The 72,089-nt window shown below is 38.7% G+C and overlaps 3 protein-coding genes and 2 pseudogenes across 4 annotated transcripts; 3 read left to right on the top strand and 2 right to left on the bottom strand.

Annotated features, from left to right (window-relative positions):
• The first annotated feature begins 10,582 nt into the window (after positions 1-10,582).
• Positions 10,583-18,037, top strand: LOC137737119 (protein transport protein SEC23 E). Its single transcript, XM_068476503.2, has 12 exons — positions 10,583-11,748; positions 11,854-12,027; positions 12,275-12,436; positions 13,519-13,661; positions 14,322-14,397; positions 14,527-14,699; positions 14,823-14,904; positions 15,437-15,514; positions 16,036-16,197; positions 16,313-16,576; positions 16,651-16,755; positions 17,258-18,037. Exons 1-12 carry the CDS (start codon positions 10,993-10,995, stop codon positions 17,402-17,404), a joined length of 2,322 nt encoding a protein of 773 aa, XP_068332604.2. The 5' UTR covers positions 10,583-10,992; the 3' UTR covers positions 17,405-18,037.
• Positions 18,038-19,304: 1,267 nt separating this feature from the next.
• Positions 19,305-22,372, bottom strand: LOC137737040 (small ribosomal subunit protein eS8). The gene is made up of 5 exons (XM_068476390.2): positions 21,794-22,372; positions 21,642-21,714; positions 20,359-20,692; positions 19,698-19,867; positions 19,305-19,604 (listed from the first exon to the last, which is right to left on the bottom strand). Exons 1-5 carry the CDS (start codon positions 21,795-21,797, stop codon positions 19,520-19,522), a joined length of 666 nt encoding a protein of 221 aa, XP_068332491.2. The 5' UTR covers positions 21,798-22,372; the 3' UTR covers positions 19,305-19,519.
• A 20,858-nt stretch (positions 22,373-43,230) lies between these two features.
• On the bottom strand, positions 43,231-44,066 carry LOC137735933 (cysteine proteinase inhibitor B pseudogene; annotated as a pseudogene).
• Positions 44,067-52,344: 8,278 nt separating this feature from the next.
• On the top strand, positions 52,345-61,552 carry LOC137738202 (kinesin-like protein KIN-12B). Of its 2 annotated transcripts, XM_068477835.2 has the most exons (16): positions 52,345-52,775; positions 53,525-53,662; positions 53,744-53,827; positions 53,928-54,053; positions 54,337-54,396; positions 54,489-54,542; positions 54,631-54,723; positions 55,872-55,967; positions 56,118-56,260; positions 57,237-57,386; positions 57,481-57,610; positions 57,705-58,955; positions 59,055-59,153; positions 59,235-59,387; positions 59,489-60,286; positions 61,039-61,552. In XM_068477835.2, the coding sequence occupies exons 1-16, from the start codon at positions 52,479-52,481 to the stop codon at positions 61,348-61,350; spliced, it is 3,984 nt and encodes a 1,327-aa protein (XP_068333936.2). In that variant the 5' UTR covers positions 52,345-52,478; the 3' UTR covers positions 61,351-61,552. The 2 variants fall into 2 exon arrangements, with proteins under 2 accessions (XP_068333936.2, XP_088539401.1); XM_088683275.1 differs by lacking the exons at positions 52,345-52,775; positions 53,525-53,662; positions 53,744-53,827 and having other exon boundaries at positions 53,925-54,053; positions 54,303-54,396.
• A 6,947-nt stretch (positions 61,553-68,499) lies between these two features.
• The window catches only part of LOC148691579 (uncharacterized), a 4,838-nt pseudogene continuing 1,248 nt past the window's right edge, over positions 68,500-72,089 (top strand).

The raw sequence follows: 72,089 nt of genomic DNA on the forward strand, positions 1-72,089 counted from the left end.
TGCCTTAGCCGTGTTGAAACATCCAAAGAGCACATCACACTGGATTTTGATATGATCAGAGTCAACAAAAAGTGTAAAGTAGGGGTAAGATGAGACAACACTTCAATTGTCAAAAACTTTATTCATAAACAACATCCCAAACCAAAATAATTTTCTTCGTTTGACAATTAAGGAAAAACATTATAGCCAAAAGATAGCTTAACAAATTGTCGATAAACTCGACAAAACCAAGGATATCTCAATTTCACAATACTTGGAGAGATTTTCCATTTTCTTCTGTTACAACCTTTTTGGAAAAGAAAAGAATATCACCTGTGGAGATCACGTCTCCCAAGAAGAATACCAATTTAAACAAAACTAATGTTTGAGGTTTCCAGGATAAAGTGTTTAGTCCTTCGTTGGGTAAATTCCTAATTGGTAAACTTTGTAACTAAGTTTCTCAATGATGTCAAAAACGTTCAATGTGAAGCAAGGAAAAATGGGTGTAATACTAGGAAGTGGGTTGATGATGTACTTCATTTCACAATTTAGTGATAAGGTAAAAACAACCATAAGTTTACTGTCCTAATACCAAGATTGTTCCTAAGCTTCCACGATCCTAGTTTATTAGGCTTAAGCGAAGTAGTTCATTGATCCTAGGAGGATTTGATTACTGTTTTTTGAATTTCTACTACTCCTAGGATATGACAACTCACTCTCGCAAGCCTATTCTTACTCATTTTATAAGTATAACAGCAAAGACAAATCTAGGAATTAGCGTTGGTTGAAAAATTCCAAGGCTGGAAAAAGACCTTGCTAAAGATCTACTTTGAAAAGGACTTTATCGGTAGTCGAACTTCTCCTGAAGATCCAATATAAACACTAGTACGTTTAAAGATATTAGTGATAATAAGGACCAAAAGTATTTGTCCCTCAGATGATCTTCCTTCAAATGTTACCACATTGCCATCACATTGTCAAATGAAACATTTCTAGAGTCTTAACAAAAGTAGACTTCACAAGAATTCCATTAGGTGATATTCTAACAATATTACCAAGGAATCAAAACTAGCTAGGATTTCCAATCTCAAAAGGATCAATTCTAACAATGGAAGAATGATAAAGGAATTAGTTGGTAAAATCTCTGGTGATTCACGGTTATCAATACATTAACTTAGGCCACCAGCTTGCCTCAAATCTACAGATTTCTTCCACAAGGAATAACTTCGTTTTAATTCTAAGGACAAACGCCAAAATTATTTTCTACAATGTCATCAAGACCACAAAACTACCCAAAACTGAAGAAAAGCTAACTTATTTTTCCGTATTCGACTAGGTGGCAAGATTCGAACATTAGACACAAAACCAAGAATGCTCACATCACGCGTGTGATGAACACAATACTGCCCAACTTATGCTCTGATACCAAACCGACATACCCCAACCCGGAATATCCATAATGATTTCGAATCAAGCTGTGCTGGCTGACACCTGGAAGGTTACGAAGCCAAAAAGTGTGATGATGATAAAAAAAATATGAATTAATTTGAACCTAATAGTGTCTAAATACCAGAGTGCGCTTTGGGCGGGAACGAACCCATTACACATGCGATACAGAGCATAAGTAAAGTACAGTAAGGTAAGGTAATGATTATACCATCATAAAAAAACATCTGTACTGAAAAGTGCCACGAATCCTCGTCGATATGTAACTCTGCTACGAGAACCTGGAGGGGTGCAAAAATAAAAATGTGAGTGAGTGAAACAAAACTTTTCAAACACATTTCAATTACCAAAGGCAGTAGCCCTTCATCGTAATACCTGTATAATTTCCCAGAAAATAACATACATGACTATAACTCTAAAGTTTAACCAAATAACAGTCTCACGGTTATGCCGTGTCAAATATCTCAACAAGAATAAGTAACTCAGGTGAAATAAATCAAGAAGAAATTGTATGTCAGCCTGATCCACCTATTGTGACCTGTACAGTTGAACCAATAGCTTATCAACATGTTAGCCGAAGTCACCTCACGTGACCTGTACGGCTTATCCATATCTCATCAATCAATGCTAGCACATAAGTTGGAGTCACCTATAGTGACATGTATGAATTATCCATATCTCATCAATCAATGCTAGCATATAAGTCGAGAGTCATCTATTGTGACCTGTACGACTTATTCACATCTCATCACATATCCAAGTAATATGTTAGCTAGATCCACCTTTCGTGGCCTATATGGCTGAACTCATAACTCCTCACATATCCATACACACGAGTCGAAACCACCTATAGTGGTCTGTACGACAAGCCTGGGTGTAAATAAGTACACTCAAGTCCTACGATCACGTGAAGACTGTGTGAATAATCGCGGGTCATCTACGAGTCGGAACCACTTGTAGTGGTATGTACGATAGGACTGTGCACCAACCTTGGATCTAAGGTGAGCGTAAGGTGCAGAAGGTGACCATCACGTGAAGGACTGTGCCCTGGCCATAGGCGGGAGCACTAACATCGGGGTGCAAGGTTAGGAGCTCTATACAACTCATGGGCACACAGTACGATAGTGTCGGAATTGCCTATTATTACAACCTGTACGACAAGGTCGGAGTTGCCTAAAACTTACATAGTCATGCCATAACTCCATCATTTCTACTAATACCATAAACTCACCTGAACTTACCTGTGCGTCCTGCGTTCACCTTTACACTTCAGAGCGTTCACCTTTAATTATGTGCAAGTAACATACATATGGATATACCAGAATGTAAATGTGAAATTCAACCATATCATAATATTTCCAAATATATATAAACATATATACAAATGGCATAATATGTGTAAGCTGTAACACCCTACTCTCAAACTATTTACCTTCGGAAATAAATATCAGTGATAAGGCCAACTAAACACTAGTTAAATTAAGTAACATTCCTAACTATTTTTCACTTCAATATTACGATTCTTCACACATTAATTTATAACTAGCGTTTAACCACCAATAAATAAGGTTAAATCACACGTTTTCCATCAATCTCCTTCACGTTGCTCAATTCCCCAAACAAGGCTATTGTCTCAATTATTTAGTCTTATTTATTGTATGGTTGCGTCTAACGTCTCGTTAGACTGCCTATGTACCCTAAACAGGGATCAAGCCATTCGTAGTTCACAGTATCAACGATAACATAAGCAATCACTAGATGCATATTCTAAAACATAAAGCATATATACTTGTATAGAAAACCAAAAACCCACTCACCTGGAGACCTCGCTACAATTCGTAAATCTTTAGCACGAAGGTTGAGGCGTCATGAACAATCGACGCCTAAAACAATTATCGAACCATGACTCAAAATCCTTATCAATAGAATACATAATTTATATAGAACACACCCTTACTATTCGATCCGGAAGATCCACTTCGCAGATTTCTGATCCAAAATTTCCAAGGATCTACATTATGCTTCTAGAACAATAAACTAAAATTTCATTACGATCCAACGGTTGGATCTCTGCCAATTTCAATTTCAAGTGGCGATTAACTTTTTATTTTAAAAACTTACAATTCCAATTCAGAAAGATCCGTACATCGGATTCCCGATCCGTATGTTCCCATGATTCTCAAATATTACGTACTATAACATATTAAAATTTGGTGGCGATCTAACGGTCGGATTGTCAATTCATATTTTGACCTATTCACGTGTCGAAATGAAACTAAGTCCAAATAATGAAATTACGTCATATGGATATCAAATATGAACCCAGGGCAACTAATAGTACTTAAAAAAACATCATTGGCCCACAGGCCACGTGCTGCCGCACGCACTGCCGCAGGTGGCGGTCGGCCGCCCCGACTCGTCGGAAAATTCAACTATTTTTAAAAATTCTCAAAAATTATAGAATTGAAGACCAATTTGGCCTAGAAAGGCTCCAATTTTGCTAAAACCGTATAAAACCCTAGAATTAGGTGTGATTCGATTCGACCTCCAAACTTGCTTCGATGCCTCTACCACTACTTGGGCTTTGATCTTGGGTTCTAGGGGAGTGTTTTGGTAGTGGTAATTGAAGGAAAACATTTCACAATGGGTGGATTTCGAGTAAGTTTCCTGCGGCACCCATGTGTGTTCTTCGTGAAATTTCTACCATTTCATGCAAATTTTGGTTAGAATTGAATGTTGGGATTTGGTGATAAGGTTTGATGGTGGTGAATGGGTGAAAATCACCTGAAACATGGGTGAGAATCGCCGGAAACCTCCCTGGGTCAAAACCGGGTTTTTGGGTGTTCGAAGGCCACGGGAAGAAAAATGGGAGGGAGGCTGAGAGCTTCCCTCCCTCCTCCTAATTGGTTGTTTCTAATCTCCAAATTTTTCGATTGGTTCCCCTTCCCATAAAGTGGGAGTTAACACTTATAATCTAAAATATAATTAACTTGTTTTAAACGTCGGTAACTATACCGTTATAATTCGAACTCACAAACAGCTTTCGCCTGTGTGTTTGGAAAGACGAGTACTACAAGGACATAATAAAAGAATAAGTCCCACATGTCTCTAACCAATGGTCAACTAAGGTCAATAGCCTCGCCTTTAAGGGTATTTTTGTAAAATCACGCTTCTAAAATTTATAAAATTGTAAAATTAGGGACGAGTTGTCACACATTAGATGAAAAATGAATTTTTGGTGATTTTTTCAGTCTCGCGTATGTATTCTAGAATTACTATCGTTAGTCGAAAGCAACCAACGAAAACAATATTTTGTAATCAAACAATTACCTTTAATCTGAACCCAAAGCTTATTGTGCGGTTCTGATACCACATGTAAAATATTCTGAAATCACAACAACAAGACATTAGGATCATGAATATGATGAATTGAATTAATAAAATAGAGATGAACTATTTATATTGAACTTGTTTGTAGAATACAGAAGATATGACTCTTGCGGATGATAAAAGAATTGACGTATGCATAAGAATATTTTCTACTCCCTCCAAACTATATGTTCTTGCTATGAATAGGGTTTAGCACATAATAGAACGACTATTGTGAGAGCAGAGACAATCCTTATATAGTTGTTAAAATATCTCTCAATTAAGCCTTTTATTAAATGAGAAATACTCATAACCACAATTATATATTTAATGTCCCATGTTAATAAGTTTTTACTAAATAGGGATCACGTAATAATTCAATTAGAGGTTAAGACTTTATTATTCTAACAATTTTAGGTCACAAGATCACTTTGACAATCTAGTCACCTAAATAATAAGTTACTCTAGAATCATGTGATTGATTGACAAGTTATTGATACTCACAATTATGCTTAGCCTATTATGAAGAATGCGCCATGCAATAATAGAATAACAAGGAGGAATAAACGGATGCTAAATAACCGAAGCCCAATCCCTAGTAGGGCAATGGATTTGCATATATGGGTAACCTTCTAAAATAGATAGTTGACTTGCAATAGCAAAAGCCAAATCAGGGTTGAAGCATTGGAGAGATTTTAAAAGACTTAGAATACGAGATTTAGATATTGTACATTGGAGATGGCCTTATCAATCATTTTTATCCTAAATCTACTTCTCACTACCTTGACACACTGCGATCCAAAATTAGGGCGTGCTAGCCGTCACGGGAGAGTGACGTAGCCAAGTGCGCAATGCGGAAGTAAAAGAGTGAAAATACGAGAAAAATAAAGTCGACAAGATAATTTACAATAAAAAGATCAGTGAGTGATAGCGACAAACATGGAAGGAGAAATGCAAAGTAGAAGTTCAAGCATCCTAGGTGCAGTCCAGAATAAGCAAACACTACACAAGCATTAACTAGAAAGTCCTACATGGAGGGTACTCTGTCAGAAATGCCTTGATGCCTCTTTCGTCACCCACACCCTCGCTATCTAAAACCTGGAGGGGCGCAAAACAGAAAACGTGAGTGGGCAAAAACAAAGTTTGTTTTTCAAACCATTTCAATATCAAGTAATAACCCTTCTCTGTAAAACCCATATACTTTCTAGAAAATATTATACGTACTCATATATCAAATCATGCTAAAAACGATAAAGCTCAAATATGCCATGCCAGAATATGACGTGTCAAAATATCCAAACAAATAGTATAAGCATCAATTAGGTGAGATAAAACAAATCATAATATGCCAGTAACATCAGTACGTCAGCCGGAGTCACCTAAAGTGACTTGTATGGCTAAAACTATAGCTCTTCAACCATTATCCTGCACACGAGTCGGAACCACCTATAGTGGTCTGTACGACAGGCTGGTGTATATAAATATGCTCAATGCTACGATCATGTGAAGGCTGGGTGATGTATCGCAAGTCACTTACGAGTCAGAACCACCTAAAGTGGTCTGTATGACAGGCTGGCACCTGCCTTGGATCCAAGGTGAGGGTACGGTGCGGGAGGTGAACGATCACGTGAAGGCTAGGCCCTACTCTGGCGAACCACAATCATCGAGGTGCAGGAATATAAGCTATAACTCAATCTCATCATCACCACATCTATCACTAACAACATACTCACCTGACTTACCTGAGCGTTCGCGGCACCAAAGCATAACCAACACAATCACAATAATAATATCAACGATATTTGACATGGCATTTCAATTATAAAACCATTAAAATGTAATTTATGGAAAGATACCAATCAATATATATATATATATATATGTATATACTGAAAACAAAAGCCCACTCATTGATACGTAGAAGGATCGTAAACCTCGAGCCTCGCGTGGCTACGCTCGTCCTTCCGATAGTCCTCACCTATATGCAAAACAACTATATAAACGTCAAATTAAGGCACATAACCAACCTTAGGAAATAACTTCTCATACATTGCTCCAATGGGGTGTTTGAATATACCAATAGGCTCTACTCAACCGCACGAACATCCCCATATTTTAAAAATAATTTTTCGACCTCTCACGCGCCACCACGCGCCTGCCAAGGCATGGCCAGAAGTGCCGGTCACGACCGGGCACGTGCTTGGCACGCGTGTGGAAACCCTAACACCGTTGGGGAATATTCCGTTAAAACCCTAACAGAAGTTAACGGCCATTACCTGACGCCGTTAGAATATTCCTTTAACTCTAACAGAATATTCACTCCTTCTCTGGTGAGCCTCGCCGGTCGCCGCCGTCTGTAACTCGAAATTTCGCTGGTTTCTAGAAAAACTTCAAACCTTAATATCTTCTTCATTTCTCAACCAAATTCCATGAAATTTGTACCAAAATGAAGCTTACAACGAGTAGAACAAAACCTTACCACTTTTGGAACTTAAATCCAATGGAATCTCACCGAAAGAACCTCAATAATCCGGCCAAACCTACAACTCGATGAACTTGAGCTTCCCGATGTCCAAAACACTTCAAAATTACTCCCCAAGCTTCGTGAAGACGTCCTAAAGCTTCATACAACCTCAAAACTTGATGAAACCTCCGCGATCATGAGTGCATGAACAGTGCACCAAAACTGGGTTCTCGGGTTTTTTAGGGTTTCACGTCCTACCAACACCACTAATCGACTCCTAAGCTCGAAAGGAGTCCAAAAACACCAACAATAAACACGATCCGTGCCAGAAATGGTTGGATGGAGGTTGTTTGTACACTTGTAAAGGAAATGGAAGAAAGTCCGAGAGAGAAAAGAGAAAGAGAGTCACGGGTGTGTGTGTGTGGGTGTGTGGTCATAGATGAGTTCACAACCAAAAAGAACAACTAAGCAACACCCCAAAATGGCAATTAACCACCAAGGGCAAAATCGTCATTTCACACCTACGGTACAAATGATTCAAGACGGGCTGTCACAACCTTGTCCAAATACACTATTATAAAATGTCTTAATTAATGATTACTGAAAATTTGGTTTGAAACTCACTGCTGTTGTGAAAGCCAGACTTGTGGTCAGGAAGAAGCTAAACTGTCTTTGTGAATCTTTGTAATTCTTGAAAATTGTGAATAACCGTAGCTTACCACAAATTATTTCTTTAAAAAAGAAAATAAAAAAATTGATTATTGAAAATTTTGGCAAATATGATTTCCACAAATTATTTTCTCGCAAATAAAGAAAAATATGTCCCAAAAAAGATGGACTCAAATATGTCCCAAAAAATATGAACTGTGACAGCCCGTCTTCAAATATTTGTATCGATGGCGTGAAATTACTAAAGTACCTTGGTGCCGTGTGGTTTTACTTTGGTTGTGGACCAATATGCTAACTCCCTAATATTTTGGAACCAATTAGGAAATTAGACTTAGGTTTTATTTTTATTTGTTTTTGGTTGGTGACTCAACTGGACATCACACACACCCATACCACACTTTCATGTACTTTCCCTCTCCTCCCTTTCTCGGATTTTCTTGCCATTTTCGTACAACCGGTACGGACAACCCTCAAAAACCTTTCAAACATCACGGATCGAGGTCGTGAATGGTGTTTTTGGACTCCTTGCAAGCTTAGGAGTTAATTGGTGGTGGTGGTTGGACGTGAAAACCTCAGAAACCTTTGGAACCAAGAACCCCGATATGGAGTACTGTTCATGCAAACATGATCGTGAAGTTTTCAAAGAGTTTTAATCTTCTAGGGAGCCTTAAAACATCTTCATGAAGCTCGGGGAGTAATTTTGAAGTGATTTGGACGTCGAGAAGCCTAGGTTTAGCGAGTGGCAGGTTTGGTCGGAATATTGAAGGTTTTTCAGGTGACTTTCCCTTGGTTTTAGGTCCCCCAAAGTGGTATGATTATGTTCTTCTCATTGTAAGCTTCATTTTGGTACAAATTTCATGGAATTTGGTTGAGAAATGAAGAAGATATTGAAGTTCTAAGTTTTTCCAGTTTCCGACAACGCAGACGGCGGCAGCTCTAATGAGGATCACCAGAGAAGACGAAGAATATTCCGTTAGCTTTGATGGAATATACTAACGACGTTACTAATGGCGTCAGGTATATATAACGGTATATTCCATTTTTGGACAGAATATTCCTTAACGCCGTTAGTGTTTCCGTACGTGTGTAAAGCATGTGGGTGATCGAAAAATTTTTCTAAAAATATGGGATGTTCGTGGTGTTGAGTAGATCATGTTGGTATATTCAAACACCCCATTTGAGCAATGTATGAGAAGTTATTAGCTAATTTTGTTTATGTGCTTTAAATTAACGTTTATATAGTTGTTTCGCATATAGGTGAGACTTATCCTCAGGAGGAGTGCAGTCAATTGAGGCTCAAGGGCTACGACCCACATACCAATGAGTGGGCTTTTGGTTTTCAATATATACCTGTATACTTGGTATTTGTCCCAGAAAATGAATTTGAATGATTATACGTCTTGAAATGCCATGCAAAGTATCTGCCTATTTTACTCATGCATTAGTAGTTGCATATATTTATGATTGGTGCTGCGAACGCACAGGTAAGTGCCAGGTAAGTTTATAGATTATGGTTGTGAGATTGATTTTTATGTGAGATGTGTTGAGAGCTCATAAACCTGCACCCCAGTGTTAGTGCTCCCCCCAGAGTTAGGGCACAGTCCTTCACGTGATGTTCACCTCCCACACCATACGCTCATCTTGGATCTAAGTTAGGTGCACAGTCCTGTCGTACAGACCACTATAGGTGGTTCCGACTTGTAGGTGACCCGTGATTATTCGCACAGTCTTCACGTGATCGTAGCACTTCAGCGTATTTATTTACACCCAGTCCTATCGTATAGACTACTTTAGGTGGTTCCGACTTGTGTGCAGGTATATTTGTTGAGATGTGGATTTGAGCCGTAGAGGTCACGTTAGGTGACTCTGGCTAGATGGATAAGCTTTAGATTCAGCCGTACAGGTCACATTAGGTGACTCCGGCTGACATATCATTTGCATTGATTTATATCACATGGCTTACATATATTTTTTTATGCTGAGATATTTGACATGACATATTGGTGAATTTTGCTATTCTGAGCATAGTTGTGGTATAGATATATATATATATATATATTCTACTTTCTAGAAAATTATACAGGTTTTACAGTGAGGGGTTAGAACTTTTGAGAAATGAAATGATTTTGAAAAGCTTTGTTTTTGCCCACTCACACTTTCTGTTTTGCACCCCTCTTTAAGAGTGCTTTTTGATGGCTTGCAAGGAATCCATGGCAGCTCCGACAGATTATCACCATTGTATGGTCACCTTTGGGTGTTGTATAATTAGCATTTGTCCTACTGGACTGCACTTAGGCTATTTATGCTCTAGTTGTGTATTTCACACTTAATCTCGCACTAGCATGTTATCTTAGCTAGTTCTGCTGGTAGTTGGTTTTTATTTATTCGTATTATTATTATTATTTTTTTTACTTCCGCACTGTACACATGACTACGTTACCCTTACGTGACGGCCAGCAGGCTTTAATTTCGATCGGGTATGTCATGAACTCATAAAAGAAATCTTACAACTTTTTTTTTAACAGAATATTGGTGTTAATGATTAATAAAAAGTGAAATTGATGGAATCGAACCTATACAAGATGCGTAAACGTGCATAAGAATAATTAATTTTTACCACAGAGATAAATCGCCATTGTTGTTCCAATCAATTTTATTATAGAATGAAAAATAAAAAAATGGTGTTCATAATAAAAAAGGGTAGGCACTCTCCTACACAAATAGAATTTTGTAACTTTCCAGATTCAGATCATCCCCTCTTTTCTCTCCTTTGAACACCATAACACATAAAACCAAACCTCCAATTTCTCGACGTCTCAGAGAGACTCCCTCTTTCCCTCTCTCTTTCTCCTCTTTCTCTCTCTGACCCTGCGAATTGCGGTGGCCCCTTTTCTCTCTCCTTTCTCGAGGGGTCGTCGCCTCCTCTCTCCCCAGAAAAGAAAAAAAAATTAAAAATTTGCAAGAACAAACCCTCCCCCCCTTCCCCCATCCTTCAAACAAAAAAAGGGCTCGAATTTCAATCCGATCAAACCCCAATTCGCATTCAGGAGCTGAGAATTTGAAAGATGTCGGAGATGGCGAACACAGACCCGGAAGGGATCGACGGAGTTCGGATGACCTGGAACGTCTGGCCACGCACCAAGGTGGAGGCCAGCAAGTGCGTGATCCCACTGGCCGCCTGCATCTCCCCGATCCGGTCCCACCCCGACATTCCCACGCTCCCCTACGCGCCGCTCCGCTGCAAGACCTGCTCTGCCGTGCTGAACCCCTTTGCGCGCGTGGACTTCACCGCCAAGATCTGGATCTGCCCCTTCTGCTACCAGCGCAATCACTTCCCGCCTCACTACGCCGCGATCTCTGAGACCAATCTTCCTGGTGAACTCTACCCTCAGTACACCACCCTTCAATACGCTCTGCCGACCGATTCCGCCGCCCCTCAATCTCAGCCGTCCCCGGTTTTTGTCTTCGTGCTCGACACGTGTATGATCGAGGAGGAGATGGAATATGTCAAATCGGCGCTCAAAAGGGCACTTGGGTTGCTGCCCGATAATGCGCTTGTCGGGTTCGTTTCGTATGGAACCCAAGTTCAGGTCCATGAATTGGGGTTCTCTGATTTGTCGAAAGTGTATGTCTTTCGGGGTAGTAAGGAGATTTCAAAGGAACAGGTTTTGGAGCAATTGGGTCTCAGCGTTCTTGGTCGGAGACCTGGTCCAATTGGTGGCGGAGGGTACCAGCCGAAGGGGGTACAAATGGGAATTCCCAATGCTGGTGTAAACCGCTTTTTGTTGCCTGCTTCAGATTGCGAATACACACTGAATACGGTGGGGTTTTGAGTGTGATTGATTGGTTTCTGTATTTTTGTGGTTGATTTTAATAAATAGTATATTTGGGTTCTGCTAATTGGGTCTGAATGTGCGAATTTTCAGCTGTTGGATGAATTGCAAACGGACCAGTGGCCTGTGCCACAAGGAAGTCGTGCTTCCAGGTGCACAGGAGTGGCGTTGAGTGTTGCTGCAGGGTTACTTGGAGCTTGTCTGCCTGGGACTGGGGCTCGCATTGTAGCTTTGGTTGGCGGTCCATGCACTGAGGGGCCTGGCGCGGTAAAGCTTTAGAGTTCAGTTGTGCTTGTGACTTGATGTTCTGGAATGCATGAATATGTGTATCTAAATTTTTATTCTTGTCTTATGGCCGTAGTTACTTTAGAAATCTACAATAAATCAGTGTAAGTAGGCATAATGAAGGATATGGGTCCATTGGTGCATATTATCACTTAATTTGATAAATGGAAGTAATATGATTTATTCAAATTCTAGATGAGAAAGATGTTGATTTATGAAAGTTATGCAGATTGTATCGAAAGATATGTCAGACCCAGTACGTTCCCATAAAGATCTGGATAAGGATGCGGCACCGTACTTTAAGAAAGCAATCAAGTTTTATGAAAATCTTGCAAAACAGCTGGTTAGCCAAGGCCATGTCTTAGACCTGTTTGCATCTGCACTCGATCAGGTCTGTCTTTGTTTCAACAGTTATTCCTGCAGTTCTGGCTTTATTTATGTTTTCCCTGTGTAAACTGGATCATCAATTCAGTTATTAGGGCTTATGTTCCTGTTTGTGCATGGTTGACCTGTATTAGCATCCAGACTGTTAACATAGCATTGTTGGTTTGGTTTGGATGTATTTTCATTGCTGTTGTTTCATGGATTGCTCGCATTTCTCAATCCGTCTTTCACTTCCTTGAAGCAGTAGATGAACCATTTGTGATTTGTTGTTAGAATCAAATGAGCACTGTGTACATCTTTGGACAATTTAACAATGCAACTTCACAATCATGTGATCTTCTCCAATGCAGTTAAGACTCATGGAACAGAAACTTTTTTGGTTAGAATATTGCTTGTTAGACTCACATTTCTTAATTTATTGGGTTGTATTTCTTTTATCACACAGGTAAGGTTTATTTGAAAATTTGAAACAGTTTGAAGTTTGAAATATAAAATAGTTGAATGCCAGACCATGGCTTCTTCCTTGAAGCTGTATGAAATCGCTAACTAAAGCACCATTGGTACTGTATATAGGAAGTCCATGAATCGAAACCTAAACAAGAACAAAAGGGTCACAGATGTATGCCTTTAGTTTGGCATCTAATATGCCAATGAGCTGTTAAAGCTGCAAAGCATCAGATGTATTCATGAAATGGTCAAAATTTCAAACAACTTTAAGATCGAGCAGTTAATTGTGATCTTACGAATTGATGTTTATATCTCTGATCCTATTGTGTAGTGATTTTATAGGTTTGATCATGTAATATGAGCTCTTTGTGTGTAATTCAGCAAATTTGTCTTAGCACACACCCACACACACACACTACTAACATTCATTGTCGTTCATTTTAACAATTTCTAGAAAAAATGTAATCTAATGCTGCTTAGAAATTTTTTTGTCAATTTATTTAATGTATGTTAAATAAATTGACAAAAAAAATTCTAGAAAAATGTCATTCATTTTAACAATTTCTAGAAAAATGTCATTCTGTTTATGCACCTCGATTCTATTTTAATTATGCATTGACTTGAGACAATACTTTTGTATAGGTTGGGGTTGCAGAAATGAAAGTTGCAATTGAAAGAACTGGTGGGCTTGTTGTTCTAGCAGAAAGTTTTGGTCATTCTGTATTCAAAGACTCTTTCAAGCGTGTTTTTGAAGAAGGGGAACAATCGCTTGGCCTATGTTTCAAGTAAGTGTAATAATCATTAAACATTTTGATGGTCTTTGTTCACATTTTGAGTTCATCATAATTAGTTTGGCAATCAACTTTAAAGATGTATTGCTGACAATGTAGGTGAATTTGGCAACCTCTAGTGAAACTCCAAATGTGATTCTTGTAACTTGTTATTTTTGTGATACACGTTGAGCATGGTTATAAGAATGAAGCTGTGGCTTGTGAATCCCATTCCTTGATTTTTTTGACTTTTAAGCTTGTAGAGTATGCGGTCAAATGCTAGCAATGGTACTAGCTGGCTCTTGTCAGTTGCTTTTCCCATACGCATGATTGTTCTTCTTGTTTTTTCCTTTTTCATTTTGGGTGGGTGGAAGAATTGAAGAATAGAATGAGAAGGGGACCCATACGGTAGAGCGTGGCTGTTAGCATTCTAGTATCTGAAGGTAGTGAGTGGCTGCTTGGTATATGTACCAGTGGACTATTTATCATTACATGGGATTCCTTACACAGTCGTATCCCTTAGGTTAGGTATTTGTCCTATCCAATGCCTTTTTCATGTGCATGGACACAGTAAAAATCCCTTACCTTTTTTCACTATTCTTTATGCTTTGACTTGTATCATTAACGAATTTTTGTTCAAACTCTAATTATATGTTACTGACATTATTGTTTCAGTGGTACACTTGAGATCAACTGTTCGAAGGACATAAAAATTCAGGGGGTCATTGGACCCTGCACATCTTTGGAGAAGGTTGAACAATTTAATGATTTAGAAATTGTATTTATTTGTATTTATGGCAATAATGTTTAGAACCATTTAAATTTATTCGAAGTAGACATGTGTTTGTGGAGTTTGATGTTAAATTTTCCAAGCCTGCAGAAAGGACCTGCTGTTGCTGATACTGCTATAGGGGAGGGAAATACAACAGCTTGGAAAATGTGTGGCCTTGACAGGAGTACTTGCTTGACAGTTTTCTTTGATCTCTCGTCTAGTGATCAGTCAAATACACCGGGAACTGTAAATCCACAATTGTATTTGCAGTTTCTTACAAGGTATGCTTGAACATTGTATCATGACCTTCAAAGATGAAACATCTTATGGCGCCCTTTGGTTAAATTTCTCTTGTTATTTCTATGTGAAGACTGAATTTTGGGTGGTTTCTTTCTTAATTGCAGCTTTCAAAACCCTGAAGGTCAAATGATGCTTCGAGTAACCACAATTACTAGACGATGGATAGATAGTTCCGTTAGCCCAGAGGTATTTCAGTTTGTTTGGTGAAGCCTGGTTATTTTAAATTCAAGTTTATCCTGGACGTTACAAACACCCTTGTTTATGTTGCACGATTGTGCTGTGACACATTCACACACACATACACACACATGTGCTTCCTTTTATTTAGATAACCAAGCAAGGTAAAACTGTGCTGCTTTCTCTTTTGCTTTTTACTGTTTTCTTGTAAATCCTTCTATTAAGTTCAAGTAAGAGTTGGATACTAGAGAGAATATAAGTGTTTGTAAAAGGGTATGCATTTTGAATAAACAGTACTTTTGATTTTGTTCTTAGTTTTGCCAAGTTTGTTGTATATCAACAATTTCTAGAGTTGTTGCGTTGTCATTTTTTTCTTTGCTTGTGAAAGCTGCTATCAAATACTTGGCTATGTAATAGGATCCTGCACCTTGTGCCGAACAATATGTTTTCTTGTTATATTTTCCTATGCTGGTAACTTATTATTAGTTACCGAACTCGATTGAAGGGATATCACTGACGCAGAAGGATCTTGAATTTACAGGAATTGGTTCAAGGATTTGACCAAGAGACTGCTGCTGTAGTGATGGCAAGAAAAACTTCCTTGAAAATGGAGTCAGAGGTACTTTACAGCCATTCTCAACTGCTGTTATCTTGTATATCCCTATTGCATACCTTTTCCAATTTGTTATGTTCATATCTCACAACTTATGATAAGAATACACTTTTAGTATCCTAAAGTGAAATCATGTTGGGATAAGTTTTTTGCACTCACCGTATTTATGTATATGAAGTTAATTGTACTGCGATATTTCAAACTTTCAATCTGTGTATCTTAAATTTGATCGATTGCAAATTCGTAACATAATTTATAGGTCTTGCTTTCTTAGTACCCCAAGTTTTGATCTCAGGACTCTTAATATTTCAAACTTCCAGTCAGGGTTTCTTTAAATTGTTTGATAGCCAATTCTTCAACACAATTTATAGGTCTTCCTTTCTTATGAATGTTCTAAGCTATCTTATTGTAGATTACTTGTATTTTGTTGGTTCTTCACCAATGAATTTTTTCCTTGATTTATTTATAGTTCTTGTAACTTTGTAAGCATAGACTTCTGAAAAGATGTTTGATGTTGTTTCATATAGGAATCTTTTGATGCTACACGATGGTTGGATCGAGGACTTATTCGCCTCTGTTCGAAATTTGGTGACTATCGAAAAGATGATCCATCATCCTTTACTTTAAATCCCTGTTTCTCATTATTCCCTCAATTTATGTTTAACCTCCGACGCTCACAATTTGTGCAGGTAACCATGATTGCCCCTCTCCTTTTCATCTCTTTTGTTATGATAATAACTTTGTAAACTATTGCTAATATATTATCTTTTCCCCACTTTGGTATCTGAAATGGGGTATTTGCAGGTTTTCAACAACAGCCCAGATGAAACTGCATATTTTCGCATGTTGTTAAATCGGGAAAATATCAGCAATGCTGCTGTCATGATACAACCATCATTAATATCTTATTCCTTTAATTCGCTGCCTCAGCCAGCATTGTTGGATGTAGCATCCATTGCAGCTGACCGTATTCTCCTGTTGGATTCATATTTTAGTATAGTCATTTTCCATGGAATGACAATAGCACAGTGGCGTAACATGGGATACCAGAATCAGCCAGAACACCAGGTATGAATGCTTAATTTGTGATTCCCTGACTAGTGTTGTGCAAATGTTGATATTGTTTCAATTTTTTTTTTTAGGCATTTGCACAACTACTGCAAGCTCCTCATGATGATACGCAATTGATTGTTCGGGACCGTTTCCCTGTCCCTAGATTGGTGGTGTGCGATCAGCATGGCTCCCAGGTTTCTAACTTGTTTAAAATCTTAGATTTTATTTGATTGCTTTCCCAGTTGTACGGTTGATAGTTTTCATCTAGGCTCGATTTTTAAGTATGTTAAAACTTATAAATTAAAAATGATTGTAAACCCGTTTGTTAGTGAGAATGCTAGTTTGGTCTTTACCTTGTTGTTGGCCATGAGTAAAATTAGCAATTATTAATGCGGATGAAGGCTCATGCCCCAGATTTGCATTTTGACAATTTCTAGGACTCTTGTCAATTGTGTTGTCTATAAAGTTGTTTCTTTATTATAATTTAAAACATGTTTTACAGTCTATTTAAGGTTACTTGTCTCAGAATATTTTACTGAAAAAGGTCAACTCATCGGAGAGAATAGTTACACGTAAAAGTAGTGCTTATTAATCTTCGCAAGTGACAGTTGTCAACTCTACTGCATTTGATGAAGTTGGATGAATTTTCTGCTGTGTTCTGAACGCCTACTTGTTTTCTACTGTCATGCTCTGCAGGCAAGATTCTTGTTAGCAAAGTTGAACCCGTCAGCAACATACAACAATGCCCATGAAATGGCTGCCGGTTCAGATGTAATCTTCACAGACGATGTGAGCCTTCAAGTTTTCTTTGAGCATCTTCAGAGGCTGGCTGTACAATCCTGAGAGAGCCAAATAGAAATTTGAATTCTGCAGCTACACTTGATTTTGGTGCGGGGAAACTTGGTTGGTTTAGATTTTCTACCCCCTCTTGTCCTCCTGTTCCATTCAGTAGTTTTCCTTTCTTTCCAATGTATCTAAAGACAAGAGGCGAGACCCCCAAAATTCTTTTAATAAGGAAAAAAGCTTACAACAATCTTTTGGGGGGGTGGGGTGCGGGAAAGGTATTTAGTACTGCCTTTTGATAGAATAAGGGACGTGAAAGGCGAAATGAGTTTGATATATTTGGAAAGAAAGGTATATGAGAGGAATGTGAGTGAAAGTGCGTTCCGTGCTTGGGTTGCGGAGCCAATTCGGGAGGATATGTTGTGAGATTTTTCTTTTTACATTTTGTCTCTACTCAACCAGGTCAGGAGGTACTTTCTTGTGTCTGAAGTTTTTAAGTTGTATACTCTGATGGGTTTATGAAGGTAGGCTGTATGTACTTTTATTTTATTTTATTTTATTTTATATAAATATATTAGGGGGAGAAAAGAAAATGTTTGGATTCATTTCAGGCTGAAGTTGAGGACATTATTGTTATCGGATACTTTCCGTTGTATTGACTTAACAATAGAAATGTTGTGGAAATTGTTGAGCTGATTTCGCTTCCCTGATGTGATTTATATTTTTCTTGTGTTGGTCGTCTGTTTATATTCTTCCAGGGCGGTAGAAATGGGCTTCCATCAGCCTGGATTTGAAATATAGTTACTTCAAGGGCTCACGTTAAGCTGCTTTTTCGGATCTTTTAACGCCTCCAGGCTCCAACTCCGCCTCTCAACGGGTTACGTAGGGTGAGGCTCTGTACCACCTTTTAGCCTATTGTATAAGCACTTCACTGTGAGCTTTAAGGTCTGGCTTTGAAGATTGAACATCAGGCCACCTGAACACAAGTTTTGACCAGTGGCTCCGATCCTTGCATTCTCCTTCGGCATCGAGACATAAACCTATTTTCCTTTTTTATTAACTAAGATGTTTAAGAAACTGGAAACTGGAATATTCATACCAGGCCCAAGCCCAAGGGGAACAAACGAAAGCCCACAACATAATGCGACGCCACAAAATCCGCAACTTCATTAGCTGATCTTGGCAACCTAAGACCGATGCAACTAGGAAGGTCTTCCCAAGTTTACAAATGCGACTTAAAATGGGGCACGCTTCCCAGCTGCCGTTATCAGTATTTCCATCCAATCCCAACTACACTATCTGAATTGCGTGATAGACTGGTCAGGATGATTGAGAATCTGTTGCATCAGCTGCGACAGCAGCAAGTGTGGAGCCAAAACTTGAACTTGATTTATGAGCATGCTTGCAATTTTGTCTGCTGTATCTTTCAGCTTGTGAGTTTGTGACATGACTGTATGTTTATTTTCGGCACGCGGAAAGGGATTGAACCCTTGACCTTCAATTCTAATCCTTGTCCTCTAGTTTTGTTTTTGAATACTCTGCCCCCGCTGATGCTGATTTCAAAATGAATTGCACCACCTAGGACAAGATGATGCAGTTGAGAGCGTGGTTCAAAAATTCCGGAATTGAAATTATGGATTATAGTTCAAACCAGCAAGGGATGTCCGCGCGATGATGCGGGATTGAAAATCGTACGGAAACTTTGTTAACATACATGCTATTTACATACAAAAGACAATACTTGATGCGTACATACTATTTTGAATGTCAACGAAATTCAATCAAGTTAGCAGACTATCGTTGACTGACGAGTTTTCAATGCTTTAAAAACCTAATTTTCTGCAATAGAAGCAGATCAAAAAGCACTCAATTATCACAAGATTTAAAGAGTTGATAAAACTCCAGGTTGAAAAGCATCCAAATCCACCAAACTCAACATTCACCACCAGTTTACTTCGACTTGCACCATAAAAATATCAATTGATTAGTGATAGGTCTACAGAACGGTCAAAATCTTCGGAAGTCTGGAATACCGCATATGCCAAGCAAAAGTTGAAAGATTTGCATTAGCACACAGGAAACCAACATATATGTCCTAGATGAATGAAAAAGATTACAGCTAAAACAGATCTCATAGAAAGCCAAAAAAAGAAAGAGCCTCGTCAACAAACTGTTTTATGCAGCAGCGCCAGCACCCTTTCCCTTCTTCCTCTGGAGCTTCTTCATGTAAAACTCAAGTTCCTTACCTTCCAAGACGTACCTGACAAACAAGTTTGCAAAACAAAATAAGACGACGCAAACAAAAGATATACAACTGAAGATAGATAGTATCACATGTTATTATTAGACTCACCCATCACATCTGCCACATTGGCCTGGACGCGAAGATATGCAAGCAAGCAATCTCCCACCTCCAAACTGCTCTTCTATATGGGGGTCTAGAGTGCGACCTTCCTGACGCTTCTCAAGCTTCCTGGTAACATGATTACTCTTCCTTGCTTCCTCGGTAGTTCCTTCTCCTTCCTGCTTGTACATATAACGATGGAACTAGTTAGTTTGGCAATGAAATAAATTATCATCCACTAACAAGTATAAAGTAAGGACTTTAAAAGACAGATGACAACATGAACACCTATAAGAAACCAATATCCTTATTTCACAAACCATGCAGATCCACACATATGAGTTTGATGAGAAACAAAGGAAGTTTATGAAGTTACTAAAAAGACCTTGATGGGCCCTAACAATAAATACCTACATCATTCTTGTTTTACTACCAACAAATAGGACACTAAGATTTGAATCACTTCGTCTCTCAACACTAATCTCACTACATTCACAGTGCAATTCAAGAACTATGTGCAGTTACACGTCATAGTGCAACCATTCAGAAGTGAATACTAATTTTACAACCCAAGTTGTTCTACAATAACAATGATCATACTTAGGTAAGTAGAGGGTCTAGAAATTATCCCCACTGTAGCAAATAAAAGTTTCAAATTCACAAAACTTACATCTGGGGTATCCTTCTTAGCAGCACCGGACTTCTTCTTTCTGCCAATTTCAACTCCATAATGCTGAAGATACCACTGCTTAAATGGAGCGGCATCCACCTGGACAATGGCGCTTTTCACCAGAGTTTGTGTTCTAACAAGTTCATTGTTTGAGGCATTGTATACAACATCCAGGAGACGGGTTTTACGAGTAATGGCTTCGCTGCCCCACGAGAAGTTCCCAGTATCCAACCTGAGAGCTCTCCACTTCACATTGCCTCCTCGAACACGGATTCTCCTTACAGTCTTGTTGCTTGAGAGCTTTGTATTAGCAGGCTGCCGTCCGAGCTCATACCTGTATATGACAAAGAATGGAAAACAATTAGAAATCCACAACACAACAATTGTCTAGCTTTGAAGCAAAGTCCACACTATTATTCTTCAGAAACCCTGAACATGATTAAAAACCCTTCAGCTTGACTCTTGATAAAATATTTGAGCAGATACGAAAACGGAAATTTCACCATTCTTGGCAACGGCACATGCACAAAATTATTACATAGGTTGAGTTCTCATACAGTTCGTAGCTTGATTGTCCCATGGGATTCAAGATCTAAACGGTTCTATCTTATGCTTTTTCTTGCAGGGCAGCCAGAGGTAAACCTGGGACTGCTCATATCATAGTCTTTCTAGCGATATCACTGCCTGAACTAAGCAACTAAATAAGGATGTACATTAAACGAATTAACAAATTCCTCAATTCATTACCGGCAGAAACAACAAACTGAAATTAAAATTACTTTATGCACCAAAGTTGTAAAACCTATATAACATGAAACGGATAGAGCCATATAGCAATAGTTTAAACATTTAAAAAAAAAAAAGCATAAAAAACCTAAAAATTCAAAACAGATGAAACTCGGAGTTTCAGCCTAAACAAGTCCGAAAAAATTGAGTGAAAGCTTTAGTTGCATTTGCTATCTACAAGTTAAGATACAAATCTCATTCTCTCAGACAAGCACTAATCATAATTACCATAGAGGAACCAGTGTTTAGCCTAACAATCCAATAAAAGCAGACACCAACCATCATAAAAAATCAAAGAACATAACGAAAAACTCAGAAATAATTTACGATTATTAACAGATCTGTAGCCTAACTGCCACAGAACAAATGAATAAAAAAAATATTACAAAGGGCAAATAACAAATAATAGAAAATGAAAGAAATTAGAAAAAAGCAATCAAAGAGTAAAGCAGAGAGAAAAGGAAGAGAAATGGGGTTGAAGGTGGAAGAGTAATTACTTTCTCTTCTTCCTCCATGCCTTCTTCTTGCCTCCAGTGGCACGGCGCTTGTGCATCGAGTCACGTGAGATACCTGCATATTATCACAAACACAAAACCATCAGCCATTGCAGCACATAGAGAGGGGAGAGAGAGAGAGGTCTGAGTGGTACCCATGGTTTCTGGACTGGGGGAGAGCTTCGGCTAGATCTCCTCTTCCCTTCGCCTAAAATAAACCCTGAAACCCTCCTTTTAAAAGAGGATTGCTATGAAAACCCTAGGGCAATTATACTAAGCAGAAGGACATTTTCGTCTTTTGAGTGGGTCATTTTTTTAGCCAGACACTCCAATCTCGTGTGTGTGTGTGTATATATAGACGTCAGAATAATTAAAAACGTCTAACTTTGTTTTAATTTATAATTAAGTCTATAAACGTCTAACGTCTAACTCTGCCTATTTATGGACTTAATTATAAATTAAAACAAAGTTAGACATTTTTAATTATTTTGACGCGTGTGTGTGTATATATATAAAGATAACAACACAATAATTAGGAATTGAAATAAACAAAGATGAAGTAAAAGATAAGTAAAGATTGCAATAGAAAATGATAAAATAGATATAAAGTAAGGAAGCAGACTTATATTAATTTACTAATCTTCAATGTTACAAGATAACACCAAAGTTGAAAAGAGAGATATCACTCAAAGAAAAGCACTTAGTAGTATATTTTACAATGCGAAGTCTTAAGCATACAAATAACTGAGCTCGAAGGCTCTTAAAATAGAAAACTAAAAGCAAACTTAAACTCCAGGTGTCAAAGAGGTAGTAGAGCATCATAAAGCATCCTACCATAATGAGCGGCATCTTCACTTTATGCAATGGCACTGACTCAGCTTCACGAGTTGAAAGATTCCTAAAAAAGTGCATAACAACAAGCAGCTACAGGAATCAAAGGACAATTATTTTGAAAAGCCAATAATGGTCGGCATCTAGATATCAGACATCATCTTATCTTCTCTTTATTCAGAGAAAAAGCATTTCATGCTTTATTTCTTTGAACGGATCGAAGGACAGATTCCATAGCAGTCGTCCTTATTATCACCATCATAGTCTTCATCCATGTTATGTTGAGATGACGCGACTTCAGATTCTATCTCCTCGTCTTCTAGACCTTCAATCTCAAGGATTTTTAAAACTTTATCCTTTAGATCTTTCTTTGAGCAAGATGGGTTGGACTCGACCAAAGACTTAAGTTTTTCAGTCTTTGATGATGATGATGATTCAGGGGTTGAATGGGAAGGTTCAACTGCACTCTGCCTATCAGGCTAGATTATTTTGGCTTGAGATGATCCAAGTGGAACTTATCCCACCAACGAATAAAAAGCTTTCTCTCAAGCTAGGGAGCAAAATCCCAAGAACCATCATTGTCGTCAACAAAACCATAATCCCATTTCAGGATCCAATTAAGATCATACATTATCATGAACTAAAGAAACAACTTTTTTTTTTTCAGGATAATCAGCATTTTCTTTACTAAAATTATCTAGAAAAGAATCAACAATGACTTGGGGTAGATAATCCATACTAGGATCCAAACAATAAACCATGTTCTAAACCAGTTAGGAATCTCTTTCAGAGATCTCAAAAGAAACTAGATGATCCAAGTGTGGGAATAGCTAATGTTTTGGAAACATAAAACTACATCCCAAGCTTTCAGGTATTCCAATAATATACCCTGTTGGACTCATTATCAGGGCTGGAGTGTAAACGCAGATGATAGGGGCTATTTCCCCATTCTTCCAAAGAGATTACTTTCAGTATCGTGATTTTTGAAAATGCTATCATGTTGTTTGTTTCACTTCTATATCGATGAACAACATCGACTAATTCTGTTTCTATCAGAAGTCTTTCGTACTAGTATCTTTGCTTGAGGAAATGACGAATATGATCTCGATGATATTTTTCACCAACTTGTCTGGAAGATAATAGTAAATCAGAATCCTCTAGGTTCATCAGATGAATCGCCATGGTCCATCTGAAAGGATTGTCAGCTACATCCTTTTCCCTGCCTTTATTATAAAGGAGAGCAGATGAGATGGCGTTTGGATTTTACTGGGAGGTTGAAGGAGATCCTCTTTGGATCAAGGTAGAGCCTTTTCTAGCGAGAGCTAGATTTTGCTCCTTCTTCCTTTGATGTGCTTTGCAAAAATTCATGCGTCAAGAAGTTAGGCAAAGAGTTAAATTCATCCTTAATGTATTCTATATAAAAATCAAATGTTGACAATATCCCTTGCCACCTAGCCAAAATTTGTTTTGATGCTAAATTTTTAACATCTTTCAACAATATATCTTTAGCAGCCTTACTATCTACCCTTATCAGGAGTCATTTATTAAGAAGGTCACTTTCAAATTTAGTAACTAAATGAACTATGGATAATAGCTCCTTCTTAACATTTGAATAATTTTTCTGGGTTGGTTTTCAGACACCAGAAGTGAAGCAAACTAAAGACTCCTTGCCATCTTTTATTTTCTACTCTAAACTTTTTTATAGCCTTAATCAGAAGCATTTGTTTTTACAATTTTGAATGCTTCCAGATTTGCCAGAGCTAAACACGGGAGTTCTTTGACTTTTCTTTTCTAAAGTCGCACCATTCGAGTTTGTTCCTCGGTCTAAGGAACAAGATTCTTCTTCAGCCTGTGATAGAGTGGTTTTGTCACATCCCGGCACGTCTTGATTTTGGTCGGGGTGTGTTAGGCTTGCTATCCTTGGCTAGGTCCTTGTAAAACTCACCTACATAATTTAAACTGCATAAAAATCTTTGCAATTGTTTTTTATCCAGGATTTCATCCGGAAATTTATCAGCAAAATCGATAGCCCTATCAATAGGAAAAATTATTCCTTTAAGAATATTATGCCCTAAAAATCAAACCTTGGTTTGAAAGAGTTTCACCTTTCGTGTCGAGATGACCAAACCTGCACTCTTCACCACTTTCAAGAAAATACTTAAATGCTTAAAGTGATGTTCTAACAAATTAGAATAGACTAAAACATCATCAATATAGACAATAATAAAAGTGGAGTAAGGATTAAAGATGTCATTCATTATGTTTTGAAATTCAGAAGGAGCATTCTTTAATCCAAATGGCATCCGTTCCATTCATAGTGTCTGAAATGAGACATTGAATGCAGTTTTATACCTCTCCTTTTAGCAATTTGAATATGCCAATATCCAGACTTCATATCGAATTTAGAAAATATTAAAGCTTGATTTAGCCTATCTAGCAGATTTTTGTTATTTGGAATAGGGTTTCTAATCCATCTAAGAGCTTTATTCAAAGGTTTGTAATTGATAACTAACCTTGGCGCTCCTCGCTCAAGTTCAGCGGCATTTTCTATATAGAATGCTAAACAACTCCAAGGAGAGTAGCACTTTTGGATTAACTTCTTTTCAAGAAGTTCGTTGATTTCTTTTTTGCAAATCTCCATCAGTTTGCTATTCATTTGAATGGGTCGAGCCTTAGTAGGAATTTTCTTTTCATCAAAATCAGGCTCATAGGGTAATTCGACAATATGTATCTTACGATCCCAAAGGGCGTTTGGAATTTCAACATAGACTTGTTTTTCAAATTCCTTTTGTATGGACTCAACCCTTTCTTTCACTATGTTTGTGTGAGTTGTTCTTCAGTCCTTTTAAAATGCATTTTTTCTTTCAAAGAACAAAGAAAATTTTCTTTGTTTTGAATATTCTTTTGTATGACATTTACATACTGCATTTGAGGTTCTCTGGAAAATGTGAACTTTACCTTTGTTCCTTCTACTTCAGTCTCAATATCTTCTTCTGAAACTTTAAATGGGTAAAGTATGTTGATAAAAGGAATACCTAAAATCACAGCATGGCTTGGTCCTTTAACCATAACAAAAGGGGTTTCGAAACAAACCTCTTCTTGAATCACCGCGGCATCTAACACCTTATATTGGATTTTCATGGGTTGATTAGTTGCACTATACAAACCTTGAGAAGTTTTTGAGAAGTACTTAGTGGGTACAACTCCTTCATTTACATAGTTTAGATCTGCTTCGGAGTCAATGAGTGTTTCAAAAGAAAACCTGAAAGTTTTGTTAATAGCAAAGGTAATTATAGAATACCATTTTTGAGAAATTACCTTATCGATACTATTAACATACTTCAAGGTCGAGATATTGTTGTTTGGATCGGCAAGCTGTAATACTAGTTCATACTCTGGTGGTTTATTTTTTTTCTTTTCTGCAAAGTCATCCATCAGATGCTGAAACTTGCTTTTAGTTTCAGTTCAATTGCCTTGACTCTGAACCTCTTCTTCAGGCGAAAAATGATAGAGTTCGAGGACTTGAACTCTATGCTTCAATCCTTTTATTTCATCTTTTGTAGCATGGATTTCATGCTGCATTTTAGATAACATGGGTTCCTTAATTTTTTTTTTTTCTAGCTATTATGTCAATGATTGTTTTGAAAATATAAGCTTCAATTGGTTACTACTCACTTGGTTTAGAATTTTCTTTTTCTCTGCCAAATCTAAATATTTTTCTAGAACTTCTCTCTTTTTCAAAGGGTCTTCTAGCCTATCGATTAAGTCTAAAATCAGACTTTCCTCTTTGGTGATAACACATAGATTTAGCTTACAGACACATTCATCTTCTGACTCCACGCTGCTAGCATCAGTTGATGATGTAAATAGTTCTTCATCTTGAAGAACCGCAACTTCATTTTCGCTTTGTTCAGAATCAAATGAATTTTGTATTAGCTGGCATAATTATTTTCTCAGGCCTTCATCTAGATTAAGGTTGTTAATCTTTTCTTTCATTCTACATTGAGGTCTCATATGTCCAACTTTTCCACACTTATAGCAAGCAAGAGGTTTTTTATCTAGTCCTTCTCTCCCCTTTTTTTGTTTGCAAGGCTAGAACTTCCACTTGCGAAATGACCTATAAGGTTTAGAGGATCTATTCGAATTATCTTCTGAGTATGTTTTGGAAAATCTTTTTGTTTTCCTAAAAGATTTCTTGGAAGATGATTTGCTTTTAGGTTCAAATCCAAATTATTCACATAAGTCTCTCATTTCTTTTGATCCTAAAGATCTCTGCTTCATATCATTACACAGTGCTAACCCTTCAGCACATATTTCAGATGTGAGCTCCCCATAAGTATACTGATCGTAAGGTATTAATCTTCCAAATTTTTCTCTTATTCTATTTCGTACATTTTCCGCAAATAAGGAAAGTAATCCAGAAAGAAACCTTTTTTTCCTTTTTTTTCTTTTTTTTTTCTTATTTTTTTTCCCAGAAGTCAGCATTGCAATCTGTTTTAGTAAAGACCTTGACATAAAAAATAAAAAAAATTATACCACCTCAAATGAGATAGAGTTGGACATTTTAGGTTTATTAGGAGTTCTCTAGAACAATCAAGTTGGAGTTCAGAGGAACCTACGAAATGAAGGGTAATCATATATATTAATGTATTCAATGCATCTTCTATGACTACTCTATTTTCAATCCTTGTAGCAGCAAGAATTTGTTCCTTGGCTTTTTTGTCGAGATGAAAATCCCATCATCCGCAAAGTTGTCCTATGAATCCTGCTATTATCGCTTATGTAGTTGTTCTGTCAGGAATTCCTTCTAAATTGCTGGTCGATTAGAACATCATCATGTGTCTCATGGTATTTACTATCTGATATTTTGTTTGACCATCAATGTTTCATTCAACAATGGATCTTCCATCATACTGCACCATTTCACCTATATCATTATCTTCAAATTGATGATTTACAGAGGTTGACCTAAGATAATAATTCTTTAGGATATGCATTCTCGTAACCTTGTGTCCTTGTCTTATCCTATTTACTTGTGGATCTAGGGTTGATTCAGCAAATTGATCTTTCAAATCAGCAATTTGGGTTTCATTAATGACTGAAACATTTGGATTCAATAGTTTTATTGAGCCTAATCTTTTTGCTAAGGCATCAATAAAATTATCATTGTTTCCTAGTTTGTAATCCTTAAGCTTAGGAGCTAATTTAAACATTGGTGAGTCTACCTTATCCTTTTCCCTTTTATTCTTTAAACATTGGTGAGTCTACCTTATCCTTTTCCCTTTTATTCTTCTTTTCTTCAAAAGAATTGGAAGATGCTCTTGGTTATCTAAGGTTCCAAATAACTCTAGATTTGAGAGAATCATTTAGCTTTAATGAATTCTCTATTCTAGACGTTTGTTGACCGAAAGACTGAAGAAACAGGTTTGTATAATTGTTTTGCTATATTACAACTACAACTTCAGTTTTCAAAGAGGCTTTCTATCTCCATTAGGGGCTACTCTATAAGGAGAGGCAATTGTTCCTTTTGAATTGATCTAGATGGACTTTTTTGGGATGTATCGCTCTTTCTTCTTTTCCTTCTATCGTTGTACAAGTCTTAAATGGATTATCTAAAGTATTTATACATTGAGTATATTCAGGAAAGTTGTATTTCTCAGCACACCATCCATACTAAGGAAATAATCTTGTATTAATTCCCTTTTCTATCATGAAGGTGTAATGAAGCTTCTTCAATAAAGCTCTTCTTTCTAGGTTATAGGCTTTTTCTAGCGATTCCCTTTCTAGAGCATTCTCTTCACTAAGAAAATCTTTCTCAATAAGAAAATCTTTCTCAATAAAGTCCGTATCTGGTTCAAATTTTGTTATAACACGGATGTTAGATTCAACATCTTCCCTCGTAAACTGGGGTTGTAAGGGTAGATTCCTAGAGTTCATAGAGGAAGTTGTGGCTCCAGCATTTTCGATCTTATAGAATAGATAATGTACTTGTTCTTGTGTTTTTCTAAGGCTTTCTAGGATAGTCCTTTCATTTTACTGCTATTTTACTGCTCATACGAACTTGATTCAGATGTTGCCTTCCTCAAAGAATTATTTTGAAGTTCTGCCTAAGGGAATCAATGTTCCTTCGAGGACCTAAACTTAGTTTGGCTAACCTATCATTGTTGAAATGTATTTCAACATCTCCATCATCATATTGGTTAATATGGCTAGGTTCTCGGTTTTGGATGGGCTGAGAAGGAATTGCTTCCTGCAATCTCCATTTTTCAGGTAAAGTAACTTCATTCCACCTAATCATCTTGGGTACCACAGTATATGCCTTTCCTAAATTAGCTTGGAACAAAATGGTTTGTCCCTTACTATCTATGACTTTGGCTTGGGGTACAATGGTATTCATAACCTTATATGAGATTCGATTAATTATAGTGAGATTCTGTGATCCAGGGTCTATATCATACCCTTTGGTTTCCACACTTAAGGTAAGGGTTTTTAGGATTCTTGGGTCAGATAACGACAATGAAAAGTTTGGGTAACAAATAATATAAATTGGCCCCTCACTTAAAGAAGACTCTACTAATCCCAACATGGGTTTAACAAAGTTCCTATGTCATTTATCCCACAGACATAGTAGAATTGAGATATCTAACCCTGTTCTGGTTAACGGTTTCACCGCTACATGTAGTAAACCTATATGCAAATAATTGTGACCTTTTGTATATGTTGATCTATCTGGTGTTGAGAGAGTAACTGAAAATCTGCACTAGCATCAGTGACAGAAATGGTGTTTTCAACCGTTTTAATTGAATAGTCTGATTTATATTCAAATGTTCCCTTCTGATATATATCACAAGTTGGGGCCTTAGGGATATTCCAGTTTTCTATGTCCTTTTCTATATTTAGGATAGTTACTTCTTCAACATTTTTACCTCGTAACTCTCGAGCTATTATTGCTATTAGAACCACTATTGCTACCTACAGTTCTTTGACTCAAGGATCTAAGTAAACTAACCCTATAACTAGCAAGTTTTGGTTCTGATACCAAATATGGCCCAGCGACGTCAGACTAATTAAAAACATCTAATCTTGCTTTAATTTATAAGTAAGTCTATAAATAGGCAGAGAATATATATATATATATATATATATATATATATATATTTATATATAAAGACAACAATACAATAATTAAGAATTGAAATAAACAAAGATGAAGTAAAAGATAAGTAAAGATGAATTGAAATAGACAACAACACAATAATTATGATATATTTTTTACACTAGCACTACTAAATATCAATAATCATTTAAGCAAAATAAATTGTGCTTGAACATTTGACCTCACTTAAAAAAAAAAGAAATATCCAGAACTTAAACATGAAATATCCCAAATTAAACATTTGTCCTGATTTAAAAAAAGCAGATAATGTCTTGCTAAAGCAATAATGAAAACACTAGACGTTAATAAAGTTCATCATACTAAACCTGTGACAACTCATCCCTAATTTTAAGTTTTTATTAATTTTAAAAGCGTGAATTTACGAAAATGCCCTAGAGGTAAGGAGTTTGACTTCCGTTGACCATCGATTTGAGAGATGTGGGACTTACACTATGTTTGGATGAGGAAAATAAACTTGGAATTTTGGTAAAAGTCTAAATTTATAAATTGACATACACCAATTCCTTTGTTTGGATTCATAAACATAGAAATTTAGAATTTTCACGTGGAAAAAAAACTTGGAATTTGGGACCTCCAATTCCCAAGTTCAAATTTCATGCAAATAGGTGTCACTTCCCAATTTCTATGATTGAGAGTTTAAAAATCACAAATTCCGTATTCAATTCCATTGTTCTTTTAGGTTAACCAAACAAGAAAATTTACAAATTCTAGAAAATAAAATCTTGTCATTTTAATTTCTGTCATTTTGAAATTGCTTAGTAATCTTAAATTTCTTCATCCAAACATAATGTTATTCTTTTAGCATATCCTTGTAGTACCCGTTGGTACGAAGGCATAGGCGAAAGCCGTTTGTGAGTTCAGATTATAACGGTATAGTTACAGACATTTGAAATTTATTATTTAAAGTTAGTTAAATAATTTGAGCTCCCATTTTGTGGGAAAGAGGCCAATTGGTTTTTAAGGGAAGAAAAGGGACCAATCAAAATAAAAGAAGGGTTGACCAATCAGAAATGAGGGGAGAAGAAAAGGAAAAAAAAAAAAAACAAACAAACAAACAAAGGGAGAAAGTTCCATTTCCCGTGCATGCCACCATCACAACCACCCAATTTCCAACGCCGATTTTGGCCAACTCCGGTGGAGTTTTTCGACGCCACCACCACCATCTTGAAGCTCTCATTCCCCTCTACAAAACTCACCCAAGAACCACCTTGATTAATCATGGTATGTGGCGGTTGGAGGCCATGAATGTCGACGAAAATCAACAGTGCTCCGGCCACTCTTTTCGATTTTCTGGCAAATAGGCAAAGCGATGGCCGATGCCACCACTTGGGCTTTGTAGCCCCTCATTCCAGGAGAAAAACCCATCCAACCTTGACCCCGTTGGACCACCATAGAAGACAAATCGACACTGAGAAGCTTTAGGCACCCGCCAGCTTCATAGGCAAAATTAACCATCTTCCGTCCACTTTTGGACTTCGTGGAAGGTATGAAAGTTGCTCCTCTCTTTGAGATCTTCACTTCTGTGAAATTTGAGAATTTTTGGAAATAGTGGAATTTCCCAGCGAACTGTGGCGGCTGGCAACCACTCGCTGTGGCGCGTGTGGTGGTGTGTGGGCCGAGACTCCACCTGACCTTCCTAGGATAATTTTGAAGCTCCGATTCCGTATTTGACATTCATTTAGGGTACGTAGGCAGTCTAACAAGACATTAGATGCAGCCATACAAGATTTAAGATTAAATAATTGAGACAATAGCTTTGTTTGGGGAATTGAACAATGTGAGGGACATTGGTGTAAAATGTGAATTTTAACCTTATGTGTTGGTGGTTAAATGTTGGTTATAAATCAATGTGTGAAGAATCAAGAAACTTAAGTAAGGAATCATAAGTTTTGATAGTTAATTAAACTAGTGTCTAGTGGGGCTTGTCACCGATGATTACCCCGAAAATAAATAGTTCGGGAGTAGAGAGTTACTACTTATGCATTTTATGCCATATTATATATATGTATATAATTAAAATGCTATGACATGGTTGAGTATTAGATTGCATCATAATATATCCATATGTATATTACTTGCACATAATTATTGTAAATGCTTTGAAGGGCAAAGGTGAACGCATGTCACCCAGGCAAGTTCAGGTGAGTTTATGGTATTAGCGGAAATCATTGAGTTATGGTATGACTATATTGATGTTCTAGGCAACTCCAACTTTGTCCTATTGGTTGCCTATGGATTGTACATGTTGTGTTGAGATGTGGCTAGAGCTCATCAACCTGCACCCTGGTGTTAGTGCTCTCGCCCAAAGACAAGGCCTAGTCTTCATGTGATCGTTCACCTCCTGCACCACACGCTCACCTTGGATCCAAATTTGGTACCAGCCTATCGTACAAACCACATTAGGTGGTTCCGACTCGTAGGTGACCTGCGATTCGTCGCACAACCTTCACGTGATCGTAGCACTTGAGCATACTTATTTACACCCAGCCTGCCGTACAGACCACTTTAGGTGGTTCCGACTCATGTGCAGGTATACATATTGATGAGTTGTTGGCTAGCATGTTATTGAGCTTATTGGCTAGCATATTGATGAGCTATTGGCTATCATGTTATTGGGCTTATTGGCTAGCATATTGATGAGCTATATGCTAGCATGTTATTGAGCTTATTCTGGCTAGCTTATTGATAAGCAATTGGCTAGCATATTGATGAGCTATTGGCTAGCATGTTATTGAGCTTATTGGCTAGCTTATTGATAAGCAATTGTCTAGCATATTGATGAGCTATTGGCTAGCATATTGATGAGCTATTGGCTAGCATGTTATTGAGCTTATTGGCTAGCATATTGATGAGTTATTGGCTAGCATGTTGTTGATGAGTTATTGGCTAGCATGTTGTTGAGCTTATTGGCTAGCATATTGATGAGCTATTGGCTAGCATGTTATTGACCTATTGGCTAGCATGTTATTGAGCTTATTGGCTAGCATGTTATTAAGCTTATTGGCTAGTATGTTATTGAACTATTCGCTAGCATGTTGATGAGCTATTGGCTAGCATGTTATTGAGCTTATTGGCTAGCATGTTATTGAGTTAGCATGCTATTGAGCTATTGGCTAGCATGTTATTGACTTATTGGCTAGCATGTTGATGAGCTATTGGCTAGCATGTTATTGAGCTATTTGCTAGCATTGATTGAGGAGATATGGGTGCAATCATACATGTCACCATAGGTGACTTCCGACTTGTGTGCTAGTATGGGTTATCAAACACATGATTATTTATGTTGCTAACGAGATGCTATGTCATGGTATACTTTTGGATTTACTATTGTTATACATTTGATTTCATGCTTATACGTAGTATGATTTTCTGGAAACCATACAGGTTTTGCAACGAAGGGTTACTACCTTTGATAATTGAAATGATTTTGAAAATCTTTATGTTGCCCACTCACACTTTCTACTTTGCACCCCTTCAGGTTCTGATAGCAAATTTTTGTATCGATGAGGACTTGTGGCACTCCCCAGTTCAGGTGGCTCTTAAGATGGTATAATTATTATCTTAGCTTACTGTACTTTACTTATGCTATGTATCACGTGTGAAAGGGGTCCATAACGGCTCATCGCACACTCGTGTACTTAAGCATTTTTAGGTTTTAATTTATTCACATTTTATACAGTATCACATGCTATGGCTTCGTCACCTTCCAGGAGTTGGCCAGTACATCTCGATTTGGGGTCCTAGTGGATATTCCGGGTCGGGGTGTGTCAAAACCGCAAATGCCCAGAGGTCATCCATAAACATCTTAATGAAATTTGGCTTGTGTGGGCCATCCAAGGTACTTCAAATATGCATCAGATCAGTATCTTTCACTAACTTCATTGAAACTTTTAACACCTGATTGTATGGAAGACCCATGGCATGTAGCTCAGAAGGTAAGTTGGTTTCGCTTCTCCGAAAGTAAAACTTTCACCTAACTTCTTCATTTAAGTAATTGCTTTATCCCAACCTGCATTCATAACAGCTGCAAGATTTGCATCGCCGTTATTCCTATTCCTCTCCCTCTTGCTAATAGGTTAAGATGCACTGGATGTAGCAACAGAAAGAGATGAGGTAGGTGAAGTCTAAGGCATCTCGAAGATTTCGCAATCCTCATATTCCAACCTTATGTTTTCAACTATATCTATTACTGTTTCAGCCATACTACTCATGGCTCGGTCTCTCCCAAAGACCGTACACAAGCGTGGATACAAAGGAAATGGCTTATTTAGTTTGCAAGATGCATTGAGATGTTTCTACAATAAGAACCCAAAGAAATCAAGGTTGAGATTTTCAAAGCAACTAATTGAGAAAGAACAAGAAACAAAATGTACCTTCACCACAACTTTAGTACTTCGTCACTATCCACAACAATACATTTTTTTCTCGTCGTCCCAACCAAATCCAGAGGTATTCATCATCTCATATGTAGAGGAATACTTTTCTTTTAGACGCTTCAGTTTATTTTGTATATGCTTCGACTCTGTATTAATGCCAGGAATCTTTTCCCACATCTTGGCGGTAACCGTTCCAAAAGTGCCAGCCTTAAAATTGTTGGTCTCACACCTAACACCATTACCAACCATCTCCTCAAGGATGGTAAGCAGCACATCCTCCTCATGATCAATCCAATTGCATGAGGTGGCTATATAATCTATCAAAGAAGCCATATATTACATAGGTAACACAAATAAACATATTGTTAGTGGAGCAAACATGCTACAATTAATACAAAGAAACGACTTGCACCATAACATTTACCTAAAATAGCTCATCTACCCAAAAAGTGTGAAATTTTCCAGAATAAAGTAGACATATAAAAGAAACTTGTGTCAAATTTCATGGGTTTTCGAGTTCGGGATGTATAGGAAAATTGAAGTCTAAAACAGGCATGTTATTGTTTTTCTGAAGAAAAAAAAAATCTGCAGCACCGAGTCACTTCGGAAATAAAGCTGATTTTGTTCCAAAGTGTCAATCTAAAATGCAAAATGCAACTTAAGTTGTAGATAAGTAGCCATTAATTTAAGTAGTAGATAAGCAGCCACATATTTGTTAACATACTTACATGAATAAGACATTTAAAGGCTTTCAAACAACACATTCCAGCCAAATGGTAATCATAATTTTGATTGCTTAATCAAAGGCTTTGAAACAACACATTCCAACCAATAAAAAACAATTACAACAATCATTGTAGCAGTCTTCAAACAATAAAAAATAATTACAACAATCAACACATTCCAACCAATAAAAAACAATTACAACAATCATTGTAGCAGTCTTCAAACAATAAAAAATAATTACAACAATCATCTCAGCAAATTGTCATCAAACAATAAAAATAATTACAACAATTACCATCTCAACCAACTTTCAAATCCTCTTTCCTCTCCACTCATCATATATATTCTCTTGCAAGATTATCCCTCCATCGAGTCCACATTTGGCTTGACTCAACGGTTTCAATGTAGGCTGATACTTGCGGTAAATCTTCCCCTATAGGCAATTCATCAAATACAAGCCTTGTGTTTTCCTCAGAATCATACATTCTGATAAAATTATGAAGTAAACTACATGATGTGATCATTCGTCCCTGAATCTTGATTGGATAATAGGAAGGACTCCGCAAGATAGCCCAACGTCTGTTGAAAAGGCCAAAACATCTCTTAATGACATTCTTAGCATTTAGTGTTTCATGTTAAAATATTCTTCATGATTCCTAGGTGCACATGAATTGTCTCCCCACTCTTGCAAATGGTATCTAGTACCTCTATATGGTGCCAGAAAACCTTCACCATTCATATATCCAGAATCAACCAAATAGTATGTAACTATATTGGTTAATAATAAATTTTAGTTGTTGGCCAACAAAAGTAAGGAAGAATACCAAGTACTTGTCTATATTACCGTTTAGGACCTTGAGATCATGTGTGCATACGTCTAACACATATACAAATAATTATGTTATTTAATGATTTTACTACGATGCTTACCTTAAAGCATCTCTATTTTGATTCTGCGCAATCTTCTAGGATAGGGTTTGGTTTTGCAAACAACATGTCTTGTAAACAGAGCAACACACGCAATACTCTATGGACATACTGACTAATAGTTTCAACAAACCTATTGAATCTAACTTGAATTATCCTATTTTTATTGTGGTGGGCTAATGTATTAACAAAAGTAGTTTCTTGCTCCTCTATTGTAACATGACCATCATCTCCTAATCCACCTCGAGTTTTTAGTAAATCACATAAAACTGCAAATGCATTCCTATCCATTCCCAACTCCCTCAAAGAGTTAGTATCACTCAATCGTGTGACATGATTTATCTCTTTTCTCCTAACATGAAGTCTAACAAATGTGCTCTGCTCTAAACTAGCTGTCACATCCCAGGCCCAGGGTGGATCACTTCCCGAGCCCGCTCCACCACCATAGCACGATATTGTCCGCTTTGGGCTTACCATTCCCTCACTGTTTTGTTTTTAGGAACTCACGAGCAACTTCTCAGTGGGTCACCCATCATGGGATTGCTCTAGCCCCCTTCTCGCTTAACTTCGGAGTTCCTACGGAACCCGAAGCCAGTGAGCTCTCAAAAGACCTCGCGCTAGGTAGGGATGGGAATATACATATAAGGATCACTCCCCTGGGCGATGTAGGATGTCACACTAGCTCTTTCCCTTTGTCTCATTTGTCGTTGTCTGTAACTCAACAATTGCATTCATAGTATAGACTTGTGCCATTATAATCCAAATGTTCATAAGAACAATGAAATGAGTCTCATATCCATCCATGCTTTCATATGCAACAAAACAATACATGAATGAATCGAGCATCAAAACACGCAAGATTCAATTTAAAGGTATGATTAAATGGCAAAACAAAGTGGAGCATCATGTCCTAATCCCAGTTCTTAATTTTGTTGACCATCATAACCATCGCAACCCATAATCAAGCATCAAATTCAAGAACAGACTAACATGAACTGGGGTAGTCTTATTGCTTTGTGCCATGGCTAGGAAAGTAGTCTTAGAAAATAAGAACAAGAAGAACAGAGCAAAATGGTAGCTGTTGCAACTGGCTTTCTTGGCCATTTTAAATTTTTTTAGCAATTTTTTCAAGCTTTGCAATTCATGACTTCAAGTAAAAATGAGTCTTCATTTATACAGACTTAGAAACTATAGATTTAAAGCTCTAAACTGGATGAAATTATTGGCTTATATGAACAAGGGGAGTATGGTAGCCTTTCAACTCCTACCCAAGGATTTTTAAATAATGATGTGGTTAAGGCAATTTACATGTTCTACCATGTTACAAGAATCATAAAAGGGGAAAAGATTTGAACTCCAAGGAAAAATCAAGAAAATGAAAAGGTAAAACCTAAACAAGAAAAGCAAAATCAAAGATTTACAGAGAGCGAAATCAAACCTGGAACCTGGTGATGCAGAGTTGTAGTCCCACTCCATGGGGAAGAGAAAAGAGAGGCTACGGGAGAGGTTGAGGCTGCGGGAAAGGAAGGTTGTGGGATATTAGGAGAAAAAGAGGCTGTGAGAGATAAGATGGAAAGAAGATGATAAAATTAGAGTCTGTTTTATGATTTAGATAGTGAAAATATTGAAAAAGACAAGGGACATTTTTGTCTTAAAAATTTATAATTTTATGGTCCATGGGGTGGAATGAGTTCCCTCTAGGGGGAAGGTGGAACGAGTTCGTTCCAGGGGGAAGGTGGAACGAAAATTTAACCAAAATTCATTCCACAGGACAATGCGTCCTAGGGAATTTAGTGCACCAAACATAGGACAGGTGCGTTCCGTCCCATCCCACGTACCAAACGGTACCTTACATACTGAGTTGGCGTCCCTTCCAACCTATACCACTATGATGTTCGGGATCATAATGATAATCACACTCATAGTATTATGACTCATCCTAAGCTAGAAGAGATGATAAATCAATATAGTGTTCCTAATGATGTCGTTCTCCGAGTGCCTATAGCCGGAGAGAAGTCTAGCTCACCGCTATATGGTTGGGTTGCCTTTTCTGAGGACACTATATTCAAACAGCCTTAGTTCAGCCTTGGAAAGTCACAGGACCACAAAGTCTATTGATTATAAGACTTAAGATAACGCTTGGCTAATACATCAATCTCACTATCTCAAAATTGCCCGACCCCGATATTAGGGGTTCTCACCCCTTTGTATAGGTCTTTAGAGAGCCCCTTTCCCTGGGTCATTCCCAGTGAGCATTTATTGTGCCACTTTACATGGACTAGCTCGTTGACACCTTTTTGCTTGTTAACCCAACATTCGGCAATGAAGTGATTAGTGTCCAATCGAATACGTGTCGCCCCAAAATAAAATAGCCCTTTCCCCCGGTTGGCCTCGGTTTCTCAACCCAATCTGCCCAAGCATCGTTCTGACTTACTTTGTGTCCCATCCTAGGTCTTCATCATTGACCCCAAGTGGATATGTGGCTTAAATGACATCTAAGTGGACCTTTCTCTTGAAACTCTTGTAATAAAGCTGTTAGTTTGCCCTGTGCTCAAGTCGACCAATATTCAACGTCCAACCAGGTCGATTGATATTCATCGTGCTTAGACATACTTTTTGTAGGTTTCCTAGCCATTGGGCATCTAAGTCTCTTGGGCTTCTTTAAGGCTTTTTACCAATCTGGTACTTCTCTTAGCACCTAAAAGTGCTCAATGTTAATTGAGATCCAAGCTTAGCATAGTAGGGTTTAGGGTTTCAACGAGAAACCACGCAAGGGCTGTTGTAGGCGGTGGTGCGGGGTGTCACAAGCACCAAAATGACGGAGGTTATCTCAGATAGTAGTCAGCAGGGTTCAACTAGAACCTCGAAAAAAACGACGGAAGGCAAAATCTCGACGTCGGGGTCAAGGGAGAAGGTCGGGGATGTAACTGAAAGTGTGCCACGGTTATCTCAAATACCGAAGACATTCTAAAGCTCAAGAACAGTCGAGGTGTACGGTAACAAGTGTGGCTACAACGATAGAGGGTCCAAACCATTGAGATTCAAATTCAATCTTGAAATTCGACGAGATTTTGGTCAGAATCATGGGAAAATCTTAGGAATTTGTGGTCGAGAGGTGGGAGATAGGTCTGGGTTCACCAGAATCCAGTGAAAGGAGGTTGGAGCTTAACTACAGGTGAGCCAAGAAAATGGCACATATGTCCGTAAAGAATACGACTCGAAATGGCATTGCTTTGGACCTTAGGGTTTCACTAAAAGTGGCTTGGCTCCTCGAGTCTGTGGCTCAGGTAGCAAGGATAACAGCTTCAAGGTGCGGCTCAAGCACGGCTAGGGTTTGAAAAAAAATTATTTTTTTCCTTTTTCTTTTCTTGTTCACGCATATTCAATTCACCACACTTATAACAACATCATAATAATATAATTGCAAAAAATAATATAAGTATAATATATTACTCAAAAAACAAAAAATTAAGGTTCATGCTTCATGGTGAATGCTTCATGCAAACAAAGCTGAAAAAGTATAGACAGTGAGACTGTAATTTAGAAGTTACTTGGAATGCGATGATGAATCTTGTGAAAGTATGTAGCAAAATAACCTTTAGTTCTTTAGCGCAGCGTTAGGAGCATGCTTTACAACGTGCTGTCGCATAAATTTATTGAATGAGAAAGAGAGATGGGGCAGCGGCATAAAGAGAAAAGAGAGGTTGAGGGAAATTTTGTGTGCCTTATTTCCTCTACTTTGTGCCTTTATTTATAATAAACATAATGGGCTTAATTGTCTTACAAGTAAGAAACCCTAAGATCGTCTGAATCCTAAACACAATCTACTAAGGATTTATACAATCACACATGTTCTATAATTCAAACTACACCTCTCTTATTTCTCCTAGTAAATCTTCTTTTTTTTATTGTTTAATTTTCTTTTATTATTTTTCACTCATTTAGGTGGAGAATTGGCATGTACTATTTTAGTACAAACAGAAGAAGGTTTAAATCCGAGACATAATGGGTAAGAAAAGCTTCTAACTAGCAAGACAATTCACCACTTACTTTGAATTGGGTAGTAGAGGCGAAGGCAGTGTAGGGTCCTTTGCTAGCTTGCATGCAAAACAAATTTCTTACATGTTGAAACCGACTTCAAATAAAAATTTAACAAATAAGCGAATTCACAACCACGTGACATTTTAGGAAAAAAAACTACCCGTCCCTATTTCCTCCATGATTAGAATTTAAATCTTCTGCACGTAAAACGATATGTGGCTTATCTTAGAGTTAGACATATGTCCACCACTAACTCAGCTTTTAAGCACTATTAACACTCTTAGGGGGTGTTTGTTTGGCATCATTAGCCTTCACTGGACTGGACTACTTAGTAGTGTAGTCCTTTGTTTGTTACAGTCTGAGACTAAGTTTAATGAGATTAAAAGGGACTCACAAGGACTCTCCCTTGCTAGCAGACTTATTGAGAATGATAGGATTAGAGGGGACTAACTCCCTCACAAGTTTCTTTTCTCCTATGTTTTTACAAACGTCGAGAGCCACCATCGCTCCCCCTTGCTATCCTCTTCTCTCCTCGCTTTCTTCTCTTTCTGCTCTGCGACTTTTAGTTTTCCGATGACTGATCAGCGACTTTCAAACCTCTTTTTTGACTGTCTCTGACCTCCGTTGAGGCTCAATTGTGGTATGGACTTGTTCCTTACATTTTTAAATTCATTTTGGCTTTAGAATCATAGAGTTTTGTGAAGAATCAAGCTCAAAACGAGCTCTGAAAGTCGTCCTTACAACCTGCAATTTGCAAGCCTTCGTGAAAATGGTGAGTACTGCTGTACTCGCAGGCGCCTGGGGCTAGGTTCTAAAAAATGCTAGGTGCTAGTCAGGCAGCGAGCTAGCGCCTTGCGCTTGGCGGCTAGGCGGCCTAGGAAGATTTAGGTAAATTTCTTGTATATACTAAATGCATATTGGCACTTACAAAAAATTATACTTGTATGAAATCAATGAATAAGATAATAAAAGAATGATAATGCAAAAAAAGTATCCAACAAGTCCAAAATTTAAAAACGCATTAAGCATATATGCCATATAACCATAGTGAGAAGTATTGTAGGATGACACATGTACAACAAGTTCACAATTTAAAACAACATAAAATGGAAATAGGAGGAAAACAAGGAAATTTAGTAATGTAAGATACTTATCTTTAGCATCCCGGAATTAAGTTGATACACAACACACCTTTTCTATAAAATTAACAAAATTTCAAGGTATAATTAGAACCTAGACTTTAAACAAATTTCAAAAAAAAAAAAAAAAAAAAAAAAAAAAAAACCCACCCAGCCGCCTAGCCCACCTAGAGCCACCCTGATTTTTCTAGCCGTTTTGCACAAAATTGCCTCGGTTCCAAGGCTCCTAGGCGGTTGCCTAGGGTACTTTTTAGAACAATGGCGTGAGGTAGCCACATCGAGTGGCGCGTGCAGCAACACGTGGAGGAACCCAAGGTCCTTTCTTAGGTTTCTTGACGTGCCTAATCAAATATGCCCTCTGTTTTCTAAAATTTGATCATTTTAAAATTGTTTTTTTTATTAGTTGTACTTTGTACAAATATGCAAATTTACGTTAGTACGTTATATATTAATGTAAATGGTTTCGTTTCTAGGTGAAATGCATCGCCAGGATCTTCGATGCCCGCGAGGCGGGTTCGACCTGACGACATGATTGTGAGTGAGTCTTTGCTTTTAAATATTATATTTATTTAGTTTCCATATATATATTTAGTAAAAAAAATTCTACATTACACCCAGATTAGACTAATGCTTATAATAATTAGCAAAATAACTATGAAAGTGTCCTATATCCTATGGGGTGCACAAGTATGCGCACTATTATGGGATGCCTTAATTATAGTTGTGGCCATAAACAATATTTTGTTGACTATAATTATCGAATTACTGTTGCATGATCATATTTATGTTAAGGGCTCATCGTGCATGCTACACTGATGTTAGTACTCGCCCAGGCAAGGGCCAGTCTTCACGTGTATGTTCACATTGCACTGATACGCTCACTTTGGATCCATTGTATGTGCCAGTCTTATCTTAGACTGCTATAGGAAATTAAGAGTCGTATGTGACATGCATAGCACCAGTCTTCATGTGATTATAGTACTAGAGCGTAAATCATTATTACACCCATTCTTGTTCATGTCAAAATATCTTTGCATGACCTCCTATGTCAGTATATGTTGATGAGCACCATATATTATATGTTCGTTATGCGAGATACTGTGATCACCAGATATATGTTTTATATGTGAAATATTGCGATGTACCGTATTTATGAAATATTACTATTTATGGTAAGGGTTTTCATACTATATTTAGTATATATATTTGGAAACTATACTTGTTTTACGGCGAGGGGTTATATGTTTTCGAAAAGATTTTTACAAAACTTTATTTTCAAGCCCACTCACCCTTATTTTTCGAACCTCCAGGATATAGTGGCAGAGCTCTTGTGTCGACGAGGATTCCTGAAAAAAGTTGGTATAGGAGACTACTTCCGATGGTATAATTCTTATTCTACTTTACTGTACTTTACTTATGCTTTGACATCACGTGTGAAATGGGTTCAATCCTGCTCACATGCACACTCTTGCATTTAGTCACTTTTACGTTTAAATTTACTCATATTTTCCACATCACCACACTTTATGACTTCATCACCTTCCTGGTTGCAGCATAGATCGATTCGGAGTCCAGATGGACATTCTGGATCGAGGTGTGTCATTGTTGAATTTTCAAAATTTTCTAACTCAATGTGATCGTGGTCTTCCAACTTCAACACCAAGTGCATGTTTTACTTCAATTTTCGCGATTACACCATTGATGTTGTCACCATCGGATCTATCATTCGTCTACAAGGCTGAGTTCTTTGAACATTGGAGCTCTGTTTTCAATTTGAGTATTGGAAGAGAGAGAGAGAGAGAGAGAGAGAGAGAGAGAGAGAGAGAGGGTTATGGTATGGGTTCTATATGTTACACATTTTTTTTCATTTTTTTTTTTTAGTGTTTTTAAGTGAGTTAAAAGCATTTGAAAGAGAGAGATGTAATGCAATCAAACTTGAAGATTGGAAAAATCTCAAACCTGTATGCCAATCCACATATATGCCAATCCTATGTGGATTGATATATGAATATTCCGTTGCCAAATTTGACATATGAGAAAAAAGTAATGGCAATTAATTTTTTTAATTATTTTATTGTGTGAGCCCCACTAATGCATATTTATTTTAATAAAAAAAAAATAAATCCTTTAAATATCATTTACAACAAAAATTACATGGGTCGGTGAAAGAAAAAAAAATTATGACATTACTACGTTAATCATTAATTAACATGTAACATTTATTTTTAACCTCTCTTTTATGATGTGCTCTAATGGACACGTTCTTAGCAGCGGACGCCTCAAACTTTAAAATAGGGCATAGGGTAAGGTTTTGGATGTTCGAGGATTTGAATTAAGCTATTTTTCAAACAAAAGAAAAAGATACACATTCATCATTGTATCTAATAATACTATTTGTGCATTCAATTCTATGGCAGAGATTGATAGAACAAAGACTAGTAATTACAAACATTACATTAACTGGTATTAGCATAAGTTAATTACTACCATTTATTGATACCCACATTCCTTTTCGCACACCACGCCTCCCAACACAAATAAAAAAGGGAAAGAAAAACACGAGAAAAAGAAGAAAAAAAAACATGAGATACAACGAGATTAGTAATCTAGTACAAGCTAACACAAACACAGATCCGAGATCAGACACCCCCCAAAACCCCAATTCAAACATTATGAATTGGAATTGGAATTCGAATCAATCAATTGGGAGCATGAGGGGCAAAGTTGAGCAATTGCTTGGAACGGAGCCACGGCTTCACCACCACCTCCGAATCGAACAACATGTGCGCCCCATTCTTCACGGCCGACACCTTGAGGTAGTACTTGATGCCAGAAACCACCTGGCTCTGCGCCTCCACCACCTCTAAAAATTGAAGCTCTCCGCCGCCGTCCATCTTCCGGCTTGCCTTCTGCCTGCTGTTATATTCCGCCACCGAAAACCTCCCCAACTCTTGAACCTCCTTGTTCGACTTCACGTTCTCGATCTGCCTCCTTCCCCCGACCATGCCGCCGTACCCGTTCGACAAGACAAAGAGGAGGCAGATCAGAAGGGCAAAAATGGGAACTTTCATCATGATTTTGTATTTTTGTGGGGGAAATCAGGAAATTTATCGATTGGGTATGTGGGTTTTTCTGCGTTTTTGAAATTTGTTGCGGATGAGGATTGAATTTGATGAGGTTCTATATAAGACTATTTTTTGGGGGAAGATTGTGGAGAAAATGGGGGTGTTTGGACACGCAAATTAATACGGTGGAGATTGCAATACAAACGGCGTGCCGCGTCCTAGTTTGCTTGGAAAACGACGCATCGCAAACCACCCACCTACGTGTACGCGTAGCAACTGAGATCCAACGACGGGTGATGGGGTTATTTTTTTTTTCTCTTCAATTTCTGCTTTTTTTTTATTTTTTTTAATTTTTTTTACATTTCAAGCACATCGATATTTTTATAATAAAATAATGAGAAGTTCGGTTAAGTTACATAATGAACAATATAATTTAATATCGAATTCGCCATCCATGACATTCGAATCTAAAATCCCTCTCTTTCAAGTGAAGATGAATACCATCAGACCGTAGTACTAAGTGTCACATGATTTTTTGTTTTGTAGTTGCTTCACCAGATGACTATCTTTGCCTAATTAATAGTTTCTGAAATTTTGTTCAAAGTCACACAAGAAAATGTAGAATTTTGCTAGAACTGAGAACGATATTTTATTTAGAAATTTACGTTCACCAAAAAAATAATTAGAAATTCTTTTGACAAGACAATAATTGGGAATGGGCTATGTATTTTCTTTTAATATGAGCAGTAATTTACCAAAAAACTCTAAGAATGGGGAGAAGAGTTTGAACCAAAATGTAATGGTTTAAAGAGAAATCACCAAAGCAACCTCCACTTACAAAAATTTGGACAATGTTGTCAATTTATGCTTATCATCCTTGTGTAGGCCATGCTTTTTTTTTTTTTTTTTGTCATTCTAATTTTATTAGATAATAAAAGACTACTACAAGTTTTGAGTGTATTTTATTTTTTATTTTTTGAAAAAAAATTTATAATTGCGAGAGAGAAACTCGAACTTTAGTGTAGAGTCGCAAACAAAGTGTGGTGACCCATCCTAATTTATTATGTAATTTTCTCCCCGAGTGTGAAAATGACGAATATGCCCTCGTTGGCTAAGTGACGTGGATGTATGTGTGCAAATTTAAATTATCTTTCTCGCTGTCGTAATTAAATCGTAATCGACGTCATGAGTGCGTTGAAGCGAGTTAGAACCGAAGTGCAGTCGTAACGAAAAAATAACGATTATTTAAGTGCGTAACGGGTAATTTTTGAACTAACTTGATGGGTTTTTCCCTTGGCCCAATCAGGTAGTTTTTTTTAATTTTTCTTTGGGCCAATTACACATATAACTCTCTCTCTCTCTCTCTCACGGCATCCCAATAAGAAAATGTAATTTTCTTCTTCTGCCCAATCACTTACGCACACACGCATACACTCTTCCCTTTCTCTCTCATTCCCGACTCTTCTCCCTCCGTACACCTGAGACACCCCACACACAACCATCATCAAACTCACACGGATCGAACTTTTGGAAACCATCACCATTCTCTTCTTGACTTCACGATTACCACCATACCCTTAGTTTTCTGTTTTGGTGAGTTTTAGCTCGAAAACCATAAGCTCTGACACGATCACAGACGATTTACAAGGTTTTGAGGTTTGGGATGGTCTCTATGCAACTTCCCTAGCACTTTAGAGTAGATTTGGAGTGGAGTGGACATCAGAATAAGTGAGTGCAAAGTTGGCCGGATTTTCCAAAGAATTTTCCGATTGTTTTTCATTGGATTTTGGACTTCCAATAGAAACTGGCAAGTGCAGACGACGGCCGGCGAGGGCCGAAGGCGGAGGCCGACGGGTGACTAGAGAAGAAGAAGGTGAGACGTACCCCGAGGACTAGCGTGGACAAGCGAAGCTAGGGGCTACAATCCTGCTACTTATCAGTTCTAGGTAGCTGTTTATCTTTGGTGGCTCACGAGGACTACTCGACGGTTCTAACATTCCATTAAATATTGTAGGGATCCTCTCCTAGTTTGTATAATTAGTGTTTAGTTAGTTCGACTACACTTTGTGTTGCCTATACTTTGATATGTGGGTATCATATACTTGATCACGTTCACACACTTATATTATCTCTAGTTAAATAAGTTTAGTTTTGGTTTTTATTTATTCACATTTACTATCACTTCTGTTGCACACTTGGCCACGTCACCCTCACGTGACGGCTAGCATGCCTCCACTGCGGTCGGGGTGTGTCACAAAGTGTTGCTAATTTTCCTATTATTGGAGAACAACTTATTCAAAATAAATTAAAATAAATTTATGACCATTACAGCGTTTTGATCTAATAATACATCATAAATGATGTGAAAAAAGTTTACCCATAACATGTATTAAATAAATCGAACCACCATAAGACCGTAAACTGGTTTCGCATAATTGTTTATTCCTCGTATATTGTGAGGCTTATCGCCTTATGTGTATGGAGTTGATGGAGGGTGCATGGAGAATAGAAGGAGTATGGTGGCAGAGGCTGGCTTTGGTTTTATGTGAATCACACTTGTTCGTGGCAAAGATGGATTCGGCCCTTCGCATAACTCCCCAGGGGTGAATGGCACTTGGTGTATGATAGTTAGGCTTTTACTGCTTGGGCACACTACAAGAGGAGTTCATAGTTAATTTGAAAGGTGCCTTTGTAAGGCCCTAGGTGTAGGCCTTGAGGCTCGCAATCAAAACAAACAAAGTGCCAGGCTTGCCAATGTTATCTCAGTATAACAGCCACTGTTATCTCAGTATAACAGATGTAGAATAGATATGATTTAAGTTGATTACTTGCGCCCCAAGTTACTCAAACTTCTTGTTATTAAAGGATTGTCACATATGGGTTAAGTCTATATTAAGTTCTTTTTCTTGCCTTGTAAACTAGGACTTTTAATTCATAATCTCATATGTCCAAAAAGGAGGGAGTCCAGAGCCCATTAAACCATTTCCTTGATTCTAGTTTGTTTTTTTAATGTAAACAGGTTTATTAAGTTAACTAGATCTGATTGCAAATGGGCTATCAGGTAGAAAGTAGTTAAGAATAACTTGAATATATACTAAAAAGTACATTAAGTGATAGATCTGCTAATTTAACGTGCAAGCAAAAAGACTCGGGCAAGATTTCACCTTGTCGGGCAAGGTCAAACCTCCTGCAACCACTTCTCTTTGAGTTTACAGGAGTTGTATGCTAAAAAGGGATGGATGGTAAACACGTTTTACACGAGGGAATTGATACTACAACACTAAGGAAGGTAGCATAGCTTTTACACTAGACAAAAGATAGCTTTTCTAAAGGAACTATTGCTAAAATGACTGAATCTGGACGAGTTTTAGCTTTTCTAGATGCAAATTTGGCTTGAGAGTAGAGTTTGTATACTGTTTGAGTTTGATTGGTTGAGTATCCTTGTCTTTGTTGGCCTGATTACTTTAGCCTCATTTGGGGCTGAGGGCTTTCAAGGGCAGTGAGTCATCTTGTATTTACACCTTTATGCCATGAAAAAGTACTTTTTGTTTGTTAATGAGCTGGTCTCTGTCACTTATCACTTCAATCATAGGCACATGGCCTATGCCTTGGTTGAGAAGGCTTCAATTTGCTTCAGGCTTCGTAATTGGGCTTTGGGCAAGTTCATCTCATTTTGGCACCTTTGGGCCTCCCTTCAGTTAAGCCCAATATTCAAATATTAATCTAAACAATGCCCCCTTTAATCATTGTTAAGTCTGCAATCCGAGACATTAATAATGATTAAAACAGCCGTCGCATGTTTTTCCTTGGGATTTGCACTATTTAACCAACCGTTTTCGAATAAACCTTTGCACTAACCCATGATTCCAACATTAACTAACTGCTCACTACATAATCTCCACTTAAACCTCTCGGCGAAATACCTTAGCAATTCTAATTCTCTAAGCTTCCAGAATTCCCAGATTTTCCAGAACTTCCTTGCCTTCACAATTCTTTCTTACTTTCTGCCTTCAATTTTCTTTCACTTCCTTACTAAAAAACATTTAATGGCACCCAAAACCGTTCATCCTGCATGTGAGTCTGGCAAGGGGATCATCAATATGCACTGCCGAATTAACGACCTTTATTGCCTTCGGGCAAGTCTGAATACTTCTATTTTCTTCGAAGAAGGAGGAGTACACTCTTTGGGGCTTGCCTAAACTTCCAAGGTCCCAATTGCTATGGAGAATAACATGCCTAAAGCCAATTGGTTCACCCCTAACCCATATTCCACGAGGCTGGCATATCGGCCTTCAAGTTGTTCACCCATCAAATAAGCTTCCTATTGATGAAGGATGAAGCCTGGTCGTAGTGGGTAGATGAACTCAAGCCTATTTGGAAGAAGAAGTGGATGAGCAATGACATCTACGAGCTCATTATGCTCTCCAAAGTCATGGTGATTGCCAAGCCTGAGCTCCTAACCACAACTTTATTATTTTGGAACAATGGGACCAATACATTCGATTTTAGAATGGGTCCTAAGTCTCTAACTGTCATTGATACGGCCTAAGTCTTTAGGCTAAGGCCTTTGGGCTGGTGCGTGGATGTCACCCACGACTAGTCCTCCCTTTCTTGCCTAACTGCCGACAGCTTGGGCACTTCAGATCTCATTACTCGACTGTAGTACACTCCTTTGACATTCAAGAGCTATGAGACGTCCTTTTGCAGGCTTTATTCCATTTGTGAAGAAGTCATTCAGCCTGTCTTCAGCCATTGCAAGCACGAACCAGAAGCACATGTACTTTTTCTTGTACTGGCTCAACAAACATGTCTTCCTCAACAAATCCAAAATAGTGAAGCTAAAGTGGATCCCCTTAGTGGAATCCCTTTATTCCTTCGACGATGTGGCCATGGGGACTTTCATTCTCGCTCACCTGTACCACCTCCTCTTTAAGATGACTAAAGGCGAACCCTTTGAGACCAACCTCAACAGGCCAACCTAGATAGTCCAGTTGTGGCTGCAATGGTACTTCCCCGAGCTTCAGGCACCCAATCTGGAGTTCCCTGGGGGAGTAGCTCCAGCTCGTATTTTTGGTAAAGCATCTCCTACTAACCACTCAACACTCTCCTGCTTGTACTTCTTTAGAGTTTGTCGGACTCGGGCATATTTGAAGTAGGGCGCCTCTGTTCTGTGAAGATACCCATGGTTTTCAGACTAAATCTTCCAGGATGCCTTCGAGGAGGATGCTAGCCCGCTTTACAAGGAGAAGTTCATAAGCTGCATCCAGCAACGAGATCTAGCCTAGGGAGTACGCAGCAACCGCATGAGCTATGAGCACGGGCTGAAAGTCTACCACTCAAACTTCTGTGGTAGGCAGCTGGGCTTCAAGCAGGCCATCCTAGTGCCATTTTTTGATTCGATGCACTGTGGAACCTCCTACCGCCTCCACTCTCATTTGGAGGTGACATTTTGGGCAGCTCGGCGCAGTCTTGAAGTGATAAACATGATTGCTCGCAAGCCTTGAGCTTTGGTTTGCTTAAGGAAGCTCAAGGGCATCACTTTAAGGTAGCCAATCGTGTCATTGCATGCATACACAGGTTGCTTCGTATCTTTCTTCTTCGTCATTGTGTTGTTTTAGAGATTCTATGTTTAATTTTTGAACTTTGAAACAGCTCTCACAAAGTATTGTGAATTTCGAAATGTCTTTGGCCTCGTTAAATCTTATTAGCAGTTCTTAACTATTCTTTGAGCTTAGACCCATTTCCTTTTTGGCTAAGAAACTAGTCAACCTTTTTGTGATTATTAACCAAATAATCATAAATAGTGACTTCTATTTTTGCAACTTCACCTTCCTTCGCTGGTTTGTTTCTCAATGTAAATTGGATCTTGGCGGAACATTACACGGAGGGTGTAAAAAAAAAAAAATTGTTCTCGGCATGGTTTCTGATTAAAATCTCGATATCTTGTACTCTAGATTTTAACAGATTTGTTTTGACCCTCAAATTCTTGAGTGTTCTTTTAGCCTCCTTGACATTGCTTCTTGCTCAATCAGTGAAGAATTCATGATTGATCGATTCGGCGAAAGTGTGCGCCCAATTCTTATTGATTCGGACATGAATATTTGGAGATCCTGACGAGGGAGTCTCGAGGGTAATGGGTTTGTCAGGGCTGCGAATGATGGGTGGTTTGCGTGCATGTGTATGTTGTTCGAGAGAGAGATGAGAGAACGAGGGTGAGAGTTAAAGGAGAAAACTTAGGGAAATAAGAGAAGGGACGAGAGAGAGCTCAAGGAGACTGCCATGTGGCAGCTAAGGAGAGGGGACCGGGGACAAACAAATCAGGGGTGGGCCCCTTGGGCACACCATTTAAGACCCAAAAAACTATTTTTAAAAGGAAAATATCCCCAAACTTAGTGAAAATACAAACATACCCTTTTTGTTCCGTAAATCAAAGGACGGGTTGTTACACCTTGAAACTTGTTATCTACCTTTCAAGATGAAAAATTGGCTGATTCTTCAGAACAAATTTCAAATCTTTCTCATTTGTGAATTCAAGCACAAACCATTTCCCTCCAAAGTGGTCCAAATAGAAGGTGTTCTTCACCTCATTCTTCCACAGAAGCCCAAACTTCCACTTGATCAAACGAGCATCAAGTGGTTGGCCTAACATCTTCCCCATTAGAACCCATAACAGCATGTGCTCAACATTAAAGATTGGTGTTCACCCTGGTTACTCATATTTCCTTGGTAAACGTGTTCATATACTTTCAATAACTATGGGCTCTTGTCCCGATTGAGGGATTGGGAAAGGATTCTCCCAGTTAGGGATATAGCGCTCAAAACAAATTCTAGGCCTATGGGCATTTCTAGGGAAGGAAGTAGCAAGTTGAGGGTTGGTCATTTTGGAGTCTCTTGGAATCAGGGGAAAAGAAGGCAAAGACTTTGATGGAGCGAGAAGGCACCACCACAATTGATATGAATAGGGAAGCTTTGGAGGGAACTAGCTATCAAAACACACTAACACAATGAAGAAAAACAAGAACACAAAACCCAAACAACTACTTTATAGGTCATAATTCCCAAACTCGGCAATTACTGGAATTAAAGGTAGCAAAGGCTAGAAGAATGATTGAAAAACTTACATGCGCCAACATATATAAAAAAAAAAAATTAGCAAAAAAAATCCTGGGAATACCAAACGTCTCCAGGCGCACAACCACATGTAGCCATTGATTTGGTTATTTGAAACCTATAGTTTCCCTTATAGAAAAAATAGAAGTTCCTAACCAAACAAATAGCAATGAAATTATTACAGATGCAGGTAGCATTTATCAACATGGTTGTAAGTGTTGTTTTCAAAAACTTAGTAAGTTACTATAATTGCTTGCCACTAGCATTTATTTTAAGGAAAACTAATGAAAAGGATTTGAAAACTTTGAGTTTTAATGATAAGGACAAAATAAAGAGTAAAGTGAAAAATACTAGGATTGACTTTTTAGTGTAAAAATGTGATTTTTCGTTAAACTGAACAGTATTGTGGACTTTTCGTTAAAATTCCCTTTATTTTATCCACAATAAAATTTTGTTTTGGTCTTATTTCTCCAAAATTGTGATGCATTGTTTTGCTATATATGGACTTGGACATGGATCCTCTTTGGATCCAATTGTCCTAATCTTAGGGATTCATTAATCCGGACCGTTGAAATTTGATCCAACGATTAAAGTTATTATAACTTTTAAAGTGGGTACCTGTTTGTAGCCGTTGGATCAAATTTCAACGATTTGGATTGATGGATCCCTAGGATTAGGACAATTGGATCCGGAGAGGATCCATGTCCGTTATGTATAAACATAGTTCATTGTTTCTTGCCATTTTTAAAAGTATTGTTTGTTCTTCTTCTCATTTGTAAGTATTGCATTGTGATCGCCACATAGTACTATGGTTTACAAGTATTCGTCTTCACTTGTAAGTGAGAGTTCTTGGATTCGATTCTCACCAAAGACGAATTTGAACCACATTATTGTTAGCTCATTGTGAGACTTAGCCCACTCTCTCATCCCTTAATGTAGATAATATTGTTTACTTAAAAAAAAAAAAGTATTGCACTATGATCTGAACGTCTATATTTTAGGTTATCTTTCGAAGATTAAATTTTCCATAATTCAACCAAATAAGAAAATATAATTATTTAACTGTTGTTCAATAAACAAACAAACAAAAAAGGGCTCATATGCGCATCGGGTTACCCAAATAAACTCCATCACGAACACAGCGCTCCAGAATCCAGAATACAGATCCAACACAAATTCAAATTGCTTTTTTGTTTTGTTGTTTCGAGTTCATCAATAAAAAAACAAGACCCTACTCCCACGTGCTTTTTCAATTTCCTCCAAAATTCAAATCTCCCTTTCGCTCCCCTCCTCCAACGGCTACCCACCCTCATTTCTCTCTCCTCTCTCTCTTCCTCCTCTCTCGCTCTCTTGTGCATCCAAACCCTACTCTCTCAGTCCCACTCCCTCCCCCTCTCTCTCTCTCTCTCTCTCTCTGAAACCCTCGCTCTTTCTCTCTACATTTCTCGATGAAGCACTTCATGCAGCCGAGAAACGCGATATTGAGGGAGATGACGGAGCCTCCCTCGTCGCCAAACCCTATCTCCGCCAAGCCCAGGCCACCTTGGAAGCCCAAGGCCTCCAAGGAGAATAATCCGCCATCGGATCCCAACTCCATGATCTCCGATTCTAAACCTTCGCCTGCCGCGAAGTTGAAGGGCCCATTGCCGCCTCGGCCCCCGTCGTCGAACCCTCTCAAGCGGAAGCTCAGCGTTGACTCTCAGACCGAAAACTCCGGCCCTGGAACCTCCGATTCTGGTGTACAGGTACTCTGTTCTTTCTTTCTTTAAATTTTAAATTGATAACTTGCGAAAATCTGTTTGGTTGCCGAGAAATCTCGTGGGATTTGTTGAAATATCTTTTACCCGTTGAGTTGATATCATTTGATTTCTCTATTTTCATATCGATTGCTGTCCGTTTCCCGAATCACTTCTGCTTGGGTTCTGTAAAATCTTGTAATTTTTGTTAAAATATTTCTTAATGTTGGCTTGATATCATTTCCCCTCTACTTTAAAATGTCTATACTACTACATTTTGAAATTATTGTTTGCCTGCCGTGAAATATGAAAGGTTAATTGAACAATCAGGAATTAAGACTAAGAAGAATTAAAGATGATTGCGTTTTCACCTCAACTAGGGAACGGTTCTTATATACCGACATTAATTTCTTACTGTTCTTTTTGACCCTTTTTTGACGAAACCTGTTTTGTTGCTGAGAAATCTTCTAGTTTAGCTGAGTGGATATCATTTTTTCTCTTAATTTCAGTTTGATTGCTGTTTGCAGTTTTTAATTATTCACCCACCTTTATTTGGCGACCAAGAAACTTCAAAATGTAATTAATTAAGAATGAGGATGAATAAGAGAAAATGTTGGTTCACCGTATGGCTGTTCCTTAGCTGTTATATATTTTTTATCCTTTTCATTTTGTGTTCTTTCAGTGAGCCCTTTTTCATTTTGTTAGTCGCGACATAATCTTCATTATTACTTGTATTTTCCTTTTCTTAATATGTATAGGTAGTGGTGAGAATGCGACCACCACGAAAGGACAAGGACGAAGGAGAGATGATGGTGCAGAAATTATCTAGTGACTCTTTGTCGATAAATGGACAGACCTTCACATTTGACTCGGTTTGCGACACGGATGCATCACAGGCATGAACTCTTTTAAAATGGTATTCTTCAATAGCTGATTTTAGGTTTGATTCTAACCTTTTGTTGTGCTTGTCATTACAGCTAGATATTTTCCAGCTTGTAGGAGCACCTCTGGTTGAGAATTGTATGGCAGGTTTTAACAGTTCTGTATTTGCATATGGACAGGTCTGTTTCCAGTCGGTCTTTTGCTTCATTCTGTGTCTGTGCTATGTTATAATGCTGATGCTAATTGTGTTTCTATATGTCTGGTTATTGAATTTATCAGACGGGAAGCGGAAAGACATACACCATGTGGGGTCCAGCCAATGCCTTGCTGGATGAGAATCTATCAAGTGATCAACAAGGGTTAACCCCCCGTGTTTTTGAGCGTCTTTTTGCTCGCTTAAATGAGGTGAGCTTTAATTTAGTTGGTTAGTTAGTTTAAGATCATGCACATTATTAATATTATATTGTATTAAGAGTAATGCTTGGGAGACCAACTATTTAGACCAAATTTTGTAAACCATATGATGTGGTTGTTGATGATTGGATTATTACTGAAGTGTTGATTAATGTGCTTATTTCCTATTGGTGACATATCATATGGTTTACAATTTGGTCTAAAAAGTTGGTCTATCTAACATTACTCTTGTATTAAAAGGTTTGCCCATGTTTTGGGGAATTCATCTTTACAGGAGCAAATCAAGCACGCTGATAAAGAACTCAAGTATCAGTGCCACTGTTCTTTTCTCGAGGTAGAAACATTGAGTAATTATTCATTTCGGTTGACTGATTATTTACCAATAGACTCTTAACTTCTTTCACTTATTTATTGGCTTGCTTGCAGATTTACAATGAACAAATCACAGATCTTTTGGATCCAAATCAAAAAAGCCTTCAGGTGAAAGGAATATTTTTCTTTTTCACCATCAATCTTTTGTACTATAAGTGTGCTGGTGTTCATAGGCCTTCTATCGTTCTTTTCCCAGATAAGAGAAGATGTTAAATCAGGTGTTTATGTTGAAAATCTCACCGAGGAGTGTGTACGTACAATGAAAGATGTGACTCAGCTTCTGATAAAGGTTTGGTTTATTATTTCACATGTAGAATATTCATTGTCTAAGTGCATATAGTAATGCTAAAGAGAAAAATTGTCAAATCGTCTTTGAGCAAATTTTAACCTTTTGTGGAATGCATGTAGTTTTTCCTCCGTTTCTTTGGTTGTTCTCCCTCAGGAACCTTTGTCTTTAAGAATGTGGATGTTTAGTTTTGTTTGTATTCCAGTTTAACAATTATACATCCTTACTACAAATCCGATCTGGTTGCTCCCATTGCGTGTTAATGACATAAATTTCTTTAACTACATGGAAAGTTTTTCAAGGTAGACTCTTAAGCAAGTCAACAACAAAGAGTAGACTCTTAAGCAAAATAACCAGAATAAGGAATATTCCTGATATTGATGTATTACATATCGAATCAATGGTTTGAGAACGTTAATTGTTTACCTTTGCAAACTGTTCTATCATAAAGTGCAAACCAAAAAGTGGGAGAAACAGAGGAAAGTGCTGTTTCTCAGTCAACCAGAAAAGAAAGTAAAGGTTTGGGATCCCTTTGAAGTCCTGCTGCTGTTTCTTTTGAGATGGATCTTGTTTCGATCTCCTATTTCTGTACATTTGAAATGATAAATTAGAAAATTACTATAAGTGGATACGGTATCTTGTTTCGATCTCCGATTTCTGTACATTTGAAATGATAAATTAGAAAAATTACTATAAGTGCAGAAAGTTTTAGCAAGTTTTAATAGTCTTACATAGGTAGGACATCAAATGCAAGGGGGTGTTCTTTTCTTTGTAAAAGAATATTGTTGTTTGCCTCTGAGTCTCACAACTAGGATTACATGCATCAAGCTTCACATGAGTTTTTTAGAACATCTAGTGGCTGTTGAAATTGAAAGCTTTGGTGATCCTTAGAGCTTGGAATTAATTACATCAAAGACCAAAAGTTCTGAGGAAGCAGATTAGAATAAGGCAGAAGAAAAATATGTAAAAGAAGAGTCTCATGAATGTTGAATATAACTGTATAGAAAAAATGGTATTCTTGATGGGTTCCTCTGGGAGACTCGCTTAGGATAAAAATATTCCAAGTTCCTGCAGTGAACATAATCTGAATGAATGATTGGAGCTTGAATACTTTTTTAAGGAATTCTATTACTAACATGTGCATTATGCAGGGCTTGTCAAACAGGAGAACAGGTTCAACTAGTATCAATGCTGAGAGTTCCCGCTCACATACTGTATTTACTTGTGTTGTTGAATCTCAATGCAAGGTAATAACTGACTTGAAGACCTATGTACAGAACACTTTCCCAGTGAACTTGTTCATTGTAGTTTTACTTAAGAGAAAAATTGAAATTTATCTGTTTTCAGTTTTTTTTTCTCTCGCTCATATCGTGGAGTGATAACCATCAATTTTGTAGAATGTGGCAAATGGTATAAGTTTCAAAACCAGTAGAATAAATCTTGTTGATCTAGCTGGATCAGAGCGTCAGAAGTTAACAGGGGCGGCAGGAGAGCGCTTGAAGGAAGCAGGGAATATCAATCGATCACTCTCACAGCTTGGGTATGGTTTATCTATCTGGTTTCTATAAAGTTCTACCTAAAGGTGCATTTTAAGCTTTCTAAAAGTCCTAATTAGTATTGCTGTTATTTGTTGTTTTGTTGAAACTTGAAACCCAGTAGTTAATTACAGATTGTAGTGATTTGTAGTACAGTGGTATCAGTTTACTATAACTAAATGGGTCTGGTATAATAACATGTTTGAATTTTGTACAAAACTGTTATTCCAAATTTTGAGCTTACACAATTGAAAGCAAGCCGTGCCAACCAGAGATTTTACCTAGCTAGACTGCTGCTTAATATTACACAAGCTAGATACAGTGATTTGTAATTTAGTGATATCAGTTTACTTTAACTAAATGACTCAAGAATAATAGAACACGCTTGAAAGAAAGCCGTACCCAGCTGAGCTGTATCTAGCTAGAGTGTTGCTCAATAAAGTTACACAAGCTTGAGTGTTGAACTTGAGCTGTACCCAGCTGAGCTTTACCTAGCTAGAGTGTTGCTTAATAAAGTTACACAAGCTTTTGTGTTGAACATGAGCCTTAGTCAAAGCTCAAATTATTGTGTCATACTCTGGTTGATGATTCTGTTTGAGGTTGAAACTTGATCTTCTGTTTTCCTTTCCTAAATAAATAAGCATTTTCTAACAGGGCAATCTTTTCCCTTTATGAATATCACAGTATGGAGCCGAAGATTTCATTTCATCGAATTACAAAAATGTTTACAAGAAACAGGATATGAATACGAATAATGAAACCGTTTTCATTGAAATTTTCATTACATCATAAAGCTTACAAGAATGAAATTATAAAGAAAATAAATAAATACTTATTCATTAATCTTGTTAGTGAGCTAGCTTATGAGCTTTGTTTGTGGGCTACTCTGTCGTCGGATATAAAGTTTTGTTATGTTCAAGACTTTTTATTTTATTTTTAATTTTACTTTTGTGCTAATTGCAGCTTATTGTTTGAGTGCAGGAACCTGATAAACATTCTTGCTGAAATTTCTCAAACGGGAAAGCAAAGGCATATCCCCTATAGAGATTCCAGGCTTACATTCTTATTGCAGGAATCTCTTGGTGGAAATGCAAAGTTAGCAATGGTCTGTGCTATTTCTCCAACACAAAGGTAGTACTGCAACCTGTTTCTTCCATGAAAATAACATTTCACCATTTTTTAATCTGCTTTTGTGATTTGGAAGTTCACTTATTAAATCTTGCAGCTGTAAGAGTGAGACGTTCAGTACATTGAGGTTTGCACAGCGTGCTAAGGCTATCAAGAACAAGGCAGTTGTTAATGAAGCAATGCAGGAAGATGTGAATCAGTTGCGTGAGGTGATACGACAGCTAAGGGTATGTTCTCTCTCATTGTACTTTGGCATATTTTGATTCATCCATTTACAAATTAAACATGTGAATCATCTCTCTGAGCTTGTGAATTTGACAGGATGAACTACGCCGGATTAAGGCAAATGGAAACAACCCAGTTGCTTCAAGTGGAGGTCACAGTGCAGCATGGTTTCATCAAAGTTTGAATATGCTAAAGGCTAGCCTTAAACTTCCAATGACATTACCTCATGTCGATGATGACAGTGATGAGGAGATGGAAATCGATGAGGAAGCTGTTGAGAGGCTTTGTGCTGAAGTAAGTAACCAGACAATTGTCAATGAAGCTAACAACAGAGCTGACGTGAACGGTGTAGACACAATGAAATCACATTCACAACTCGTGGCTGTTCAAATTGCAAGCTCCGAAGTTTCTCAAAGCTATGCATCTGGAAGTGATTGTATCAAAGAACAAGGTGTTGATACAGATGTTAATATGGAAGAAGGAATGTCCGAACAAGGGGACATGATTGTTGAATGTGCTAGCAGCACCCCAGTTATTCCCAGTGCTAGTGCATTGGATCCTCGCAATGTTATAGAAGACACCTCCATGCAGCCTGCTCAGGAGGAAAATATTCTGAGGTCCTCCATTATTGATTTTCTAATTGAAGAATCAGCCTGCAAAAGTGTGGAGGAAGGTTCCTCATGTGCAGCCTCTGATCCTTCAGGAGGCATGCCTGGCTGCCTTTCAGTCGCAGATGAATGCATTGGTTCTCCAAATGGCGTAGTTAACTGTGTTTCTCCATGCCTGAGCATAGTTCCATGCAATGTACCCCAAGTTCTAAAGTCTCCTACCCCCAGCGTTTCACCCAGGGTCAACACCAGCAGGAAAAGTTTGAGGACCTCTTCAATGCTGACTGCTTCTCAGAAGGATCTTACTGGTGGGAGTACGTTAAGCCCAGACGGCATGCACATATCTTTTGGAAAACCTGCAATAAAGAGCTCAGCAAATGACCTATCTGCTCGAGCATGTACTCACTTTGCAGCACCAGCTGAACAGTTGGCAGCAAGCATTCAGCATGGCCTTGAAATTATTGGTAGTCACTGCCAAAGTTCAGCTTTAAGGAAGTCGTCATTCAGATTTTCATTGAAACCTTCAGAGTCCAGGGTGATTTTCCCAGTTTCTAAAGCTGATGTGGGAGTGCAAACTAATCAAGAAATAGTAAAAGATGATTCAGTGGAGTTTATTTGTAATAATTGTAAGAATAGAATGCAGCTAGAGGTCAAGGAGGCAAATGATATTTCAGATATGCAATTGGTACCTGTTGATGGGTCAGAGTCTGCTGACAAATCCAAGATTCAAGTTCCCAAAGTAAGCTCAAGAGAGAATAGCTGGATTTTCAATTTTTTTTTTTCCAAACTTCCTTTGATTCATTTGCAACAGTTACTTGACTTTCTCCCCCATGATTAGGCTGTGGAGAAGGTTTTAGCGGGAGCTATTAGGAGAGAAATGGCATTAGAAGACATATGTGCCAAGAAAACTTCAGAGATAATGCAGCTAAACCGATTGGTAGGTTTCTCCAAATTACAGCCGCCATGACAATTATTTTCCTCTGTTGTTTGCTTGACATTTTTTAGCTGTATTTTACAGGTTCAGCAGTACAAGCATGAGAGAGAATGCAATGGCATTATAGCCCAGACAAGGGAGGATAAGATTCTACGCCTTGAAAGCCTCATGGATGGTGTTTTACCCACCGAGGAGTTCATGGAGGAAGAGCTAGTGTCTCTCACACATGAGTATAAGGTATAAACAGTCTATGAAGGCCCCATTTATGTTTCTTTCTTTTCTTTGTTCTCCAGATCCTTTTTGTGGTCTTTATGCTTATAGATTACCCATACATACAGATCCTGAAGGAGAAATACGAGAATCACCCAGAACTTTTGAGGACAAATATTGATCTGAAAGGAGTTCAAGATGAGTTGGAAAATTTACGAAACTTCTGTGACATGGGTGAAAGGGAAGTATTGTTGGAAGAGATTCAAGATTTAAGAAGCCAGCTACAGTATTACGTAGACTGTTCATCCGCATCAGCCCGGACACGAAACTCCATAATGCAGTTGACCTATTCACGTGACCCAAATGTGGCCCCTCTCAGTACAATATCAGAGTCAAATGAGGAAAGCTCTGAACAGAAACTAGAAAAAGAGAGACAAAAGTGGAATGAGGTAGAGAGTAAGTGGATATCTCTTGCTGAGGAATTCAGAATGGAACTTGAGGCCAGCAGATCACTGGCCGAAAAGACAATGCAAGAATTAGAAACTGAGAAGAAATGTGCAGAAGAGCTCAAGGAAGCAATGAAACTGGCTATGGAGGGGCAATCACGGATGTTAGAACAGTATGCAGATTTGGAAGAGAAACATATGCAATTGCTTGCAAGGCATAGAATGATACGGGATGGAGTGGAGGATGTGAAGAAAGCAGCTGCTAAGGCAGGAGTCAGGGGTGCTGAGTCCAAATTCATAAATGCTATTGCTGCAGAAATTTCAGCATTGAGAGTAGAAAGAGAAAGAGAGAGGCGGTATCTTAGGGACGAAAATAAGGGGCTTCAGGCACAATTGCGGGATACTGCTGAAGCTGTGCAGGCTGCAGGCGAATTACTCGTGCGGCTCAAAGAAGCAGATGAGGCTGTTGCTACTGCTCAGGTGTGTTAACTTTTTTGTGTGTTGATGCTTTTCTGTTTTCTGGGTTGAGATTCTTACTTTCAAGATTTTAGTGATTTTCCTTTTCCATCCTAGAATTATGTTTATAATTGGATAGATTTTATCTATTTTTGTCCTTATTTTCTTTGCATTTAAGTTCTGAAGCTTCATCTCAAATCCTTTTCCATTTTCCTTGGATATTTCATCACACAAAATGATGTGAAGGAACACATGCTGATCGTGATGTAACTTGTTCCCTTTTTTGTTACCTTTATAACTAACCTAACCTAACCTGCCTATGAACTTCCCCTCTTCAGAACGAGTAGCAAAGACCTATAGAAAACCATCATTTATGAGCTTAATAACTACAAATGGCTTTGTGATCGGCCACCAAGCTCTTACAAATTGACCAAGCGTTGTCACAGCCTGAAAGTATGTTAATCGTAGTAACTTACAGTCCAATTTGACCAGAACCCTAAATATGGAACTACAATTTATGTAAATGAAAGGACTAATTGAAAATTGTTTCCAACATTTTTATGAGATCAGTAACTGTGACCATGTTAAGAATAGATAGTGCATTTTGATGGGGAGGAATTCTGAATAAATTCCGATACACTCTGTATCTTTTCATTTTCACCGAATTCATTCATGTTCAACTAAACTTTTCATACTTTGCTCTTTCTCTGCTTCCTCCATTTACTGTCTTTTATGTGAACATAATTTGATATCTTATTAACGTCAATAACCTACAGAAGCAAGCTATGGAGACCAAGCAAGAAGCAGATAAGGCTTACATGAAGATTGAAAAACTGAAGAAAAAACATGAGAAAGAGATTAGCAGTCTTAATGAGCTCATTGCCGAGTCTCGTTTACCCAAAGAAGCAATTCAACCTGCTTATGACGGTTCTAATATGGCAAAATATGATGCAGGTGAGCCCCATAGTTTGAGTGATCAAAGATGGAGAGAGGAATGTGAACCATTCTACAAAGGGGAAGAGGGCGAGTTGCGAAAACTTGCCGAACCCTCATTATGGTTCTCCGGTTATGACCGATGCAACATATAGAAATTGAATTTAGGGGCGAATGTATACCGTGTATAAACTTAAAACTAGTAAAAGTTTGTATCAATAGCTCCATTGTATGCAGGTCATCTGGCTGTGTACCGGTTTGACCATTTCCATTATTCTTTTTCACAGCATTTTTGTATTCTACATCAAATTCTTTCATAAGAGATGAATGAATGAAAGGTTGTATTCTTTTATCCAATTCTTATGTATGGTATGCTTTATTCATGCCCATTCTTCCAGAATGTGGATACGCATAATAACTGCCAATGCTGCGAAGAAATAGGCACAAATGCTGTGGTCAATAATCTGACCAAGAAATGGATGGTGGCTCACCCTTGGATTTGGTATCAAGAAAGGGAAATAAGTTGAAATGGTTTTTGTGTTTTAATCTCAACCTTTAGGGTTTGTCTTCAATGCTATGTGCCGCATGTGTTTTACCCATTAAATTTGATTTCCACAATTGTTCGATCTTCTATTTTCAATTTCATTCTTTTTTTTTTTTTTTTACTTAGTAGTACGGTCTAGTGGTATTCCTTTTCACTTATAAGTGAGAGGGCTTAGGTTCGATTCCCACCAAAAGTGAATTTGAACCATATTATTGCTAGCCCATTGTGAGGCTAAGCCCACCCCTTCTCCCCTTCGTGATGCGCATGTCTCTGAAATATGGTGATACTTGGAACTTACATGAGCGTCTCAAAGTTTCTTCCTAAGAGGAGTGCTTGATTGTCATTGAGGAGGCATATAAAACTGGATATTTGGAGCATAGGATTGGTCCGCTGTCTCATTACCTTATGAGTGAAGAAGAGATGCAGAATTTGATGGACACCATTAATGTTGACTTAGTTGACATCATGGTCTACGAGGTGGAGCCCATTGCCACTGTGAATGATAGGTTCAAGTAAGGAGGTGATACATGTACCCAAGGTGGAGCTTATTGCCACCGTCTCATTACCTTATGAGTGAAGAAAAGAAGATAGGCGCTAGTCAGGCGGCAGATTGGGGCCTAGCGCCTAGGCGATTAGGCAAGGCTTAGGCGGATTTAAGTAAATCTGTTATATTAAGTGTCTATTTATACTTAAAATACATATAATTACATCATAAATTACAAAATAGAATGACATATATATTATGAAGTATTGAAACATAATAAAAACATGGGGAACAAGCATATAATGTGTGTTCATTTAAGTATTCAACAAGTCTCTTACAATTTATTAAGAAAACAATGCAAAATGAAAGTTATCTATTTTTTATCTAAGTGAGTTGCAACCTAGGCAGGTGTCTAGAAGGGTTTGGGTGGGCTAGGCAGGTGCCTAGGCGGTTTAGGTGGGTGTCTCAGTACGTTTAGGCGTCCTTTCTAAATTTTCAAATGCCTAGTTGAGGATCCTTGGCGGTGTTAGGCGGAGATTTTTAGAACAATGCATGTACCCAAAAAAAAAATAAATACCCTAGCAACAATCGAGCCACTGGCCCTTATGAAGACTTGGGTTGGGTTGGTAGCATCCTCACCTTTCCTCCTCCTAGTCGTTTTCCCCTTCCTCCTACGCCTTCCATAGCTGCCTCTACCCTCCTTCCTCTATTTTTTTTTTCTGGGTTTCATGCTCATTTCTCAGCTTCCCCGATGTTTTTCGGTGTTTTCCTATTTCTCTCCCACCCAATTTTCTCCCCCATGCTTTCCCAAATCCAATTTCTCATCTAGCCATAGGCTTGCTCTTGAAGTGTTTGACTCAATTGGTTCCCTAGATCCACACCTCAAAGCCCCTTGCCTTACTGGCTTGCTGGAAAATTTGGGCGAAGTTTGGAATGAATTACGTTGTAACAAAGGTGTTTTACACACCTAATTCAAACCTCCCTTTTTTTTTTTTTTTTTTTTGGTTCTCAGTTCTCTTTGCAGGTGTTGGTATCGAAGGTTTGGATCTCGGGAGTTCAATTTGTGGTTCGGCGTTTCAAGATTAATCTTATGGTTCGTGTGTGATTTTGAATTTGGTGCAAGCATCTTGGTGCGGCAAGCGCTCTCTAGTGTTGGAGATTAGGATTTCCTTTTGTTGCTTTGTTTCTTTTGTTGGGCTTAAGCTTGGTTGGGGCTCTCTATGCTGGTTCAAACAACGAAGCTGACCAAGGCAAAGCTAATGTGGAGGATGATACGGCCAATGGTGGCTCTGAATAGGGGATTGGCTTGGGCTTCCTCTTTTTCTTTTTTGCAATTATCTTTTTTATTTTTATTTTTATTTTTTATTTTTTTTGTAGTATTACTTCTCTTCTTTTCTGCATTTAAACAATTGGACGATTGGTTGGCCCACTTTCTTTCTTGTTTTAAGTGATTAGTCATTGGTCAACGTTTTTTCCCCTTGTTGAATAAAGAGATTTTTGTCTTCTTTCTATTACTTGATCACGCAAATAATCTTGAAGTTATGCCTTTTCTTTTGTTGATTGCCTTCCTCTTTGGTATGCCTCGTTGATCGCTTTGTCATCTTGTATTGAGCTCGAACACCTTGCGTTAATAAAATTTAATTTAATTTTATACAAGCGTGAACGTAAAGCATTCAGGGCAACTGATGTATAGTGCGTCCAAAGGCATGACATGTGTATGCGAAGGCTAGGGTGATATTGGCATATAGCATGGCCTTTGTTAGGAGTTTGTTGATGCACATCATTCGCCTTTTTTACCAACTTCTGAAGTTGTAAACTCTTGAATCTCATCGAATGAGATGGTTGAGCATGCATGGGGGATTGCATGTCAACCTCGAACTTCCAAGGCTTGCCATGGGAAGTTAGGATCAATGTCAACTTGAACTCCTAGAGCGGGTCATGCAAAGTCAAGTTTGGTTCTAGCACTTCTAGAGCATATCATTGGAAGTGCTGATTAATTACGACTTGAGCTCCTAGAGCAGATCTTGCGAAGCTAAGTCCATCGAGCTTCTACAGTGGGTCACTAAAAGTGTAGACCGGTTGTGACTTAGACCCCTAAAGTAGGTCATGCAAGGCCAAGTCATACCTCAAGCTTCTAGAGAGGATTGATGGAAGCGAGGGTTTCAATCTTAGACTCCATAGATTAGGATCTAGGAATTGAGCTTGTGTGGTTACTTTGTAAGAATCTTGATTTCACTAGTGTATTGGACTCAGTGAAGAGTCCCTGATTTTTTTAATCTAAAGGGGGGGTTTTTTATGGCCAAAAACATCCCGTGCAAGTTATCATTCTTCTAGTTTACTTATCTTACCATTTGCTTGTGATATATGTTCATCATTATTTACAAAGAGATAAGTCCATGCAACTAAGATTGTCAGAGTTAAACATGCACTAAAATGGATCTTAGTTAACCAAGAACATTTTAGTAAACTGAGCTTAAATTTGATGCTTCCGCTGTGAGTAAACTAACATATCTGATCTTAGTTGATGAGTGTTGCTGACTAGTAAGACAAGCATGTATATAGATTTTAAATTGCAGGTTATTCCACCTGGTAACAATTTCACATGCTATTATTTAAATGGTTTCCCTCCAGGCCACAAGTTCCATGGGCAGAATGTCCAACCTCCCAACCAAAGGCGTTCCGACGCTAACCATGAAAGGCAACTGATGCAAACAAACCTACAGATAGGGGCTCCAAGCCCTCATCCTCTAGTGATGATCCAAGGTTTACCACTGAAGAATACAACCAACTCATGGCAATGCTTTGGAAAAAAACAATGATAACGCACAACACTTTGCGAATGTTGCAGGTATTGTTACACCTTCATGAGATGTGAATCTAGTTGCTGCACATTCTGATTTGGGTTGGGTAATTAATAATGGACCAAAGAATCATGTGATAGCATCCTCTCCATTGATGAATCCATTACATTTGCCTTTAACAGCCACCATTCAAACCTCTGATCGCAATCTTGACTGGTTCATTCCAAGTCACACCAAATCTTAAACTTGACAATGTGCTCAAAGTTCCCAATTCAAAGTTAACCTCTTGTCTGTCAGTAAAATGACTCAAGTGTTAAATTGCATAGTGATATTTTTCTCACTTTTAGGGTGAGGCTTTTAATCTTGAGAAAATCCAGTGGCGTCAACCTTAGCTCTAGCCGAGGTCAGTTGCCTTTCCCACCTTTCTTTTTTCCTCTTCTCTTTTCTTGGTTTTTACTATTATTTCCTAAAATCTCTTTACTGATCTATACTATTCCTCTGCCCTTGTGGATATCCCTTTTCTTGGCTCATCCTCATTCCGATCTTTAGCCATGCATCCTATTGTGTGTAGAGCTTCAGTGTTTACACCGGTTTGGGTATTTCCGACACCACCACCTTTTCTACCTTTTCTATGTTGTCTGCCTTTATCGATAGTGTGGCTCATGGGTTTTCACGGGCTTCATCTTGATAGTTGGCTTCTCTCGTTTAGTTGCAGACTATCCTGTTTTTATGGTTGCGCTTGAGGAGTAGATCGGAGTGGGAAGATGCAATCGATGAGGTGATGCTCAGCTGTGGAAGAGGAATTGGATGGATAATGTGGAATTGTGGAGGTGAAGACTATAGTTGAAGTTTCTAGATTCTATTGTGTAGGTTGGTCTTAGCCCTATCTGTTGATTGGCTCATTTTGTGTTTTATCTTTTGTTTGTTTATACATTTACTTTGGGCCTTTAGTTAGCTTGTATATATGTTTTGCCTAGTTGGGAATAAAAAGAAACTTTTACCAAAAAAAAAAAAAAAAAACTACATAAACTACATATTCATGGAACTCTCATTGTCAACCAAAACCCCATGAAATTACCATTCTTGTGATATCCCGTCCTGAAGCTATCGAAACGTACGTGTGAAATGACCACTTTGCCCCTAGCTAGTTCGTTTACGTTATTGGTTGTTTGTGTGCCTTGTTGGCATGTTTGAGAATCACACACAAGCAGCCACACACTCCACCTTTCCCTGTCTCTCTCTTTCTCTCTCTCTCTCTCCCGAGTTCTCTTTCCCCTTCCTTTTCACCATACACGTACGGACACACACACACCCACACTCTACACCCACAGATCGAGGAAACCAAGGGCTCAGTTGTGATCGTGAGGTCGTGGGGAGCAAGATCATACCAAAATCAGGTTAGAACTTCGACGTTTTCACGTCGATTTCACAAGGTCCATTTTAGTCACTGTTCATGCAAGATTAATTTAGTTAGTTTTTGGAGTTTTGAAGCTTGTAGTTGTGTTGGTGAGGTCCCAAGGAGCTTGGGAGTGCATCGTTGGACGAAATTGGACGTAGGATTAGCCCAGTTCGAGTTTGATCGGTTTTGGTAATTGGTGACAGGTGAGTTCTCGTGAGTTTTAGCCCTTAAAACTTATATGGACGTGTTCTACTAGCTCTAAGGATTAAAATGGTGCAAGAATCATGGAAATTGATGGAAAAACGAACGAAAAAACGTCATTTGCAGGTTTTCCGGCGACGGCGCCGGAGTCTCGCCGGAGAAGGTGACGGAATATTCCGTTAGGATTCTGACAGAATATTCCTGATGCCGTTAACAGAATCTGTCAGTTTTGATGGAATATTCCTAACGGCGTCAGTCGACGCAGTCAGCGTGCCAGGCACGCGCTTGCGCGTGGCCGCCGCGTGCGGCGGAGGAAAATTTTTCTAAAAATATGGTTGTGATCCTGAGGTTGTGTAGAGCACGTTGGTATATTCATTTGTCCATTTTGAGCAATGTATGAGAAGTTATTACGGAAGTTAGGTTATGTGCTTTAAAATTAACGTTTTTATAGTTAATTCGCATATAGGTGATTCCTATCCCGAGGACGAGCGTGCACATTCGAGACAGGGGGGCTACGGCCCTTCCACATACCAGTGAGTGGGTTTTTGTTTTTCGTATATACCTATATACATTTATTTTCCCAGAAATTGTTTAAAAAGGGTTAATTGTTTTATGCCATGCACCATATTATTATCGTTTATGCATCATTGCATGCATTAGTAGTGACATACATAGATATATGCATATCGGGTGCTGTGGACGCACAGGTAAGTGCCAGGTAAGCGGTATTCATGTTTATGTATTCAGTAGTGGTTTGAGATGCTTAGAGAGCTCATAACCTGCACCCCCGGTGTTAGTGCTCCCGCCCAGAGTAGGGCACAGTCCTTCACGTGATGTTCACCTCCCTTACCATACGCTCAGCTTGGATCCAAGTTAGGTGCACAATCCTGTCGTACAGACCACTTTAGGTGGTTCCGACTCGTAGGTGACCCGCGATTATTCGCACAGCCTTCACGTGATCGTAGCACTAGAGCGTTTATATGTATTACACCCAGGCCTGTCGTACAGACCACTATAGGTGGTTCCGACTCGTGGGCATGTTTAGTGATTGAGATTGAGATTTGAGCTCTAGATTCATTCAGCCGTACAGGTCACTTAGGGGACTCCGGCTGTCAGATGTTATGCTATTGATGTAATTTATACCTGAGCACTTGCATATCATTATGAGGCTTTGACATGGCATACCTTTGAGCATGATTGGCATACCCTTGAGTATGATTGGCATATTTATACATACGTATATATGTTTATTTTCTGGGAAGTATACAGGTTTTACGGCGAGGGGTTAGAATATTGTTTTTGAATTGGTTTTCAAACAGCTTTGTTTTTGCCCACTCACGCTTTTGTTTTTGCGCCCCTCCAGGTTCTAGTAGCTTAGCGGGTTCGGTGGTTTTCCCAGAGGGCGTCTCGGCATTTCTGACAGACACTCACCAGTGTAGGGTCACCTTCGGGTGTACTATTGTCGTATCATTTTCTTTGGACTGCTGTAGTCTTTATGCTCTGAATTCAGTCTCACTTACGCTAGCACTTATCTTGTCACATTATATATGCTAGTTTTTAAATTATTCGTACTTTTATATTACTTCTTTTAGCTTCCGCACTGTGCACATGGCTACGTCACTTCCATGTGACGGCCAGCATGCCCTGATCTCGGTCGGGGTGTGTCAGTTTGGTATCAGAGCCTAGGTTTGGCAGTCCTGTGTCTGTGTGAGTACTCTAATGGTTTTGGTGTCTTCTGTCAGAATTATGCCACCTCGTCGGGAACCACGTCGCTCCGATGAGTCTAGTTTCCCCGATATTACTCAGCTGGGGGAAGCTATTGCTACGGCTATCCAGGCAGTTATTCGCCCTCCCCAGAGGACTCCTCTGGAGACTATGTACAATCTGAAATTGGATAAGTTCCACGGTCATGAGGGGCACGAGGAAGCAGAGCGTTGGTTAGAGCATATTGAGAAGACTTTCCGACTATTGAATAATCAGGGGAATCTTCCTGTTGAGAGATGGGTCGAGACGACCTCATGGTTTCTGGGTACGGAGTCTGCATCCTGGTGGGAGCAGGAGCTTCGTCGTTTGACTCCAGCCGAGAAGACTGACTGGAATGTTTTCATTAGGTTATTCAAGAGGAGGTTTGTGCCCCCTGAGTACATCGATCGCAAGAAGCAGGAATTCACTGAGTTGAAACAACGGAAGATGACTGCGAACGAGTACTATTGGAAGTTCACCGACTTATCTCGTTACCACCCTGAGATTGCTGGTAATCTAGCAGAGATGCTTCGTCGTTTTCGCATAGGCACTAAGAAGAAGTGGCGTTCGATGGCGACCTCTACTCATTGTGATACTTATCAAGAGTTCTACGAGGTTTTGCTGAGGGTTGAGGACTTTGAGAACATGATGAGCGAGAGTGATGAGGATGAGAATAATGGTAATCAAAAGAAAGATGTCAAGGGTAAAGGTCAAGCATCGCTCGGGCTTCGTCAGACTCAAAACTTCAAGAGGGGTGGAAATAGTTCTAGCTCTTCTAGTGGTGGTTTCAGTGCCACTGGTCAGGGACGAGGAGGTAGGTTTACTGGTGGCGCTCGAGGCCAAAGACAGGGTGATGGTGGCCGAGGTAGGGCCCCATTTTGCCGAAGGTGTAATAATCGGCACACTGGCGAGTGTAGGCGGGGCAGTAGTGGTTGTTTTACGTGTGGACAGATGGGACATCGAGCCGCGCAATGCCCCCAGAGTCAGCAGCAGAAGCCGCAGCAGACTTTCTTGCCACCACCTGCGCCTATTCAGCAGATTCAGGGTTCGAGTAGTTATGGGCAGGCAGGTTTAGGTGGTGCCTATCATTATCAGTGTGATGCTGTTCCTTATGCCCCGGGACAGTATCAGTATCCCCAGGACCCCTATTCCCAGGGTGGTTACCCCCAGTATTCTGGCGGCTATATGCCGTATCCTCTAGCTCCAGCCGGCGGTTCTCAGTGGTATCAGGGATGACAGTTTCAGCCGGGAGAGATCGCTACTAGTAGTGCAGGGTCTTCGAGACAGATCGATCAGCCCAGTCAGGGGCGTGGTACGCAGGGTCACGGTGTTCAGGCGAGCAGAGGTCGTGGCGGACGACAGCAGGGCCAGGGGCGTATTCACAACATTTCTCTGCAGGATGCTCAGAACAACCCGGATCTGATCATGGGTACATTAAACATTCTTGGTTATTTTGCTAGAGTCTTAATTGATTGCGAAGCTACACATTCTGTGATTTCTCATACATTTGCTCAAGTGACGCAACCTCGCCCCACACCTCTAGGGTTTGATTTAGAGTTCGCTATGCCTAGAGGAGAGAGATGTGTTGTAGATTGTGTGTACCCAGGGTGTCCAGTGATAGTTGAGGGTGTGGTTATGCCAGCTGACCTTATCCCGTTAGATATTGTTGACATTGATGTGATTTTGGGCGCGGATTGGTTGCACCCCAACCATGCCAATATTGATTGCTACGGGAAAATAATTACATTTCGTCATCCTGGACTACCCGTGGTTACTTTCGTGGGGTGAGACATGGTGTTATTTCGGCTTTGCGAGCGAAAAAGTTGTTATCTAAAGGTTGTCAGAGGTACTTAGCCCATGTGGTGTTGGATGAGGCTCCTCCTAGTAGTGTTGAGGATGTGAAGGTAGTCCGACACTTTCCAGATGTTTTCCCCGAGGATTTGCCTGGGATACCACCAGATCGAGATTTGGAGTTCACTATCGAGTTGCTTCCAGGTACTAATCCTATTTCTCTGACTCCTTATCGTATGACACCTGCTGAATTAAGGGAATTGAAGGTACAGCTGCAGGAATTAGTGGATAAGGGTTTTATTCAGCCTAGTACTTCTCCGTGGAGAGCTCCAGTATTGTTTGTGAGGAAGAAAGACGGAACTTTGAGGCTGTGTATTGATTACAGGCAATTGAATCGGGTGACGATTAAAAACCGTTATCCGTTGCCACGTATCGATGATTTGTTCGATCAGCTTAGAGGTGCTTGTGTGTTCTCTAAGATTGACTTGAGGTCTGGATACTACCAGTTGAAGATTAATAGGGATGACGTTCCTAAGACGGCGTTCAGGACTCGTTATGGTCATTACGAGTTTCTGGTTATGCCATTTGGGTTAACGAATGCACCAGCAGCTTTTATGGATTTAATGAATCGGGTGTTCCAGCCTTATTTGGATAGATTTGTTATTGTTTTTATCGACGATATTCTGGTGTACTCTAAGTCGAAGGCGAAGCATGTTCGACATCTTACTTTGGTGCTGAAAAGGTTGAGGGAACATCAATTATATGCTAAGTTTAGCAAGTGCCAGTTTTGGCTAAACCAAGTAGCGTTTCTGGGGCACGTTATTTCTGCTCAGGGTATTCTGGTTGACCCTCAGAAAGTTGCAGCTGTGGATTGGGAGCAACCGCGAACCGTCATCGAGGTGAGGAGTTTCCTTGGTTTGGCGGGGTATTATCGGAGATTTGTTAAGGATTTCTCTGTGATTGCCTTACCTTTGACGAGACTAACGAGGAAAGACGTTAAATTTGAGTGGGATGATAAGTGTGAGCAGAGTTTTCAGCAGTTGAAGCATTGTCTCACTCATGCACCGGTTTTGGCACTCCCAGACGATAGTGGTGATTTCGAGGTTTATAGCGATGCTTCCTTGAATGGTCTGGGATGTGTGTTGATGCAGCATGGTAGTGTGATTGCTTATGCTTCGCGTCAGTTGAAACCCCATGAGTTGAATTACCCTACTCATGATTTGGAGTTGGCTGCTATCATCTTTGCATTGAAGTTGTGGAGACACTATCTTTATGGTGAGAAGTGTAGGATCTTTACTGATCATAAAAGTCTCCAGTATCTTTTTACTCAGAAGGAACTTAATCTTCGTCAGCGTAGGTGGATGGAGTTGCTCAGCGATTACGACTGCACGATTGATTATCACCCGGGTCGTGCGAATGTAGTTGCTGATGCACTCAGTCGAAAGTCTCAAGGCCGCATTAATGCGTTGTACGCAAGTCGTATTCCTCTTTTGGCAGACTTGCATTCTACAGGAGTGAGGTTAGAGGCAGAAGACCGAGAAGTGGCGTTACTTGCTAATTTTCAAGTTAGGCCCATCTTAGTTGATCAGGTGCTTGCAGCTCAAGTAACTGATGAGCAGACTCAAGAACTAATCCAAGCTCGAGAGCAAGGAAGGAGGAGAGACCTCAGAGTGCGTGAATCGGATGGCATGTTGATGCAAGAGGGAAGAATGTTCGTGCCAAATAATGTGGATTTAAAGAAAGAAATTCTTGATGAAGCACATATCTCGGCTTATGCCATGCATCCAGGAGCTACTAAAATGTATCATACCATTCGACCATTTTACTATTGGCCGGGTATGAAGAGGGAGATTACTGAGTACGTGAGTAGATGTGCTGTTTGTCAGCAGGTTAAAGCAGAAAGGAAGAAGCCGTTTGGGTTGTTACAGCCG

This window comes from Pyrus communis, chromosome 13, assembly GCF_041283825.1.
Source record: "Pyrus communis isolate YQ-2024b chromosome 13, ASM4128382v1, whole genome shotgun sequence".
Classification (NCBI taxonomy): domain Eukaryota; kingdom Viridiplantae; phylum Streptophyta; class Magnoliopsida; order Rosales; family Rosaceae; genus Pyrus; species Pyrus communis.

Bases quoted from the DNA above. Each gene is read 5' to 3' on its own strand.
- LOC137737119 (XM_068476503.2), top strand. From the start codon at position 10,993: ATGTCGGAGATGGCGAACACAGACCCGGAAGGGATCGACGGAGTTCGG. The intron at 12,437-13,518 runs GTCTGTCTTTGT...ACTTTTGTATAG, and splicing joins TTGCATCTGCACTCGATCAG to GTTGGGGTTGCAGAAATGAA. The intron at 16,577-16,650 runs GTATGAATGCTT...TTTTTTTTTTAG, and splicing joins AGAATCAGCCAGAACACCAG to GCATTTGCACAACTACTGCA.
- LOC137737040 (XM_068476390.2), bottom strand. The intron at 20,693-21,641 runs GTAATTACTCTT...TGTCATATACAG, and splicing joins GCATGGAGGAAGAAGAGAAA to GTATGAGCTCGGACGGCAGC. The intron at 19,868-20,358 runs GTAAGTTTTGTG...ATGTACAAGCAG, and splicing joins CTAAGAAGGATACCCCAGAT to GAAGGAGAAGGAACTACCGA.
- LOC137738202 (XM_068477835.2), top strand. From the start codon at position 52,479: ATGAAGCACTTCATGCAGCCGAGAAACGCGATATTGAGGGAGATGACG. The intron at 53,828-53,927 runs GTCTGTTTCCAG...TGAATTTATCAG, and splicing joins CTGTATTTGCATATGGACAG to ACGGGAAGCGGAAAGACATA. The intron at 54,724-55,871 runs GTTTGGTTTATT...TGCATTATGCAG, and splicing joins TGACTCAGCTTCTGATAAAG to GGCTTGTCAAACAGGAGAAC.